We start from the raw sequence: 71,012 nt of genomic DNA on the forward strand, positions 1-71,012 counted from the left end.
GTGAAACCCTGTCTCTACCAAAAATACAAAAAATTATCCGAGGGCAGTGGTGCATGCCTGTGGTCCCAGCTACTCGGGAGGGTAAGGCTGGAGGTTGCAGTGAGCCAAGATTGTGCCACTGCCCTCCAGCCTGGGTGATAGAGCAAGACCCTGTCTCAAATATATATATATATATATATATATATATAAATAAAAATAATTTTCTGCATTTTGTATTTCCTTTTTTTTTTTTTTTTTTGAGATGGAGTCTCGCTCTTGTTGCCCAGGCTGGAGTGCAGTGGCGCGATCTTGGCTCACTACAACCTCCACCTCCCAGGTTCAAGCGATTCTCCTGACAGGCTTAATTTTTTTTTGTTTTTGTTTTTGTTTTTTTTTTGAGATGGAGTCTCCCTCTGTTGCTCAGGCTAGAGTGCAGTGGCGCAATCTTGGCTCACTGCAAGCTCCGCCTCCTGGGTTCACGCCATTCTCCTGCCTCAGCCTCCCTAGTAGCTGGGACTACAGGCGCCCGCCACCATGCCCAGCTAATTTTTTGTATTTTTAGTAGAAACGGGGTTTCACCTTGTTAGCCAGGATGGTCTTGATCTCCCGACCTCATGATCTGCCCGCCTCGGCCTCCCAAAGTGCTGGGATTACAGGCGTGAGCCACCGTGCCCTGCCAACATTTTGTTTTTTAAGGAGTCGATGTGCATAGAAAGAGGCTGGCTTTTACAGTCAGAAAGATGAGGATCCAAATCCTGATTCTACCATTGAGTATTTATACAGCCACTTTGAACCTCAGTGTCCACAAATGTAAAATGGAGATAATACCTCATAGAGATGCTATTAAGTGAAATGTACACCTGCCTGACCACAGGTGCTCAATAGATACTGGTTATTATTATTATTTTATTTTATTATTATTATTTTGAGATGGAGTTTCGCTTTTGTCTCCCAGTCTGGAGTGCAATGGTGTGATCTTGGCTCACTGCAACCTCTGCCACCCAGGTTCAAGCGATTCGCCTGCCTCAGCCTCCCAAGTAGCTGGGATTACAGGCATGGTCCACCATGCCCAGCTAATTTTTGTATTTTTAATAGAGATGGGATTTCGCCATGTTGGCCAGGCTGGTTTTGAACTCCTGACCTCGGATGATCCACCTGCCTTGGCCTCCCAAAGTGCTGGGATTACACATGTGAGCCACCGCACCCAGCCTCGTTACTGTTATTATAAGAGAAATACATCTGGTTCCATGGAAGGTCTAGGATTTCCCAAACTGGAGCTTTTGTATCCTTAAAATGAATATATATTTTGTCTTTGACTAGGCCAAGAGTGGCCACAGTTGGTAAGTTTGAGTATGTAGCTGCCATATATGAAAGGCTCTAACATAGAATGGGCTAATATTTTGGGGGAAGAGGATAGCCTGCAACTCATCTCTCATTTTCAGCCTTGTTACAGTTATTGTATACTACTTTATACTCAGTGGTAGTATACTACTATACTCAATTCTTTTCTTTTCTTTTTTTTTTTTTAAGACAGAGTCTCACTCTGTCACCAGGCTGGAGTGCAGTGGTGCGATCTTGGCTCACTGCAAGCTCCGCCTCCTGGGTTCACGCCATTCTCCTGCCTCAGCCTTCTGAGTAGCTGGGACTACAGGTGCCCGCCAGCACGCCTGGCTAATTTTTTTGTATTTTTAGTAGAGACGGGGTTTCACATGTTAGCCAGGATGGTCTCCATCTCCTGACCTCATCATCTGCCTGCCTCGGCCTCCCAAAGTGCTGGGATTACAGGCGTGATCCCCAAAGTGCTGGACTACTCCCAAAGTAGTGATTACTCCCAAAGTGCTGGACTAATTTTTGTATTTTTAGTAGAGACGGGGTTTCACCATGATGCTCAGGCTGGTCTCGAACTCCTGAGCTCAGGCAATCCGCCCGCCTCAGCCTCCCAAAGAGCAAGGATTACAGGTGTGAGCCACCATGCCCAGCCCCCACTGGGTACTTTAGAATGCTACAAAACACTAACAATGAGAATAAGAGTGGCTGGGCGCCGTGGCTCACGCCTGTAATCCCAGCACTTTGGGAGGCCCAGGCAGGCAGATCACCTGAGGTCGGAAGATCGAGACCAGCCTGACCAACATAGAGAGACCCCCATCTCTACTAAAAATACAAAATTAGCTGGGCATAGTGGCACATGGCTGTAATCCCAACTACTAGGGAGGCTGAGGCAGGAGAATTGCTTGAACCTGGGAGGAACAAGTTGCAGTGAGCCAACATCATGCCATTGCACTCCAGCCTGGGCAACAAGATTGAAACTCCATCTCAAAAAAAAAAAAAAAAGGATAAGAGTAAGAATACAGATGGGCACGGTGGCTCCTGCCTATAATCCCAGCACTTTGGGAGGCCAAGGTGGGCAGATAACCTGAGGTCAGGAGTTCAAGACCAGCCTGGGCAACATAGTGAAACACTGTCTCTACAAAAAATACAAAAATTACCCGGGCATAGTTGTGCACGCCTGTAATCCAGGCACTCCGGAGGCTGAGGCTGGAGAATTGCTTGAACCTGGGAGGCTGAGGTTGCAGTGAGCCGAGATCGTGCCACTGCACTGCAGCCTGGGTGACAGAGCAAGGCTCCATCTCAAAAAAAAAAAAAAAAGAATCCATGGCCAGGAGCAGTGGCTCACACCTGTAATCCCAAATCCTTGGGAGGCCAAGGCAGGATATAGTGACTCTGTCTCTACAAAATAAAAAACAAAAATTAGCTTGGAATGGTAACATGTACCTGTCCTCCCAACTACTTAGGAGGCTGAGGTGAGAGCGTGGCTTGAGCATGGGAGCTCAAGGCTGAGGTCAGACATGATCATGCCACTGCATTCCATCCTGGGCGACAGAGTGAGACCCTGTCTCAAAAACAAACAGGGCCAGGTGCGGTGGCTCACTCCTGTAATCCCAGCACTCTGGGAAGCTGAGGCTGGTGGATCACCTGAGGTCAGGTGTTTGAAACCAGCTTGACCAACATGGTGAAACACCATCTCTACTAAAAATGCAAAAAAATGTGCTTGGCATGGTGGTGTGTGCCTGTAGTCCCAGCTACCTGGGAGGCTGAGGTAGGAGAATCGCTTGAACCCGGGAGGTGGACGTTGCAGTGAGCTGAGATAGCGCCACTGCACTCCAGCCTGGACGACAGAGGACGGAGCGAGACCCTGTCTCAAAACAAACAACAACAACAGCAAAAACAAACAAGAAACAAGCAAACAAACAAAAAACACAACAGAATCCATGTGGTTCCATAGTTGGTTCTACAGAGTGAACTTCACCCTAATCAAATGACCACTAAAGAGTCTGCAGTGTAATGCTTCTTCAGAGTTAACCATTCCCATTCAGATGTTTACTTGGGGTTCTACAGAGTCCCTGTTGATGTCCATGGAAATCCTTGAATTCAGAAAACATTATACCTCCATTTGTTTGATCAAATTATATGTGAGTTTGCCTGTTGTGAAAAAATAAAGTTTGGGCCTGGCACGGTGCCTCATGCCTGTAATCCCAGCACTTTGGGAGGCCGAGGTGGGCAGATCACGAGGTCAGGAGTTTGAGACCAGCCTGGCCAACATAGTGAAACCCTTCTCTACTAAAAATACAAAAAGAAATTAGCCAGGCATGGTCGTGTGCACCTATAATTCCAGCTACCAGGGAGGCTGAGGCAGGAGAATCTAGTGAACCCAGGAGGCGGAGGTTGCAGTGAGCCAAGATTGCACCACTGCACTCCAGCCTGGGCAACAGGGCGAGACTCCTCAAAAATAATAATAATAGTAGTAATAATAATAATAGTAATAAAGTGTGACCTCCATCAGTAATTAGTTAAATAAAGCATGGCACATCCAAATAATGGAATAATACACAGAGGCAGAGGTTGCAGTGTGCTGAGATCACGCCACTGCACTCCAGTCTGGGCAACAGAGCAAGACTCTGTGTCAAAAAAAAAAAAAAAGGATAAATAAAATGATGAAATGTAATGAAAAGATACTTCATCCTCCTTATCATCAGTAATTCCAATGGTGGTAGTCAGACTTCATGGTGTGCTTCTAACTATACTCCACTCATTAACATTTACTCTGTACTGTTTCAAACATCTCTCCCAACTTTGGAGGCAACATTTCCTAGCTTCTTCCCAGAAAGTCTACTGATTTTCCTGGGGATTTTGTGGGTCCCAATGTCCCTACAGGATTTTCTGCTATGGCACTGTCCCTTGGGAAATCAAGTTAGGTTAATACTATTTCTTCAATTCATACTTATGGTTATTTACTTAAAATAAAAGCTTTATTGAGATACAATTCATATACCATGCAACTTGCCCATTTAAAGTATACAGTTCTGTCAGCACAGTGGCTCGTGCCTGTAATCCCAGCACTTTGGCCAAGGCAGGAGGATCACTTGAGCCCAGGAGTTTGAGACCATCCTGGCCAACATAGGGAGACCTCATCTCTATTAAAAAAAAAAAAAAATGCCGGGCTGGGTGGCTCACACATGTAATCCCAGCACTTTGGGAGGCCAAGGTGGGCGGGTCACTTGAGGACAGTGTCAGGCCTTTGAGCCCAAGTTAAGCCATCATATCCCCTGTGACCTGCACGTATACATCCATATGGCCTGAAGCAACTGAAGATCCACAAAACAAGTGAAAATAGCCAGTTCCTGCCTTAACTGATGACATTCCACCATTCCTGCCCCACCCTAACTGATCAATTGACTTTGTGACAATACAACCTCCCTGCCCCGTGATAATGTACTTGGTGATATTCCCCCACCCTTGTGAATGTACTTTGTAGATATACCCTCCCCACCCTTGAGAAGGTACTTTGTAATATTCTCCCCACCCTTGAGAATGTACTTTGTAAGATCCACCCCCGCCTGCAAAAAATTGCTCCGAACTCCACTGCCTATCCCAAACCTATAACAACTAATGATAATCCCACCACCCTTTGCTGACTCCTTTTTCCGACTCAGCCCACCTGCACCCAAGTGAAATAAACAGCCTTGTTGCTCATACAAAGCGTGTTGGTGGACTCTCTTCACATGGACGTGCGTGACATTTGGTGCTGAAACCTGGGACAGGAGGACTCCTTCAGGAGACCAGTCCCCTGTCCTGACCCTCACTCCGTGAGGAGATCCACCTATGACCTGAGGTCCTCAGACCAACTAACCCAAGGAACATCTCACCAAATTCAAATCGGGTAAGTGGTCTTTTCACTCTCTTCTCCAACCTCTCTCGCTATCCCTCCACCCTTCAATCTCTCCCTTCCTTAATTTCGGTTCCTTTCCCTTTCTGGTAGAGACAGGAGATGTGTTTTATCCATGAACTCAAAACTCCGGCGCCGGTCACGGACTCGGGAACACAGTCTTCCCTTAGTGTTTAATCACTGCGGGGATGCCTGCCTGATTATTCACCCACATTTCAGAGGTGTCTGATCACTGCGGGGATGCCTGCCTTGATCCTTCACCTTGGTGGCAAGCACCACCTCCCCTGGGTGGCAAGTACCACCCCCCCACTCCGTGTCTCTACCCTCTCTTTTCTCTGGGCTTGCTGCCTTCACTATGGGCAACCTTCCACCCTCCATTCCTCCTTCTTCTCCCTTAGCCTGTGTTCCTAAAAACTTAAAACCTCTTCAACTCACACCTGACCTAAAACCTAAACGCCTTATTTTATTCTGCAATACTGCTTGACCCCAATACAAATTCAACAACAGTTCCAAATAACCAGAAAACAGCACTTTCGATTTCTCCATCCTACAAGATGTAGATAATGCTTGTCGTAAAATGGGCAAATGGTCTGAGGTGTCTGATGTCCAGGCATTCTTTTGCACATCAGTCCCTCCCTAGTCTCTGCTCCCAATGCGACTTGTCCCAAATCTTTCTTTTTTCTCTCCTGTCTGTTCCTTCAGTCTCCACCCCAAGCTCTGAGTCCTTTGAATCCTCCTTTTCTACAAACCCGTCTGACCTCTCCCCTCCTCCCCAGGCTGCTCCTTGCCAGGCTGAGCCAGGTCCCAATTCTCCCTCAGCCTCCACTCCTCTACCCTATAATCCTTCTGTCACCTCCCCTCCTCACACCCAGTCCAGCTTACAGTTTTGTTCCACTACTAGCCCTCCCCCATCTGCCCAACAATCTCCTCTTAGAGAGGTGGCTGGAGCTGAAGGCATAGTCAAAGTTAATGCTCCTTTTTCTTTATCCGACCTCTCCCAAATCAGTTAGCGTTTAGGCTCTTTTTCATTAAATATAAAAACCCAGCCCAGTCCATGGCCCGTTTGGCAACAACCCTTAGACACTTTACCACCCTAGACCCAGAGGGGCCAGAAGGCCGTATTATTCTTGATATGCATTTTATTACCCAATCTGCTCCCAACATTAGAAAAAGCTCCAAAAATTAGATTCCGGCCCTCAAACCCCACAACAGGACTTAATTAACCTCGCCTTCAAGGTGTACAATAATAGAAAAGAGTTGCAATTACTTGCCTCCACTGTGAGAAAAACCCAAGCCACATCTCCAGCACACAAGAACTTCAAAATGCCTAAACCGCAGTGGCCAGGAGTTCCTCCAGGACTTCCTCCCCCAGGATCTTGCTTCACATGCTGAAAACCTGGCCACTGGACCAAGGAATGCCCGCAGACTGGGATTCCTCCTAAGCCATGTCCCATCTGTGCAGGACCCCACTGGAAATCGGACTGTCCAGCTTGCCTGGCAGCCACTCCTAGAATCCCTGGAACTCTGGCCCAAGGCTATCTGACTGACTCCTTTCCAGATCTTCTCGGCTCAGCGGCTGAAGACTGACGCTGTCCGATCACCTCAAAAACCTCCTGGACCATCACGGAAGGTTTGGGTAACTCTTACAGTGGAGGGTAAGTTCGTCCCCTTCTTAATCAATACAGAGGCTACCCACTCCACATTACCTTCTTTTCAAGGGCCTGTTTCCCTTGCCTCCATAACTGTTGTGGGTACTGACAGCCAGGCTTCTAAACTTCTTAAAACTCCCCAACTCTGGTGCCAACTTGGACAACATTGTTTTTTTTTGTTTGTTTGTTTGTTTTGAGATGGAGTCTTGCTCTGTTGCCCAGGCTGGAGTGCAGTGGCGTGATCTCAGCTCACTGCAAGCTCTGCCTCCCGGGTTCACACCATTCTCGTGCCTCAGCCTCCCGTGTAGCTGGGACTACAGGCATCTGCCACCACGCCTGGCTAATTTTTTATATTTTTAGTAGAGACGGGGTTTCACTGTGTTAGCCAGGATGGTCTCGATCTCCTGACCTCGTGATCCACCCGCCTTGGCCTCCCAAAGTGCTGGGATTACAGGTGTGAGCCACTGTGCCCAGCCGACAACATTCTTTTATGCACTCTTTTTAGTTATCCCCACCTGCCTAGTTCCCTTATTAGGTCGAGGCATTTTAACTAAATTACCTGCTTCCCTGACTATTCCCAGGCTACAGCCACACCTCATTGCAGCCCTTTTCCCCAGTTCAAAGCCTCCTTCACATCCTCCCCTTGTATCTCCTCACCTTAATCCACAAGTATGGAACACCTCTACTCCCTCCTTGGTGACCAATCATGCACCCCTTACCATCCCATTAAAACCTAATCACCCTTACCCCACTCAATGCCAATATCCCATCCCACGCTTTAAAAGGATTAAAGCCTGTTATCACTCGCCTGCTACAGGATGGCCTTCTAAAGCCTATAAACTCTCCTTACAATTCCCCCATTTTACCTGTCCAAAAACCAGACAAGTGTTACAGGTTAGTTCAGGATCTGCATCTTATCAACCAAATTGTCTTGCCTATCCACCCCGTGGTTCCAAACCCATATACTCTCCTATCCTCAGTACTTCCCTCCACAACCCTCCACAACCCATTATTCTGTTCTAGATCTCAAACATGCTTTATTTACTATTAATTTGCACCCTTCATCTCAGCCTCTCTTCGTTTTCACTTGGACTGACCCTGACACCCATCAGTCTCGGCAACTTACCTAGAGTGTACTGCCACAAGGCTTCACAGACAGTCCCCATTACTTCAGTCAAGCTCTTTCTCATAATTTACTTTCTTTCCATCCATCTGCTTCTCAACTTATTAAATATTTTGATGAACTTCTACTTTATAGCCCCTCCTACAAATATTCCCAACAGGACACCCTCCTGCTCCTCCAACATCTATTCTCAAAAGGACATCGCACATCCCCCTCCAAAGCTCAAATTTCTTCCCCATCTGTTACCTACCTGGACATAATTCTTCATGAAAACATGCGTGCTTTCCCTGCCAATCATGTCCGGCTGATCTCTCAAACCCCAACCCCTTCTACAAAACAACTCCTTTCCTTCCTGGGCATGGTTGGATACTTTCACCTTTGGATACCTGGTTTTGCCATCCTGACTAAACTCACAAAAGGAAACCTAGCTGACCCCATAGATGCTAAATCCTTTCCCCACTCCTCTTTCTGTTCCTTAAAAACAGCCCGAGAAGCTGCTCCCACACTAGCTCTCCCTAACTCATCCCAACCCTTTTTCATTACACACAGCCGAAGTGCAGGGCTGTGCAGTTGGAATTCTTACACAAGAGCCAGGACCACGCCCTGTAGCCTTTCTGTCCAAACAACTTGACCTTACTGTTTTAGGCTGGCCCCCACATTATTCCTGATACCACACCTGACCCCCATGACTGTATCTCTCTGATCCACCTGGCATTCACTGCATTTCCCCATATTTCCTTCTTTCCTGTTCCTCACCCTGATCACACTTGGTTTATTGATGGTAGTTCTTCCAGGCCCAATCACCAATCACCATCAAAGGCAGGCTATGCTATAGTGTCTTCAACATCTATCATTGAGACTACCGCTCTGCTCTCCTCCACTACCTCTCAGCAAGCCGAACTCATTGCCTTAACTCAGGCCCTCACTCTTGCAAAGGGACTACATGTCAATATTTATACTGTCTCTAAATATGTCTTCCATATCCTGCACTACCATGCTGTTATATGGGCTGAAAGAGGTTTCCTCGCTATGCAAGGGTCCTCCATCATTAATGCCTCTTTAATAAAAACTCTTCTCAAGGCCACTTTACTTCCAAAGGAAGCTAGAGCCATTCACTGCAAAGGCCATCAAAGGGCCTCAGACCCCATTGCTCAAGGCAACAATTATGCTGATAAGACAGCTAAAGAAGCAGCCAGTATACCTACTTCTGTCCCTCACTGCCAGGTTTTCTCCTTCTCATCAGTCACTCCTACTTACTCTCCCACTGAAGTTTCCACCTATCAATCCCTCCCCACTCAAGGCAAATGGTTCTCGGACCAAGGAAAATATCTCCTTCCAGCCTCACAGGCCCATTCTATTCTGTCGTCATTTCATAATCTCTTCCACGTAGGTTACAAGCCGCTAACCCGTCTCTTAGAACCTCTCATTTCCTTTCCATTGTGCAAATCTATTCTCAAGGAAATCACTTCTCAGTATTCCATCTGCTATTCTACTACTCCTCAGGGATGTCTCAGGCCCCCTCCCTTCCCTACACATCAAGCTCGGGGATTTGCCCCTGCCCAGGACTGGCAAATTGACTTTACTCACATGCCCTGAGTCAGGAAACGAAAATACCTCTTTGTCTGGGTAGACACTTTCACTGGATGGGTAGAGGCCTTTCCCACAGGGTCTGACAAGGCCACCACAGTCATTTCTTTCCTTCTGTCAGACATAATTCCTTGGTTTGGCCTTCACACCTCTATACAGTCCAATAATGGACCAGCCTTTTTTTTTTTTCCTCCAATTTAAAACCTTTAATTGAAAAGTAAACTTTAATATCGAAAATGCAAACTTGGGGAAGGCAGAAAGATCACATACAAGGCTGTCACTTCACACTTGGAGGGTTGCACAGTGGCCAGGCAGAGGCGCTCCTCACTTCCCGGATGGTTGGCAGCCAGGCAGAGGTGCTCCTCACTTCCCAGTCAGTTGGGCGGCTGGGCAGATGGGCTCCTAGCTTCCCAGAAGGTGGGCGGCCAGGAAGAGGTGCTCCTCTCTTCCCAGACAGGGCGGCGACCAAAGAGAGGCGCTCCTCACTTGCCAGATGGCGTGGTGGCCAGGCAGAAGCGCTCCTCACATCCCAGATGGTGGGGGTGGGGGGCCTGGGCAGAAGCGCTCCTCATTTGCTAGACAGGGCAGCAGCCAGGCAGAGGTGCTCCTCACTTTCCAGACAGGCAGCAGCTAGGCAGAGGTGCTCCTCACTTCCCAGACAGTGGGGCGACCAGGCAGAGGTGCTCCGGACTTCCCAGATGGTGGGCAGCTGGGCAGAGGCACTTCTCACATCCTAGACAGGGCGGTGGCTGGGCAGAGGCACTCCTCACTTGCCAGACGGTGGGCAGCTGGGCAGAGGCGCTTCTCATATCCCAGACGGTGGGCAGCCCGGACCGGCCTTTATTAGTCAAATCAACCAAGCAGTTTGCCAGGCTCTTGGTATTCAGTGGAACCTTCATACCGCTTACCATCCTCAATCTTCAGGAAAGGTAGAACAGACTAATGGTCTTCTAAAGACACACCTCACCAAACTCAGCCTCCAACTTAAAAAGGACTGGACAGTACCTTCACTACTTGCCCTTCTCAGAATTCGGGCCTGTCCTCGGGATGCTACAGGGTGCAGCCCATTTGAGATCCTGTATGGATGCTCCTTTTTATTAGGCCCCAGTCTCATTCCAGACACCAGCCCTCTAGTTGATTATCTTCCAGTCCTCCAGCAGACTAGACAGGAAATTCGCCAGGCTGCTAATCTTCTCTTGCCTACTCCAGATTCCCAGCCATATGAAGACACCCTAGCTGGACGATCAGTTCTTGTTAAGAATCTGACCCCTTAAACTCTACAACCTTGATGGACTGGACCCTACTTAGTCATCTATAGTACCCCAACTGCCGTCCGCCTGCAGGACCCTCCCCATTGGGTTCACTGTTCCAGAATAAAGCTGTGTCCGTTGGACAGCCAGCCTGATCTCTCGTCTTCCTCCTGGAAGTTGCAAGTACTCTCCTCTACTTCCCTTAAACTCACATTTCTGAAGAACAGTAATAACCCTGATAAACCCAATACATCCTTTCATTTTTATTAGGTCTCTTCTTCCCTACCCTACTCTTTACAATAGGGCTTTACGCAGTCACCCCCCACTAATTGGACTGCACCACAAAAACTTGTCATCCCTACTATCTTCTGTCTAGTCATACTCCTACTCACCATTCTAAACTACTCGTAAATGCCCTGCCCTTGTTTACACTACCAGTTTATACTTTTCCTCCAAACCATCGTAGCAGATATCTCCTGGTACTATCCCCAATCCTCCACTCTTGACTCCCTCTTGGAGTGGATGGATGATCTTTGCTGACAGGGCACACTCCAATACCTCCACCCTGATGAAGTCCTATTCTTTACTTTTATACTCACTCTTTTTTTTTTTTTTTTTTTTTTTTGAGACGGAGTCTCGCTCTGTTGCCCAGGCTGGAGTGCAGTGGCGCGATCTTGGCTCACTGCAAGCTCCGCCTCCCAGGTTCACGCCATTCTCCTGCCTCAGCCTCCTGAGTAGCTGGGACTACAGGCGCCTGCCACCACGCCCGGCTAATTTTTTGTATTTTTTTAGTAGAGATGGGGTTTCACCATGTTAGCCAGGATGGTCTTGATCTCCTGACCTCGTGATCCACCCGCCTCGGCCTCCCAAAGTGCTGGAATTACAGGCATGAGCCACCGCACCCTGCCTACTTTTATACTCACTTATTCTTATTCCTGTTCTTATGCCAACCTCTACTCTCCCCCAGCTATCGCCACCACACTATCAATCTCACTCACTCTCTCCTAGCCGTTTCTAATCCTTCTTTAACAAACAATTGCTGGCTTTGCCTTTCTCTTTCCTCCAAAATCACCGAGGCCTCGACTTACTCATTGCTAAAAAAAAGGGGACTGTATATTTTTAAATGAAGAGTGTTGTTTTTACCTAAATCACTCTGGCCTGGTGTATGACAACATAAAAAAACTCAAGGATAGAGCCCAAAAACTCACCAACCAAGCAAATAATTACACTGAACCCCCTTGGGCACTCTCTAATTGGATGTCCTGGGTCCTCCCAATTCTTAGTCCTTTAATACCTGTTTTTCTCCTTCTCTTATTCGGACTTTGTGTCTTCCGTTTAGTTTCTCAGTTCATACAAAACTGCATCCAGGCCATCACCAATCATTCTATATGACAAATGCTCCTTCCAACAACCCCACAATATCACCACTTACCCCAAAATCTTTATTCAGTTTAATCTCTCCCACTCTATGTTCCCATGCCGCCCCTAATCCCATTCGAAGCAGCCCTGAGAAACATTGCCCATTATCTTTCCATACCACCCCCAAAAAACGTTCACCACCCCAACACTTCACCACCATTTTGTTTTGTTTTTCATATTAATATAAGAAGACAAGAATGTCAGGCCTCTGAGCCCAAGCTAAGCCATCATATCCCCTGTGACCTGCACGTATACATCCATATGGCCTGAAGCAACTGAAGATCCACAAAACAAGTGAAAATAGCCAGTTCCTGCCTTAACTGATGACATTCCACCATTCCTGCCCCACCCTAACTGATCAATTGACTTTGTGACAATACAACCTCCCCGCCCTGTGATAATGTACTTGGTGATATTCCCCCACCCTTGTGAATGTACTTTGTAGATATACCCTCCCCACCCTTGAGAAGGTACTTTGTAATATGCTCCCCGCCCTTAAGAAGGTACTTTGTAATATTCTCCCCACCCTTTGTACTTTGTAAGATCCACCCTCTGCCTGCAAAAAATTGCTCCTAACTCCACTGCCTATCCCAAACCTATAAGAACTAATGATAATCCCACCACCCTTTGCTGACTGCTTTTTGGACTCAGCTTGCCTACACCCAGGTGAAATAAACAGCCTTGTTGCTCACACAAAGCCTGTTTGTGGACTCTCTTCACAGGGACGCATGTGACAGTCAGGAGTTCGAGACTAGCCTGGCCAACATGGTGAAACCCCCTCTCTACTAAAATACAAAAATTAGCCGGGCATAGTGGCCTGTGCCTGTAATCCCAGCTACCTGGGAGGCTGAGGCAAGAGAATCACCGGAACCTGGGAGGCAGAGGCTGCAGTGAGCCAGGATCGCGCCACTGCATTCCAGCCTCAGAGACAGAGCAAGACTCCAGCCTCAGTGACAGAGCAAGACTCCATCTCAAAAACAAAAACAAAAACAAAAACAAAAAAAACAAGAGAGAGAGAAAATATATCATTTTTCTTGGGATGACAGTAATAGTACTAACATGATCATATTAACTTTTCAGGCCAGGCGCGGTGGCTCACGCCTGTAATCCCAGCACTTTGGGAGTCCGAAGTGGGCGGATCACGAGGTCAATAGACTGAGACCATCCTGGCTGACACGGTGAAACCCCATCTCTACTAAAAATACAGGACATTAGCCGGGCGTGGTGGTAGACGCCTGTATTCCCAGCTACTCTGGAGGCTGAGGCAGGAGAATCTCTTGAACCCAGGAGGCGGAGGTTGCAGTGAGCTGAGATGACACCACTGCACTCCAGCCTGGGCAGCCTGGGTGACAGAGTGAGACTCCCTCTCAAAAAAAAAAAAAAAAAAAAAAAAAGCCGGGCACGGTGGCTCACGCCTGTAATCCCATCATTTTGGGAGGCTGAGGTGGGTGGGTGGCTTGAAACCAGGAGTTCGAAACCAGCCTGGCCAACATGTTGTAACCCTGTCTCTACAAAAAAATACAAAAATCAGCCAGGTGTGGTCATGCACGCCTGTAATCCCGGCTACTCGGGAGGCTGGGGCAGAGAATCCCTTGAACCTGGTAGGCGGAGGTTGCAGTGAGCAGTTGTGCCACTGCACTCCGGCCTGGGTGACAGAGCAAGATTCTGCCTCAAAAAAAACCGGGCTGGGCACAGTGGCTCACACCTGTAATCCCAGCACTTTGAGAGGCCGAGGCGGGCAAATCACGAGGTCAGGAGTTCAAGACCAGCCTGGCTAACATGGTGAAACCCCTGTCTACAAAAATACAAAAAAAAAAAAATTAGCTGGGCATGGTGGCTCGCGCCTGTAGTCCCAGCTTCTCGGAGGGCTGAGGTAGGAGAGTCACTTGAACCCGGGAGGCAGAGGTTGCCGTGAGCCGAGATGGCACCACTGCACTCCAGCCAGGTGACAGAGCGAGACTCCATCTCAAAAAAGAAAAAAAAATCACCTGAGAAGAGGATAATATTTATTTTAGAAAAAAGAAATAAAAAAATAGGCCGGGCGCAGTGGCTTACACCTGTAATCCCAGCACATTGGGAGGTCAAGGCAGGCGGCTCACGAGGTCAGGAGTTCGAGACCAGCCTGACCAACATCGTGAAACCCCATCTCTACTAAAAATACAAAAATTAGCCAGGCATGGTGGCCTGCGCCTGTAACCCCAGCTACTCAGGAGGCTGAGGCAGGAGAATTGCTTGAACCCGGGAGCCACAGGTTGCAGTGAGCCAAGATCGCGCCATTGCACTCCAGCCTGGGCGACAGCAAGACTCCATCTCAAAAAAAAAAGAAATTAAAAAATAATAACGTATACAATTCAGTGGATTTTAGTATATTCACAGATATGTGTATACAATTCGGTGGATTTTAGTATATTCACAGATATGTTTAACCATTACCAGTCAATGCTACATTTTCATTACCTCAGAAAGAAGCCCTGTACCCTTTAGTTATCACCCCCATTTCCCATCCTGCCAGCCTTTTTCTTTTCTTTTTTGTTTTTTGTTTGTTTGTTTGTTTGTTTTGCCAATTGGGAAGTCTTTCGAGCCAGAGTAGGCTCGGATACTTATTTTTATTTATTTTTTAAATTTCACGTATTTATTTATTTTCCTCCCAGGCTTAAACAACCACCATGCTACTTTCTATCTCCATAGATTTGCTTATTTGGGACATTTCATATAAATAGAATCATATAATATGTGGTCTTTTGTGGTTGCCTTTGTTCACTTAGCATATTTTCAAGGTTCATCCACATTGTAGAATGTACCATTAGTTCATTCTTTTTGTGGCTGAATTATAGTCCATTGTATGGATAGACCATATTTTATTTATGCATTTATCAGTTGTACATCTGGGTTGTTTCCACCTTTTGGCTATTATTAATAATGCTGCTATAAACATTTGTGTACAAGTTTTTGTGCGAACATATATTTTCAGTTTTCTTGGGTAGATAACTGAGAGTGGAAACGCTGGGTCACATGCTATATTCAATTGTTTGAGGAACTGCCAGACTGTCTTCCAAAATAGCTGTACCATTTTACATTCCCACTAGGAAGGTTTCAATTTCTTCACATCCTCGTCCACACTTGCTACTATGTGACTTTGATTCTAGCCATCCTAGTGGTTGTGAAGTAGTATCTCATTGTAGGTTTGATTTGCATTTCTCTGATGACTAATAATGTTGAGCATCTTTTCATGTACCTTGAACCTTTTGTATATCTTCCTTGGAGAAATGTATATTTAAAATTTTGTCCATTTTTGAATTGGGCTAGTGGTCTTTTTTTTTTTTTTTTTTGAGACGGAGTTTCACTCTTGTCACCCAGGCTGGAGTGCAATGGCGCAATCTTGGCTCACTGCAACCTCCACCTCCCAGGTTTGAGTGATTCTCCTGCCTCAGCCTCCCAAGTAGCTGGGACTACAGGTGCACGCCACCATGCCCGGCTAATTTTTGTGTTTTTAGTAGAGACGGGGTTTCACCATGTTGGCCAGGCTAGTCTCGAACTCCTGACCTCAGGTGATCTGCCCGCCTCGGCCTCCCAAAGTGCTAGGATTACAGGCATAAGCCACCAGGCCCAGCTTATTTGTCTTTTTATTATTGAGTTGTAAGAGTCCTTTGTATATCCTGGATACAAGCCCCTTATCAGATGTATGATTTACAAATATTTTTTCCCATTCGGTGTTGAAATTTTCATTTTCTTAATAATGTAATTTGAAGCATAAAAGTTTTAATTTTTTTAGGACACCCCCCCAAAAAAGTTTTCATTTTGATGTGGTCCAAGTTATCTATTTTTTCTTTTGATGTCTTTGCTTTGGGTGTTATATTTAAGAATTCATTGCCAAATTCAAGGTCATGAAGATTTATCTCTCTGTTTTCTTCTAATAGTTTTATAGTCCAGGCGCGGTGGCTCACACCTGTAATCCCAGCACTTTGGGAGGCAGAGGTGGGTGGATCACTTGAGGTCAAGAGTTCGAGACCAGTCTGGCCAACATGGTGAAACCCCATCTCTACTAAAAATACAAAAATTAGCCGAGAGTTGTGGTGCATGCCTGTAATCCCAGCTACTCAGGACTCCATCTCAAAAAAAAAAAAAAAAAATAGAAAATGTGAGTCCTTGGCCTGACAAGAGCTTGTTAAAAAAAAAAGAGAGAGAGAGAGAAAGAGAAAAAAAAAGAAAGTGTGAGTCCTCCAATTTTGCTCTTCTTTTATCAAAGTTGTTTTGGCTAATCTGGGTCCCTGGGAATTCCATATGAATTTTAGAATCAGCTTGTCAAATTCTACAAATAACTTAGGATTCTGATTGGGATTGCATTGAATTTGTTGGTTAACTTGGGGAATATTGTCATTTTAACAACATTAGGCCTTCTGATCCACAATCATCAGGTGTTCTCCCATTTACTTAGATCCTTTCCTTTACCCCTAAAAAAAAAAAAGACCGGGCGCGGTGGCTCACGCCTGTAATCCCAGCACTTTGGGAGGCCAAGGGGGCAGATCACAAGGTCAGGAGTTTGAGACCAGCCTGGCCAACATCGTGAAACCTTGTCTCTACTAAAGATACAAAAATTAGCTGGGCGTGGTGGTGCATGCCTGTAATCCTAGCTACTTGGGAGGCTGAGGCAGGAGAATTGCTTGAACCCAGGAGGTGGAGGTTGCAGGGAGGTGGAGGTTGCAGTGAGCCGAGATTACACCACTGCTCTCCAGCCTGGGCAACACAGCAAGACTCTGACTCTGGCGGAAAATTAAAGAAAAGAAAAAAATGGCCTCTCAAAGCCTTGCTTGGACCTTCTTTCTCTGTTGCTTTGGCTGGCTCCTCTCCATCACCTGCCTCTTAACTGTAGATGTTTTGCAGGCTTCTGTCCTAGGTTTTTTGTTTTTTTTTTTGAGATGGAGTCTCGCTCTCGCCCAGGCTGGAGTGCAGTGACGCTATCTTGGCTCACTGCAAGCTCCACCTCCCAGGTTCACGCCATTCTCCTGCCTCAGCCTCCCGAGTAGCTGGGACTACAGGCACCCGCTACCATGCCCGGCTAATTTTTTTGTATTTTTAGTAGAGACGGGGTTTCACCATGTTAGCCAGGATGGTCTCGATCTCCTGACCTCGTGATCCGCCCACCTCAGCCTCCCAAAGTGCTGGGATTACAGGCGTGAGCCACGGTACCTGGCGGTCTTTTTTTTTTTTTAACTTTAGTTTTCTCATTCCCTTATGCCCTCAGCTTCCACTACCAACATTAGGTTGACAACTCACACATTGTCTATGTCGATAATCCAGACCTCTATTTTGACATTTAGACCTACATTTCAATTGGCTTATAGCCAATTACATGTTATCTCCACCTGGACATTCTGCATACACTTAAACTCAACATGACCAAAACTGCACTGATTGACTTTCACCAAATCTTGCTCTTCTGCCTCTATTTACTATCCTGGTTAGTGGCACAACCAGACTTCCAGGCACCCAAATCAGAAACCTGGGAATCATTCTAGTCTTCTTCCATTCCTTACCCCCTACATTTAACTGGTTATTAAGTTCCCTTGATCCTACCTTCTAAATATCTGAATCTGGTTTCCTTTTCTTTACCCCTACAACCACTGCCGTAGTTCAGTACTTCCTGGTCTCTTACCTGAATTATCATCATTGTATCCTAATTGGTGTCCCTATCTCCTAGCATATCTCCTCCAATCTATTCTACACTCTGTTCCCAGGGTTATATCCATGTCCTCTTCCCTGGAACCTATCAGTGTTAATTTATATGGCAGAAAAGAAAGACTTTGCAGATATGATTAAGTTAAGGATCTTGAGATAGAGAGATTATCCAAGTGGGCCCTAAATGCAATGACAAACGTCCTGATAAGAGAGAGAGAAATTTGACACACAGAGACGAGGAGAGGGCCATGTGATGATGGAGGCAGAGACTGGAGTGAAAGGGCCACAAGCCAAGGAATGCCAGCAGCCACCAGAAGCTGGAAGAGACAAGAAACAGATTCTGCCCTAGAGCCTCTAGAAGGAGTATACCCCTACCAACACCTTGATTTCATCTCAGTGATAATGATTTCAGACTTCTGTCCTCCAGAACTGTGAGAAAATACATTTATCTTGTTTTAAGCCACCAAATTTGTGGTAATTTGTTACAACAGCCTCAGGAAACTAACACAGTGATTTTCTAAAATTCAATCCTATCACAGATGGAAAAAAATGACTTTCTCTGTCTCTATGTCTCTGTCTCTATATATCTATCATTCTATCTATGTATTTATGTATCTATATATGTATGTATGTATGTATCTATCTATCTATCTATGTGTGTGTATACCTGGAAGAAAAAATACCAAAATGTTAAAAATTATTTCTGGACAGTGGGATTATGATGATTTTTATTCTTCTGTGCATTTTCCAATTTTTCCCTCAAAAAGCATATATTACTTTTATAATCCAGAAAAAGCAATATAAATTATTTTTTAAAACCCTTCCATGGCTCCCCATCACTTACAGATTAAAGTACAAACTTCTAAGCATAGCACAGGGCCTTAATTTTTTGGTCTTTGCCTATTTCTCTAGCCTAATTTCCTATCACTCAGCCTCCCCACTTCTCTTCAGCCATGAAAAACTACCCAAAACATATATCATTCTGCCTCTGACACTTTGCACATTGACCTTTTTGACTTCATCCTCTTGGTCAAGAACCAATTCATATCAGGCAAGGTGGCTCATGCCTGTAATCCCAGCACTTTAGGAGGCTGAGGCAGGAGGATGGCTTGAGCTCAGGAGTTTAAGACCAGCCTGGGCAACATGGCAAAAGCAAGTTTCTACAAACAAACAAACAAATTAGCCGAGTGTGGTCGTGAGTGTCTGTAGTCCCAGCCACTTGGAGGCTGAGGTAGGAGGATTGCTTGAGCCCAGGAGGTCAAGGCTGCAGTGAATCGTGTTCATGCCACTGCTCTCCAGCCTGGGTGACAGCCAGATCTTGTGTCAAAATAAATAAATAAATAAATAAATAAATAAACCAATTCAAGGGTGTTCTTTCCTGCGAAGCCATTCCTGATCTACTCAAGCAGATCCATGTTACCCTTTACTGCTACTGTACCTCCAATATGCTACTATTATTTTATTTGTGTAAGGTATTGCAATTATTGGTTTACATGAACATCTTTACACTTATTTTATTAACAATGCATAAATTCATTAAAATTTTATTGAATCCATAGTGCTTTTTTGTAATTATGTATTTTCTCACTCAGCAGATACTAAAAACTATCATGTGGCAATCTGTAAAATGTTTGATATTAAAAAGTAGTCCTGGCGAGGCACAGTGGCTCACGCTTGTAATCCTAGCACTTTAGGAGGCCGAGGTGGGCGGATCACTTGAGGTAGGAGCTTGAGACCAGCCTGGCCAACATGGGGAAACCCTGTCTCTACTAAAAATACAAAAGTTAGCCGGGCGTGCTGGCAGGTGCCTGTAGTCCCAGCTACTCGGGAGGCTGAGGCAGGAGAATGGCGTGAACCCGGGAGGCGGAGCTTGCAGTGAGCTGAGATCGCGCCACTGCCCTCCAACCCGGGCAACAGAGCAAGAATCTGTCTCAAAAAAAAAAAAAAAAAAAATTGGCTGGGCATAGGCACGGTGGCAGGCACCTGTAATCCCAGCTAGTCAGGAGGCTGAGGCAGGAGAATCGCTTGAACCTAGGAGGCAGAGGCTGCAGTGAGCCGAGATCACACCATTGCACTCCAGTCTGGGCGACAGAGCGAGACTCCGTCCCCCCGCCAAAAAAAAAAAGTGGTCCTCCACTGGGTGCCCTGGCTCATGCCTGTAATCCCGGCACTTTGCCAAGCGGAGGCGGGATTCCTTACACCCAGGAGTTTAAGACCAGTCTGGGCAATATGGTGAAACCCTGTCTCTACAAAACATACAAACCCCCCAGGGCGTAGTTGTGCAGTCCTGTAGTCCCAGCTACTGAGGAAGCTGAGGTGGGAGAATCGCTAGAACCTGAAAGGCAGAGGTTGCAGTGAGCTGTGTTTGTGCCACTGCACTCCAGCCTGGGTGACAGAGTAAGACTGTCTCTAAGTAAATAAATATAAACAGTACATACATAGAAAATAGAAACGCAAGAAAGTGGTCATAATTGCTATCTCTAGAGAATGAATAGAGCGGGAGACTTTTCTTTTTTTTTGAGACAGAGTCTCACTCATCGCCCAGGCTGGAGTGCAGTGGTGCAATCTCGGCTCACTGCAAGCTCCACCTCCTGGGTTCACGCTGTTCTCCTGCCTCAGCCTCCCAAGTAGCTGGGACTACAGGCGCTCGCCACCACGCCGGCTAATTTTTTTTTGTATTTTTAGTAAAGACGGGGTTTCACCGTGTTAGCCAGGATGGTCTTGATCTCCTAACCTGGTGATCCTCCCGCCTCAGCCTCCCAAAGTGCTGGGATTACAGGCGTGAGCCACCGCACCCGGCCAAGACTTTTTATACTGTTGGGTATTGTTTGATTTTTCTTTTCTTTTCCATGAGTATTAGTTTTCTTCTTCTTTTTAATTGAGACGGGGTCTCACTCTGTCACGCAGGCTGGAGTGCAGTGGCACGATCTCCACTCATTGCAGCCTCTGCTTCCCGAGCTCAAGCTATCCTCCCACCTTAACCTTGACCTCCTGAGTAGGTGGGACTACAGGGACACTCCACCACGACCGGCTAATTTTTGCTTTTTTTTGGAGATGGAGTTTCGCCATGTTACCCAGGCTGGTCTCGAACTCCTGGGCTTAAGCGATCCTCCCGTCTCGGCCTCTCAAAGTACTGGGATTATAAGCATGAGCACTGCACCTAGCCAGAATTAAAAATTCAGGTTCTCAGTTGCATTAGTCATATTTCAATGGCCACTTATAGTTAGTAGCTGCCATATTGAACACAGCAGACATAGGACCTTTCCATCATTGCACACAGTTCTATTGAACAGCCCAAGTCTAGATCATTGTGTCCCCACATAAGGTGGTGCCCATTGGGATACCCTGCAACCCTGAGTGTGAATTAATTATTGGGAATTAACAACACATACTTATCAATTGATCCTTGGTTCACCACGGGGGCGGGGCGAGTTAGGCATTACTGAAACAATGAAGGTTAGTTACTGATAGGCCTCCTATGGACTATACAGTCTGATCTAGAGGCCTACAATATATCCATGGCAATGATGACACCTGTTGAATCTCTCAGTAAATCATAGGAACAATAGTGATGTTTGGACTGCTAGGTTTTCTGGTTACCATGGAAATGAGGGTGCTGGTTACAATTCTGTGTAATCACGCAGAGACTAAGGTATGATGCACCCCCTCCTCCCCCACCCCGTCTGTAACCATGACCAAAGAGTTGACTATTTCAGTTGCGTTTCCCGAGTAGCCCCAGCAACAGGAGAAGCATCTAGAAATATGATTAAGTATGGGGTGTCAGGATGCAAGCCCTAACAAGGAAGTGTGAAAAAAGAAACATGGCGGGGCATTTTTTTCAGTAGGAAAAGGCCAAATCTATTACATTGAATACAATGACATTGTTACTCTTGCTTCTTGCACAGGCGCAGTGCAGGACTGCTCCGAGCACGCCTACGCGCGCATTTTCTCCCCTTCCTCTCCCTCTTTCCACTTTTCTCTCCCTTTTTCTCCTCTCCTTTCCCCCTCCCACCACTTGGTCTTTCAGTTAGTTCTTTTAGGTCTCTCCTTCCGACCCCCACCCCCAGCTCCTCTCCCTTTCCTTTTCCCCCTCCCCCTTTCCTTTCCCGTCTCACGCGCCAGGCCGCTTGCACATGCGCATTAGGTGCAAAGCCTCGCTCTTTGTCCCCATCTGTCGTTCACACGAACTCAAGCCTTTGGCATTCGGCAGCCAATAGAATCTAAGAAATGGCGGAAAAATGATTCCGCCTCGGGAGCTAAACCTTGATTGGCAGTTCAGCTAACCAATCGAGAACGCCATTTTGTACCCCTTGGGAGGCACCGAGCTCCGTCGTCTCGTTTCCGGCGGTCGCGCGCTCTTTTCTCGGGACGGGAGAGGCCGTGTAGCGTCGCCGTTACTGCGAGGAGAGACCAGTCGGTAGAGGGTGAGTTTTGGGACGGCTTGGTTCTTGTTTGGGAGGATAGTGGGATTTCTTGGAACAATCAGCGAAGGAAGAGGCTAGGGCGAAACTAGGTTTTGAAGGTGGATGGCGCTTCCGAGGCCCCTTGAGGCCTTGTCTCTGCCGCCACACTGTCTTCTCAGCCCACCCGCGGGGGCCCACCTCTCTCAACTCGCTTCGCTTCGGGCTTTCCCCGTTTTCGTTCCCGCCCTGTTTCTTTGTGCAACTCATCTCCGAATCTTACCCGCGTCAGTAAGTTGCCGGCCTCTGAGCCGCCCTGGGCCCGAGGGTGTGGGGTCTATTATGAGAGATCGCTGAAGTCGTGGTTGGTTGGAGGAGGAGGCGCTTTGTCGGGCGCTCCTCCTCTCGGCCCCGCGAGGCCATTAATTCAGAATGGGCAAGTGGGGCCCCTCAAGCGATATTTCTTTGTCAAAACTCTTAGCTGGAAAGTTCCTCTGCATATCCAGAGCGCACCGCTTTCGTAGTCAGATTTCTGTATGCCCTTTTCCTAAGTCTTAGCCGCCTAGCTCCTTGACGCATTTATATAGCCTCACTTTTTAAAATGAAACAAATTTATGGATTTCGCATCGAGTATTTTATTTTCCAGTTTGAGAAACTCTTACCATAACCTGACACGTTTCTTTGTGTTTTTAACAGAGAAGTCGAGGTTAGAGGGAACTGGGAGGCACTTTGCTGTCTTCAATCGAAGTTGAGGTAGGTGTAAGGGGATAGGGTTGCCAGACAAAACACGGGGCACCCAGTTGAATTAGAATTTCACCTACACAACCAATTATTTTTAAGTATATGTTGCGTAGTTTCAATTAAATTTCAAATTTAATTGTGGGTTGTGTATTTTATTTGCTAAATCTGGCAACTGTAGTGGGGGGGGCCCTGGCTATATTTATACTGTGTCTTTGTCCACCTTCCTTGTTATTAAATGAAAAGCCCTAAGAAACTCTTAGAGAAGGACCTTAGTTCATTTTACAGCTTTCAGGCTGGCCATCCAGGCGGCCATCTCAGTCTTGTAAATTTATATCAGATTTAGATTTCAGATATGTGTGATGTAGTGTTTGGTCCTCTACCTAAACATTTGTTTAACTGTAGCATGCCCAGTGGTTAGAGTCTTTCTCAACCAGCAATAAGTATTTTCTCTCAAAATTCTTCATCAGGATTATTAGTCTCAGGGACACAAGTAGACAGTAATCTTTGCTGCCGATCTTCGCGCTGTGTTCTCTTTTCAGAGGCCCAGTATTTAGGCGACAGTGAATTTATTACTCTGAAGAGGGTTCTGCACATATTTCCAAATTATATTGGTGGTCATCAAAAGTAGGTGATAGGAAGAAATACTTCTCAAGGTACTTGCTACTTGGTGGGCACTGTTATAGGTGCTTTATTATGACAGTCTTCACTAGTGCATTCCATCCTGGGCCTCTCCGGGGCCAGGGGAAGAGAGATGTTTAATACCTGGAACCCAAATAGGAAAAGATTTGATTCTGATGCCCACCTTGCCCCATCCCCAACTATTTCCAGGGTGAACTTTAGATTTTGTATGTTTTAACTTCCTGCTTTTATATCTTATTTTTTAAAACACTATTTCCTTTTTTTGTTTTGTTTTGTTTTTAAGGTATCTCATTTGCCTTGAAACTGCTACACCTGTTCATGGCATTTAAAATCCTTACAACTTTCTGAGAAAACGATGTTGCACTATGTGGCAAGAGTCACAGGATAAATTCTATTTTTAAGAATTTATCCTATGGAAATAATTAAATGGAAATAAAGCTGAAAGCCAGAAGACATTTACTGCAGCGTTATAATAGGAAAAGCCAAAAACAACCACCTAAATGTCTTATAGTAGGGAGTAGTTTAGTAAAGTAGTACATCCTGGTGAACTTTATATAGTCATTAAAAATTACAATTATGTTGACATTAGCAGAAATGAGGAAACTCTGAATATACAAGGGTGCATTATCAGTTACTGAAATGATAATGTATGTCTAAATAAGCAAGAATGGAAAATTGTGGGAGGAATATTTAATCATAGATGTGTCCAAAGATTTAGCTATGAGCATTGATTATAATGGTGAAGAATTAGAAACAACCCAGGTGTCCAACACAATAGGGACTTGGTTGATAACTGAATGCTGTGTCCATTAACGTAAAAGATTTAATGACATGAAAGCTGTTTATGATACATCATAAAGTGGAAGAAACAGGTTACAAAATAGTTTTTATCATATCTCATTTCAAATACATAAATTAATGACTAAAAGGATATACCAACATGTTAACAGTGACTATATTTAGTGGCAGGTCTATGGATTTTTGTATTTGTATTTTTATTTATTTTGGTTCTTCTAAATTTTCTATATTACATTTTGTAATAAGTATCTGATTGTAATTTCTGTTTAAAAATTTTTAAATAAAATTTTAAGTTGTAATTTCTGATACCTTATAACATTAATGATAAACAAAATTGATTAAATGATATAAATGTGAAAATTTAAATCTTGGCTGAAATGTCAAATGTGAGGTTTACCATCTGCCTCCTTCTACTCCCTATCCACTTTACCTTCCTCCCCCATTTTTATTTATTTTTCCATAGCACTTACCTCTTAAGTACTATATAATTTACTTATATATATAGTCTCTCACTAGAAGCAAGTTCTGTAGGCAAGAATCTGCTTTGTTCACTAATCCACTCTAACCATCTAGAATAGTGCCTAGCAAATGGTAGGCATTCACTGAATATTTTTTGAATGAAATCATGAATTGAAAAATTATCAGTAACCTAAAAGCAATGCAGTTGTTTTCGTTTTTGCCTACCTTCTGTTCCTTGTCTATATTCACATCTTTACAATTTGAAAAAACCCTTTCCCCGTTAGAATATCAGACATCCTCGTGTTTATGTGGTCTTCATAATTTTTAATGCTGCGAACATTCTGTTGTATAGATGTACCATACTTTCATGAAAACCATTCCCCTAATTTTAGAAATTTAAGTCATTTTTATTGTTTTCTTACCATAAAGGCCATTACAATGAACATTTTCACGGGTGTAGTTTTTAATTTTAAAATTATTAGGATACATTTCCAGGAGTAGAATTTCCAAATTAAAGACTATGAATTAACATCTTGATAGCTCTTGTTACCTGTTTTCTTACTAAACTTTTGGATACAGAATTTGGTAATTGCATTGATGTTTTCAGTTTTGGTGGGATGTGACATAAAACGGATTAGGAATGTTTTTATACACATGAAAGTATTCCCATATACTCATCATCAAAATCAATAGTTACCAAGCCTTTGTCGCATTTCTTTCATCTGAGAAATATAATTTTCTGTGTTTATAATTATTTTTTGAGACAGACTCTCACTTTGTTGCCCAGGCTGGAGTGCAGTGGCACTGTCTTGGCCTACTGCAACCTCCGCCTCTCAGGTTCAAGTGATGCTCCTGCCTCAGCCTCCTGAGTAACTGGGATTACAGATGCCCACCACCATGCCCAGCTAATTTTTGTGTTTTCGTTAGTGACGGGGTTTCACCATGTTGGTCAGGCTGGTCTTGAACTCCTGACCTCAAGCAATCCACCCTCCTTGGCCTCCCAAAGTGCTGGGATTACCAGTGTGAGCCACCATGCCCGGCCAATTTTATTTTTTGTTTTTTTGTTTTTTTGTTTTGTTTTGTTTTGTTTTTGTTTTTGAGACAGTCTCAATCTGTCGCCCAGGCTGGAGTGCAGTGGTGTGATCTCAGCTCACTGCAACCTCTGTCTCCCAGGTTCAAGTGATCCTCCCACTTCAGCCTCCCAAGTAGCTGGGATTACAGGTGCACACCACCACACCTGGCTAATTGTTGTTGTTTGTTTGTTTGTTTGTTTTGAGACGGAGTCTAGGTCTGTCGCCCAGGCTGGAGTGCAGTGGCACAATCTCGGCTCACTGCAACCTCCACCTCCCAGGTTCAAGTGATTCTCCTGCCTCAGCCTCACGAGTAGTTGGGATTACAGGCGCCCACAACCACGCCCAGCTAATTTTTGTATTTTTAGTAGAGACGGGGTTTCACTGTGTTGGCCAGGCCGGTCTCGAACTCCTGACCTCATGATCCGCTCACCTCGGCCTCCCAAAGTGCTGGGATTACAAGCGTGAGCCACTGTGCCCAGCCTAATTTTTGTATTTTTAGTAGAAATGGGGTTTCACTATGTTGGCAAGGCTGGTCTTGAACTCCTGACCTCAAAATGATCCACTCACTTCTGCCTCCCAAAGTGCTGAGATTACAGGCGTGAGCCACTGTGTCCTACCTAATTTTTTTTTTTTTTTTTTTTTTTTTTTTTTTGAGATGGAGTCTCGCTCTGTTGCCCAGGCTGGAGTGCAGTGGTGCGATCTCAGCTCACTGCAGCCTCCACCTCCCGGGTTCAAGTGATTCTCCTGCCTCGGCCTCCTGAGTAGCTGGGACTACAGGCGCCCACCACCACGCCCGGCTAATTTTTGTATTTTTAGTATAGACGAGGTTTCACCATGTTGGCCAGGCTGGTCTTGAGCTCTTGATCTTTGTGATCCGCCTGCCTCAGCCTCCCAAAGTGCTGGGATTACAGGTGTGAGCCACCGCACCCAGCCAATTTTCTCTATTTCGAAGGAAGCATATAGTATTAATAATACGATGCTCATAAAAAGGTCCTTTTCTGCCTCTTTCCTTCAGCTAAATTATTACTACAGGGTCTTGTGTTTGAGGGAATGGATTTAGGTTTGATGTCCTTTTAATTTCTGGAGAACTGTCCTTGAACAAGGAAGACTGTCCTCAGTTTGTTAACCTGATCAATTTGAAAAATTTTCATTTTAAAACTCACCTTTTGAATTCAGTCTGGATTATACCAATAATCTTGTTTTTATTTATTTATTTTTATTTATTTATTTTGAGATGGAGTTTCGCTCCTGTTGCCCAGGCTAGAGTGCAATGGCCACGATCTCGGCCCACCGCAACCTCCGCCTCCCGGGTTCAAGCGATTCTCCTGCCTCAGCCTCCCAAGTAGCTGGGACTATAGGTGCATGCTACCACACCCGGCTAATTTTTTGTATTTTTAGTAGAGACAGGGTTTTACCATGTTGGCCAGGCTGGTCTCGAACTTCTGACCTCAGGTGATCTGGCCTGCCTTAGTCCCCCAAAGTGCTGGGATTACAGGCATGAACCACTGCACCCAGCCTATTTTTTTTCTCTATTTTTTTTGAGACAGGGTCTCATTCTGTCGCCTAGGCTGGAGTGCAGTGTTATGATTTGCCTCACAGCAACCTCCTCTTCCTGGGCTCAAGTGATTCTCTAGCCTCAGCCTCCCGAGTAGCTGGGACTACAGGCATGAGCCACTGCACCTGGCCTCCCCTCCCCCCTACTTTTTTTTTTTTTTTTCTTTAATAAAGACTGAGTCTTGCTATGTTGCCCAGGCTGGTCTCAAACTCCTGGGTTCAAGCCATCTTCCCGCCTCAGCCTCCCAAAGTGCTGGGATTACAGGCCTGAGCCACCATGCTGGCTTCATTTGGTTTTTTTTTTTTTATTTCAACGTTTGGGAGCACAGAGCACTTGTTTTCTTTTTAATCTTATGTTGATTTTTAAATGATAGAATTTAACATTTTATTATTTTTATCTTTTTTTTTTTTTTTTTTTTTTTCCTCTTGAGACAGGATCTCATTCTCCCTGCCCAGGCTGGAATACAATGGTGTGATCACAGTTCACTGCAGCCTCAGCCTCTCAAGTAGCTGGGACTACATGAGTGTGCTATCATGCCTGGCTAATTTTTTTTATACATATTTTTTGTAGAGGTGGGGCTCACTATGTTGCCCAGGCTGGTCTCTAACTACTGGGCCCAAGCAGTCCTCCTGCCTAGATCTCCCAAATTGCTGGGATTACAGATGTGAGCCACTGTGCCCAGCCTATTTATCTTTTCTTTTCTTTTTTTTTTTTGAGACAGAGTTTCGCTCTTGTGCAATGGCGCAATCTCGGCTCACGGCAACCTCCGCCTCCCAGGTTCAAGTGATTCTCCTGGCTCAGCCTCCTGAGTAACTGGGATTATAGGCATGTGCCACCACACCCCACTAATTTTTGTATTTTTAGTAGAGATGGAGTTTCACCATGTTGGTCAGGCTGTTCTTGCACTCTTGACCTCAGCTAATCCACTGGCCTCAGCCTCCCAAAGTGCTGGGATTACAGGCGTGAGCTGTCTCGCCTGGCCTATCTTTTTATGTTTGCTTTTATTGCTTTAGTAGTCATTTGTCTTTCCACTGTAATTAATAAATATTTAGAGTGTATACTGTATGCCGGTAGTGAGCCAGCATTTTCACGTGTTTATTCTCATAGCCACTTTAAGAGACAGGTATTTTTATCATCCCCCTTAGAACAGCTGAAGAAACAGGTACAGAATAATTTACTAGTAAGTAGTACACAATTGAGGAACACAATTCAAACCTAAGGATGCCTAACCTCACAGCCCATACTAGTACCACTGTTATTTCTACAGTGTGTACTGTGGGCTAGGATTGGTAGGTACCAGAGAAGATAAGACTTTACTAGTCTTTGTCCTTGTGATAACCAGAATCTATTTCAATCATTTTGTTTTTAAAATGTGCTTAAATGTGTGATGGGGCGAGTTTTTAAGAGTAGATTCTTTTGGAAAAGTAATTTTCTATTAATGTGTAGTATCGAACTGGGAAGTTCCTCAAGTGATTCTAGTGCAAACAGTTCTCATCCAGTACTCATTTAGTTTTTAGGTGCAGTATAACTGCTGATGCCTCGTTGTTTTTAGATTTTTATTTTATTTTTAATTTTTTTGATTTTTTTAATTTTTAATTTAATTTTATTTTTGAGACAGAGTATAGCTGTGTTGCCCAGGCTAGAGTGCAGTGGTGCAGTCTCGGCTCACTGCCAGCTCCGCCTCCCGAGTTCACGCCATTCTCTTGCCTCAGCCCCCCGAGTAGCCAGGACTATAGGTGCCGGCCACCACGCCCGGCTAATTTTTTGTATTTTTAGTAGAGACGGGGTTTCACCGTGTTAGCCAGGATGGTCTTGATCTCCTGACCTCGTGATCTGCCCACCTCGGCCTCCCAAAGTGCTGGGATTACAGGCGTGAGCCACTGTGCCTGGCCAGATTTTTATTTTTATTTATTTATTTATTTATTTTTTTGAGATAGGGTCTTTCTTGGTTGCCGAGGCTGGAGTGCAGTGGCACAGTCATGGCTTACTACAGCCTCTAACTCATGGGCTCAAGTGAACCTCCAGCCCCAGCCTCCTGAGTAGCTGGGACTACGGCGTCACTATGCCTGGGTAGTGTTTTTTTGTTTTGTTTTGTTTTTTGGAGACGGAGTCTCACTCCGTCACCAGGCTGGAGTACAGTGGCACGATCTCGGCTCACTGCAGCCTCCACCTCCCAGGTTCAAGTGATTCTCCTGTCTCAGCCTCCCACGTAACTGAGATTACAGGCACCTGCTACCATTCCTGGCTAGTTGTTGTATTTTTAGTATAGATGTGGTTTCACCATGTTGGCCAGGCTTGTCTCGAACCCCTGACCTGGTGATCAACCCACCTCGGCCTCCCAAAGTGCTAGGATTACAGGCTTGAGCCGCATGCCCAACCTGCCTGGGTCATTTTTAAATGTTTTTGTAGAGATGGGGTCTCATGGTGTTGTCTAGGCTGGTCTTGAACTCCTGGGCTCAAGTGATCCTCCCATCTCAGCCTCCCAAGTACCTGGAACCACAGGCGTGTGCCACCACACCCAGCCAATTTTTGTATTTTTTTTGGTAGAGGTGAGGTTTCGCCATGTTGCCCAGGCTGGTCTCAAGCTCCTGGACTCAAGCAGTCCTCCCACCTCTGCCTCCCAAAGTGTTGGGATTACAGGTGTGAGCCACTGCACCCAGCCTTTTTATTTATTTTTTATTTTTTTCGTTTTTTGATTTTTACTATATTTTGTAACCTCCAGAACGCAAGATTTTTTTTTTTTTAACATAGTTTCCATATACAACACTGATAGATTTTCAAATTGTTCTTTGTCGTGGTTGTTCATAGTAACCAATTGTTTGCCTCTGGCAAAAGCCAGAGCACCAAAGGTGACGAATTACATGTAAGTCATCAGGAAGGTGGCTGATTGTGTTATTAGTACTGAATTTATTTATTAGTCTACTTTTTCTTCGTAGGGTGCAAAAATGCAGAGTAATAAAACTTTTAACTTGGAGAAGCAAAACCATACTCCAAGAAAGCATCATCAACATCACCACCAGCAGCAGCACCACCAGCAGCAACAGCAGCAGCCGCCACCACCGCCAATACCTGCAAATGGGCAACAGGCCAGCAGCCAAAGTGTGTATATATACTAGGTGATGGAGTAGAAATGGATTCCCTCTGGGAATGGTTTCTTGGTTTTTAGATTAGTTTCTCGGGCTTATAAGGGAATAGGCCTTTATGGCACACCTTTGTTCTTTTTTCTCTTTACCTCTTAACACTTATGACGGAAAAGGCTGATTCTCCGAAACCAAGGAGCAAACATGTATGACAGCAGTTGAATACAGGTTGCTCTGCTGTGTTGGCACATTCTACTGCTAAACAGATGTCTGCATGTTTTACCTCAGCTTGGTTCTTAGAGGTAGTCATCAGATGACTGGTAGTTAAAAAGAATATAGAAGAGTCTTTAAGGCTTAAATGGAGAAGTCTGGTACTGAATACTGTACTTTTAGTCTTGAGCCTGTACCAGCTCATTGTAAAAAGTCTTTAAGTGTATGTTCTTGTTTGAGTACCAATTGTGTGCCTCTAAGACTAGAACCAATCCCAACTTTCTTTATTTCCAGAGATTACTATAAAGAATTGCTCTTTCCTAACTCATTTCATTTTGTTGCCCCCAGCCTGAAAGAATGGGAACTGTTAAGGTTATGAAAATTGGTGAGAGATTAGGAAAATGGAACAGTTACTTTGTTGTTTTTATTTTATTTTATTTTATTTTTTGGTTTATTCTCATCTGAAGGTACGTTTTGAATGGTAAAATCTGATGCCTTGTAACATAGGGCTCCTTCCTTGAACTGCTTAATTTTTCTCTTTGGCCGGTAGCGCCTATATTTTTGTCTCTCTTGCTTAGTCCAACTTGGCTTCTGGCCCGTCGTAGAGCTGTTCAGATGTCCTCTGCATACTGCTTTCACATTCTAAGGTGCAATTTACTCATAAGTGGTTAGGTTGCCTTGGGAAATGGTGTTTGCATTCTCTACAACGATTAATGTTTCCTCATCTATCAGTGGTTATAGGTCTTTGAGGATACGACTGTAATTCTGTTTCCCCAGTCTTTTAAGTGACTGTGTGTCTTCTTTCAGATGAAGGCTTGACTATTGACCTGAAGAATTTTAGAAAACCAGGAGAGAAGACCTTCACCCAACGAAGCCGTCTTTTTGTGGGAAATCTTCCTCCCGACATCACTGAGGAAGAAATGAGGAAACTATTTGAGAAATATGGAAAGGCAGGCGAAGTCTTCATTCATAAGGATAAAGGATTTGGCTTTATCCGCTTGGTGAGCAACTGTTGGCTTTTGAGGCATGTGCTCTAAAGGTGGGGAAGCTGGAGAATAATAGATGTGCAAAAATAGGCAGTGGAAATAATTCTCAGATGATTTGTTCATTGAAAGCTTGATGAAACAGAACCACAAAAATGGCACATTTTAATTTTTCCTCGTAAGTTTTGTTTCAAGGATAACAAGATTTTTTGCCTAGGATACTGGAGCTGAAGTATGCCCTTTGGAACTTTTTTTTTTTTTTTTTTTGAGACGGAGTGTCACTCTTGTGGCCCAGGCTGGCGTGCAGTGGCGTGGTCTCGGCTCACTGCAACCTCCACCTCCCGGGTTCAAGTGATTCTCCTGCCTCAGCCTCCTGAGTAGCTGGGATTACAGGCTGTCACCACACCCGGCTAATTTTTGTGTTTTTGGTAGAGACGGGGTTTCACTGTTTTGGCCAGGCTGGTCTCGAGCTCCTGACCTCAGGTGATTCACCCACCTTGGCCTCCCAAAGTACTGGGATTACAGACGTGAGCCACTGCACCTGGCTGGAACTTTTTTGTTTTAATTAGGAAATTTCAAACATATAGAAGTAGACAGAATAATAATGAACCTGCACATATGCATTGCATAGCTTCAGTAATAATCAAGTTGTGGTTAATTTTGTTTTATCTGTACCCTTCCCCTATTTGGTCCCCCCATGATCAAGAGATGGGTATCTCACCATGTTGCCTTGGCTAGACTTGAATTCCTGAGCTTAAGCAATTCTCTGTCCTCAGCCTCCTGAGTAGCTGGGACAATAGACAACGCACCACGGTGCCTGGTTTATTTGTATCTTTAAAAAATTATTTTAAATTGAATTAGCCAGGCATGGTGTACGTCTGTAGTCCTAACTACTCAACTAGGCTAAGATGATAGGGTTGATTGAGCCTAGGAGTTTGAGGTTACAGTGAGCTATGCTCATAGCACTGCACTTCAGCCTGGGTGATAGAGTGAGACCCAGTCTCTTAAAAAAAAAAACTAATGATGGTAAAACATACATAACATAAAATTTACTCTCTTAACCGTTTGTAAGTGTAGACATTATTTTAAAATCTGGTTCGATTTAGGGAAAGTTTATGAGAGGAAAACATTTCTATACATTATCTACCTCCATAAATGGAAGAGAATAATGTGACAGCAGGATCACTGGATGGGGTGGTCAGAAGTGATTTTCATTCCAATCTGCCAAGTCATTTTCTCTGGGTATCAGGTTTCTCTTTACTAATATGAAAGGGATCCCGTCAAGGTTCCTGGTTCCAAAGAGGCTTCTTGGAGGATATTCGTGATTCTGGTACATACCTAGCAAAAATTAGACTGAGCATGGTGGCTCATGCCTATAATCCCAGCACTTTGGGAGGCCAAGGTGGGCGGATCACTTGAGGTCAGGAGTTTGAGACCAGCCTGGCCAACATGGTTAAACCCTGTCTCTATTAAAACTACAAAAATTAGCTGGACATGGTGGTAAGGGCCTGTAATCCCACCTGCTCAGGAGGCTGAGGCAGGAGAATCACCTGAACCTGGGAAGCGGAGGTTGCAGTGAGCTCAGATTGCTCCACTGCACTCCAGTCTGGGTGACACAGCAAGACTCCGTCTCGAAAAAAAAAAAAACTAAAATATTCTAGGTGGTTTTAGGGTGGTCTTTTGTGTTTTTGTTTTTTTGAGACGGAGTTTTGCTCTGTTGCCCGTGCTGGAGTGCAGTGGCATGGTCTTGGCTCACTGCAACCTCCGCCTCCCAGGTTCAGGCAATTCTTCTGCCTCAGCCTCTGGAGTAGCTGGAACTACTGGTGCGTGCCACTGCGCCTGGCTAATTTTTTGTATTTTAGTAGAGACTGGGTTTCACCCTGTTGGCCAGGATGGTCTCGATCTCCTGACCTCGTTATCCACCCGCCTCGGCCTCCCAAAATTCTGGGATTACAGTTGTGAGCCACCATACCCGGCCAATGGTCTTTGTTTTCTAGATGATCTGTTGTCAATTGGGAGAATAATACCTATGAAATTGATGACCACCTAAGTGTTATTGACTTCTAGAACTACATGTGATTTATTGCAAGGTCATCAGAAGCAAACTAGGGTGGCCAAAGAGCACACAGTTAAGTTCTTTCACTTCTGTTTCTTTGTATGGTTTAGTTTTTCCAGGGAGATATTTTGTTATTGAACTATACGGCTTTAGACTGTTGATGGCTGCTAAGGTGTTCTTTGTCAAACTGAGTTATTCTAATTTTCCTCTGCTTCCTAGGAAACACGAACCTTAGCGGAGATTGCCAAAGTGGAGCTGGACAATATGCCACTCCGTGGAAAGCAGCTGCGTGTGCGCTTTGCCTGCCATAGTGCATCCCTTACAGTTCGAAACCTTCCTCAGTATGTGTCCAACGAACTGCTGGAAGAAGCCTTTTCTGTGTTTGGCCAGGTAGAGAGGGCTGTAGTCATTGTGGATGATCGAGGAAGGCCCTCAGGAAAAGGCATTGTTGAGTTCTCAGGGAAGCCAGCTGCTCGGAAAGCTCTGGACAGATGCAGTGAAGGCTCCTTCCTGCTAACCACGTAAGTGAGGGTCATTTTCAGACATAGACCTTAGATTGCTAATTCCTTCCATGGTCTGGAGAGTTAGCCTCTAGTAACCACTTTTCTATGTTTAAAGACTTTTGGTCAGCCTGGCATGGTGGCTGACTCCTGTAATCCCAGCACTTTGGGAGGCCGAGGCAGGCGGATCACCCAAGGTCAGGAGTTCGAGACCAGCCTGAACAACATGGTGAAACCCCATCTCTACTAAAAATACGAAAAATTAGCCGGGCATGGTGGCATGTGCCTGTAGTCCCAGCTACTTGGGAGGCTGAGGCAGGAGAATTGCTTGAACCCAGGAGGCAGAGGTTGCAGCGAGCTGAGATCACGCCACTGCACTCCAGCCTGGGCAACAGAGTGAAACTGCCTCAAAAAAATAAATAAAAGGCTGGATGCAGCGGCTCACACCTGTAATCCCAGCAATTTGGGAGGCCGAGGCGGGTGGATCATGAGGTGAGGAGATCAAGACCATCCTGGCCAACATGGTGAAAGCCCGTCTCTACTAAAATTACAAATAAATAAAATAAAAATACAAAAATTAGCGCACCTATAGTCCCAGCAACTTGGGAGGCTGAGGCAAGAGAATCACTTGAACCTGGAAGGTGGAGGTTGCAGTGAGCCGAGATTGCGCCATTGCACTCCAGCCTGGTGATAGAGCAAGACTCTGTCTCAAAAAAAAAAAAAGAAAAAGACTTCTGGTTCAGGTGGGACGGATCACGAGGTCAGGAGATCGAGACCATCCTGGCTAACACGGTGAAACCCCGTCTCTACTAAAAAATACAACAAATTAGCCGGGTGTGGTGGTGGGCGCCTGTAGTCCCAGCTACTCCGCAGGCTGAGGCAGGAGAATGGCGTGAACCTGGGAGGTGGAGCTTGCAGTGAGCCGAGATTGCGCCACTGCACTCCAGCCTGGGTGACAGAACAAGACTCCGTCTCCAAAAAAAGAAAGAAAAAAAAAAGACTTTTGGTATTAGAGTGGGCGTGGTGGCTCACGCCTGTAATCCCAACACTTAGGAGGCTGAGGCGGGTGGTGAATCACGAGGTCCTGAGTTTGAGACCAGCCTGGCCAATGTGGTGAAACCCCGTCTCTACTAAAAATACAAAAATTAGCTGGACACGGTGGTGGGTGCCTGTGATCCCAGCTACTCGGGAGGCTGAGGCAGGAGAATCACTTGAACCCCGGAGGCAGAGGTTGCAGTGAGCCGAGATTGCACCACTACACTCTAGCCTGGGCGACAGAGGAAGACTCCGTTTCCAAAAAAAAAGACTTGGTACTAAGTAAGCTTTCTCATATGATTTTTGCTATAATCTTACATTAATAGAAGTGGGATGACGATTATGAAAAATAACTTTTTAGTCATTCGGTAGGTTGTCATTTAATCAGTGTTAAGTCTCTGAAGTTTTAGAGCTCTGAAAAGTTGATTTGTGCATGCAGTATCTCTGTTTATCACAAGTCATTTCTCAGTGTCTGTAGATGTTTAGGCTGTACTTAAGTAGTGCACCTACCTACTTGGAATATCTTTTTGAGACTGTATTCAGAGATCTAAGTCCTCATTTCGTCCAGTCAACCCCAGATTTTCTTTTTTCTTTTTCTTTTCTTTTTTTTTTTTTTTTTTTAAAGACAGAGTCTCACTCTGTAGCCCGGGCTGGAGTGGTGCAGTGGCGCAATCTCGGCTCCTTTCAACCTCTGTCTCCCGGGTCCAAGCGATTCTCCTGCCTCAGCCTCCCAAGTAGCTCGGATTACAGACGTCTGTAGAGTCAGGGTTTCACCATGTTGGCCATGCTTGTCTTGAACTCCTGACCTCGTGATTCACCCGCCTCGTCCTCCCAAAGTGCTGGGATTACAGGCGTGAGCCACCACCCCCGGCCTGACCGCAAATTTTTTATAATGTCATTAGGTATAAAAACTCCTTCAGAGGTGTTTGTCCAATCCTGAGCCCTAGCTAATTCATTGTGCCAGTGACGTGTAGAGAAGAAGCCTGGTGGGGAATGATTTGATTAACACTGAACTTTGTTCTTTCTTCCAGATTTCCTCGTCCTGTGACTGTGGAGCCCATGGACCAGTTAGATGATGAAGAGGGACTTCCAGAGAAGCTGGTTATAAAAAACCAGCAATTTCACAAGTATGCAGTCTTGATAGATTTCCCTATTAGGTGTTTCCTTCTTAAGGAAGCTTATAAAGGGATATGTAAAAGAGGCAGGTCTTTGCTGCACATGTTCACTGGCAGCCATTATCTTGGTCCTCACAAAGAATGCAATTCTTAGCTGGGGTAATTCTGGACAAAGTTAGTAACCTAGGAACCTTGCCTATAGGGAACGAGAGCAGCCACCCAGATTTGCACAGCCTGGCTCCTTTGAGTATGAATATGCCATGCGCTGGAAGGCGCTCATTGAGATGGAGAAGCAGCAGCAGGACCAAGTGGACCGCAACATCAAGGAGGCTCGTGAGAAGCTGGAGATGGAGATGGAGGCTGCACGCCATGAGCACCAGGTCATGCTAATGAGACAGGGTGAGTCTAGGCCTGTAAGTCTTAAAGCTGAAAGGACAAAATGACATTTTTAAATGGGTTTCTTTGTATCAATTAGCAGAAAGGCCTAAATCTCTGCTTTTATACTTAGAAATATTTTGCGTTGATTTTGGTAGATAAATAGGCTTGGAGATGTGGCAGAGATACTGGATTCTGTGGAGAAGGAAATGATAGGTTTAACTTCATTTTGGAATCTGGACACCACAGGTGGTTCCAAAGGAATTAGATCCTCTTTGCTTTCTGGATCTTTATTTGAAGAAAGTCATTAGATCTATATGAACACAATGAGGAATATTCTTAGTCTGTTGTTTTTTTAGATTTGATGAGGCGCCAAGAAGAACTTCGGAGGATGGAAGAGCTGCACAACCAAGAGGTGCAAAAACGAAAGCAACTGGAGCTCAGGTAACTTTTCTCGAACACGTTTTCCCTGACAACTCTAAAAGATAATGTCTCACTCCTCTTTCCTACTGCCATGCTACCTCATGTATTTATAAATGTGTTGGCAAATATTTCCTGGCTGCTTCTCAGGTTCTTTCTTTGGATTGGAGATGTTTTAGCTGCCCATGGTCCTAGAAGTTACCTGCTAAAAAGAAAGCAGCTGAATGCTGGTCTCATGAGGTTTCTTTGGGGGTTGCCTCAGGGCTGGGCACACTTAACAGTGAGTTTCCTGGTGAACTGATAGTTTTCAGTAGGCCAGTCTCCTTGGTTGAGTCCCCTGTTAACCTGCTCAAGTTCTGAAATGCCTCTGTCTTAAATACATTGGTGACTCTCTGTAGGCAGGAGGAAGAGCGCAGGCGCCGTGAAGAAGAGATGCGGCGGCAGCAAGAAGAAATGATGCGGCGACAGCAGGAAGGATTCAAGGGAACCTTCCCTGATGCGGTATATCTCCCATGTGCCCATGATGTACCAGACCAGTTGTGATAAGACAAACTCACCATGAATTGTCTGCTAGGTTACCGGTTATGACCAATTTTCCCGTGTTGTGAAATAACCCTTTAGAAAAAGGAATTCATAAGAAGGAGAGGTAAGGTTTGAAGAGGAGTTCTTGCCTCACAAGCAATATAGGATGAAAAACTGGGTCTGCTGTATTCTGTTTAGACTCAGTGACTATAGGAAGAGATATGCAACCTTGGCTAGTCCTCTGCTGTCCTTGCAGTTGTACAGGTTGGAGCTTCAGAAGCAATCTCTTCCCCCTTTCACCTCTCTGTTGCTAATAGGAGGCTCTGGCTTATGTCCTAGTAGCTCTGTGACCTTGAATTTGTTGCACAACTAGCAAGGGTTGTGCTCCTCAGCTTTCTCAGTGCTGTTTGGACGTGTTATCACTCTATCTACTTCCCTTAGTGTGTGGTCCTTGATGGATTGTGGTAGAATGCACTGCTGTCTTGGACTGTCTTGAGTATTTTTTGTTTTTCAGAGAGAGCAGGAGATTCGGATGGGTCAGATGGCTATGGGAGGTAAGGACTTAGGAAGTTAATGGCTCTGATTTCCTTTTTTGTTTGGTCTTTGGTGAACTATGTAGCTTCTGCTACCTACTTTAAGGGGATGACATGCATGTCTTTCTTAGCCCAGAGGTCTTGTTGAGTTGTTTCCTTTGGCATAGAAAGAGACTAACAATCTTTATCCCTTGTACTGATCACACTACTCTGCCTTAGGTGCTATGGGCATAAACAACAGAGGTGCCATGCCCCCTGCTCCTGTGCCAGCTGGTACCCCAGCTCCTCCAGGACCTGCCACTATGATGCCAGATGGAACTTTGGGATTGGTAATAAAACTGCAGGGCCTTAACAGTAATTCTGAATGGTGGTAGGAGGAGAACAGGCATTGCTTTCACAGCCCCTGGGGGCCTACCTCAATTTGCTATAGATAGCAGTCTTTTTTTTTTTTTTTTTTTTTTTTTGGAGACAGTTTCCCTCTTGTTGCCCAGGCTAGAGTGCAATGGCATGGTCTTGGCTCACTGCAACCTCCACCTCCTGGGTTCAATCGATTCACCTGCCTCGGCCTCCCAAGTAGCTGGGACTACAGGTGCTTGCCACCACGCCCGGCTAATTTTTGTATTTTTAGTAGAGACAGGGTTACACCATGTTGGCCAGGCTGGTCTCGAACTCCTCACCTCAGGTGATCCGCCAGCCTCGGCCTCCCAATTTTGTATTTTTATTAGAGACTGAGTTTGACCACGTTGGTCAGGCTGTTCTTGAACTCCTGACCTCAGATAATCTGCCCGTCTCGATCTCCCAAAGTGCTGGGATTACTGGCGTGAGCCACCAAGCCCGGCCCAGATAGCAGTCTTTAGAACTGCTGGTATCCATTAAATGTAACCTCAAGGTCTTTATTTTTGAATCTTGAGCAAACTCAGTCTCTATACTTAATCTAGGAGTTAAGTAAATGCCACCATCTGAGTGGCCAGTCTGATTGACTATGTTTGTTGGAGGGAAGTCAATGAAGGCTAAGCATTATCACATAAAATAGTTGTGAATCCAAATAACTTCATGGCTCATGCAATCCTGGGGTTGTTTTGGTTATGGTGTTAAAATGCCAAAACTGGATAGTTTGGTTGTTTTTGTTTTTGTTTTTGTTTTTTCTTTTTCTTTTTGAGACAGAGTTTTGCTCTTGTCGCCCAGGCTGGAGTGCAGTGGTGCAATCTTGGCTCACGGCAACCTCCGCCTCCCAGGTTCAAGCGATTCTCCTGCCTCAGCCTCCTGAGTAGCTGGGATTACAGGCATGCGCCACCACTTCTGGGGTTATCCGCTAGAGTTCTAAACAGACTTAATCACCCACTCCTACCTACCATCAGGAGCCTTGAATAGTTGAATGGAAATAGCCTCCAGTGGAGGGACTGCAGATGGGTGGGAAGCTTCCAACAATGGTTCTGTTACAATGTTGCTCTCTTTTTCTCTTTAAGACCCCACCAACAACTGAACGCTTTGGTCAGGCTGCTACAATGGAAGGAATTGGGGCAATTGGTGGAACTCCTCCTGCATTCAACCGTGCAGCTCCTGGAGCTGAATTTGCCCCAAACAAACGTCGCCGATACTAATAAGTTGCAGTGTCTAGTTTCTCAAAACCCTTAAAAGAAGGACCCTTTTTGGACTAGCCAGAATTCTACCCTGGAAAAATGTTAGGGATTCCTTCCAATAGTTAGATCTACCCTGCCTGTACTACTCTAGGGAGTATGCTGGAGGCAGAGAGGGCAAGGGAGGGGTGGTATTAAACAAGTCAATTCTGTGTGGTATATTGTTTAATCAGTTCTGTGTGGTGCATTCCTGAAGTCTCTAATGTGATTGTTGAGAGCCTGGGGAAACCATGGCAAAGTGGATCCAGTTAGAGCCCATTAATCTTGATCATTCCGTTTTTTTTTTGTTTGTTTTTTTTTTTTTTTTGTCCATCTTGTTTCATTTGCTTGCTCCGCGCCCGAGACGGAGTCTTACTCTGTCGCCCAGGCTGGAGTGTAGTGGCACGATCTCGGCTCACTGCAATCTCTGCCTCCCGGGTTCAAGCTTGTCCAGGCTGATCTTGAACTCCTGACCTCGTGATCCACCCTCCTCAGCCTCCCAAAATGCTGGGATTACAGGGGTGAGCCACTGTGCCCAACCTCACTTGCTTTCTTATCCTTACACTCCCCCAGTCCCAGAGAAACTGCCACATACACCACAAAAACCAAACATCCCCCAATGACCTTAGCCCCATTGCTCCATTAACTCCCAGGTGAGAATTCAGGCAAACGTCCACAAAGGTCACAGGCAGCGTACATACGGTTCTGTTATACCCCATATATTACCCCTTCATGTCCTAAAGAAGACATTTTCTCTTAGAGATTTTCATTTTAGTATATCTTTAAAAAAAAAATCTTGTGTTAACTTGCCTCCATCTTTTTCTTGGGTGAGGACACCCAGGAATGACCCTTTTGTGTCTATGATGTTGCTGTTCACAGCTTTTCTTGATAGGCCTAGTACAATCTTGGGAACAGGGTTACTGTATATTGAAGGTCTGACGGTAGCTCTTAGACTCGCCTATCTTAGATAGTCATGCTGTGCATTTTTTTTTCATTGGTGTACTGTGTTTGATTTGTCTCATATTTGGAGTTTTTCTGAGAAATGGAGCAGTAATGCAGCATCAACCTATTAAAATACATTTTAAGCCTTTTAATTTTCTGTGGTGTTTTTGAAGGGGAAAGGAGGGAGGGGAGTTATCTTAGGAGATGAGCAGTAGGCTCTATAAAGGTAATCCTTTATGACCTTTTGATTACAGTATTGATCTAGACAAACGTGGGGAGGAGGTGGGGATGAGATGCATCAAATGGCTGAAGGGGTTGGCAAGGATTAGCGCTATTGACACTACATGGAAATGATGGAGGAAAGCTGCCCCTCTGAAAGAGAAAGAAAATGGGCTTAATCCTTATCGAGCTGGGGGCGGGGGAGGTCTCAAAATTGGTATTTGTTTCTTAGCAGCTGCTGCTATGTCCAAGGCTTGGAATTGCCGTGGTGAATCTAAAACTGTCTCAATAGTGATGAGCTGACCTCACCCAAGTTCCAAGCCTTACTCTGCCTGATCCTTTTTTCCTGAGCCTCAGAGCTAAAATGCCCCTGAGCTCTTTCCTATTGGCTGGAAAGACCAACTGAAGTTCCCTTGCCCATGTTAGGAGGTGTACGCCTCCTGAACTAAAGATAGAAACAGCTGGCCCTTCCAGGCAGCTAAAAGCTTCCAGACTAAGAGGTGTTCCCCATTCGGCAGCCAGACTCCTTGAAATACCCTTTCAGTAATCATTCAACCAACGCTTCCATGTCTCTACTCTGTCGTAACAAAGGCTGTGGGCAGCACTTTGACCCTAATACCAACCTTCCTGGTGAGTAAATCCTGACCTGCCCAGGGGCTCTGTGTGGGTGCTGGGGACTGGTCAGCTGGGGGGCTGTGTGTTTGAGGAGTGGGGAAAGAAACTACCTGCCCTAGTTTAATTGGTCTGAGTGATCTTAACAGCCTTTGCTGGCTTTTTTTTTTTTTATTTTCTTCACATTATATGGGAAGAAACCATAAATACAAACCCGGGGAAGAGGTGAAAAATGATACTTGGTATAGTTATCTTCCCTTCCTTGATAACTTGTACTGATGTCCACAGATTCCTGTTGCCATCACCCTGGGGTCCCAATCTTCCATGATGCACTTAAGGTGAGGAGTAGGTGAGGGGGGTTAGCAAGAGCATTTCCTAGAAGAGATAATACCCAGGAAGCTAAGCTGATCTGGGTCTCTTGTTATCAGGGTTGGTCCTGCTGCCGAAAGCGAACTGTAGATTTCTCTGAGTTTTTAAACATCAAGGTAAATTATTTATGTACTTGGATTCTGCCCCCAATAGAAGGATTCTATCCCTAATCCTTATCTCCTTATCTATACTAGGGCTGTACTATGGGACCACACTGTGCTGAGAAGCTTCCTGAGGCCCCTCAACCTGAAGGCCCTGCTACAAGCAGTTCACTTCAGGAGCAAAAACCTCTGAATGTGATTCCAAAGTCAGCAGAGACCTTGCGCCGGGAGAGGCCCAAGTAAAGAGGAGGAGGCCCCTGGACTTTTCTTATTTTCATGTAGCTTCCTAGGAGTGATTAATGGGTCATTGAGGACTGGGAACTAGGGACCAGGGATGCGAGGAGGGCCAGATGTCAGGGTTTGAATGGTGTATATCCTGTGCCTTAGGGGAAATTTGTGTCTGGAAATAACACCCTTTTCTCTAAGGTGGTATGGGATGATGGGATAGATACCTGAATCAACAGAGTAGATAGCCCCTCACAAGTAACACAAAAGGGATTGTTGAGAATGACTTCTCTTTCTAGAAAAGAACTTTAAGATAAATCTCATATCAATGTATTGTATTATTGGCAGCCAGGAGACTTCCCAAATTTTGTGGGAATAATAAGAGCAACAGAAGGAAGTCATATTAGGTCCACGATTAGATAAAGAGGAAGAGGATATGACTCAGTTCTGCAGAGAAAAGTGGTTAGGTTTAGAGCAACTGAGTAGATGGGTAAGAGAAGTGCTGGGGATTTCTCTAGGGTTCAGGTATTTGGGATGTCCACAGAGATGAAAACTGGCAATGGAGTTGCTACCCAACCTCTCCAACTCTGCCTCACTTTCACCAGGCTTCTTTAATTCCATTACCATCGGTGGGAGTGTTGGAGCTAGCAATCATAGCTAATGGGTCAGAACTAAATCACCACCCATAACCCCTAGGTCAGAGTTGCCTCTGAAGCTGCTGCCGCTAAATATATCCCAAGCCCTGGAAATGGCATTGGAACAGAAGGAATTAGACCAGGAACCTGGGGCAGGTAGGTGGGTCTTTAGTAGGATCAACTTCATAGACTGGAATTTAGTGGAAGTGGCAATTGAGTGAGGGTATGGATAAGTTCCTGACTCTGTTTCCCTTGCCCAGGACTTGACAGTAGTCTGATCCGGACTGGTTCCAGCTGCCAGAACCCAGGATGTGATGCTGTGAGTGAGAGTTTTGAGGGGCTCAAGCATATGGCTGAGGGATGACTGGGTATAGATAGGCTGAGTAGGATATACCTTAGAATGACCTGGTTCTACTTTATCCTTCTTAGGTTTACCAAGGCCCTGAGAGTGATGCTACTCCATGTACCTACCACCCAGGAGCACCCCGATTCCATGAGGGGTGAGGGAGGGGAGTGGGTGGGCTATGAGACAGGTTTCTCCTAATATTTGGTCATAAGATAATACTGGGGGTGAGAGAATTCAGTTGAATTATCTTCCTACTTCAGGATGAAGTCTTGGAGCTGTTGTGGCATCCAGACCCTGGATTTTGGGGCATTCTTGGCACAGCCAGGGTGCAGAGTTGGTAGACATGACTGGGGGAAGCAGGTAAGCCCCAGCTTTCCTGAACTCTTGATTAGAACCCAATCTCAGAGGTAAATTCTCCTCCCTCTCTGTACCACATAGCCAAGCTCCCTGTCTTCTCCCTTTAGTACAGACCAAATAAGATTCTGCTCCTTATCCCTCAACAGCCCAGAGGCTTTGCAATATAAGGTTGTGTTAATCTTTTTGAGACTCTCTGTCTCTTCTCCACATGCATCATGAGAACTCCCCTTTGGTTAAGAATTTATTCTTACCACCTGCATTTCACATCTTCTCTTTAGCTCCCAGCATCTTGCCGCCATGATTGGCACCAGACAGATTCCTTAGTAGTGGTGACTGTATATGGCCAGATTCCACTTCCTGCGTTTAACTGGGTGAAGGCCAGTCAAACTGAGGTGAGCAATGATCTGATGTTGGATGGGAGGATAGTGAATTGGGTGATACTACAATCTCACAGGCAGAGTTGCCATTTGCTGTTAACCTGTAGGCTCCATAGTACCCTCAGAGGAAAGGAGAGTTATTAGGTCAGGGCTGTCTGGCCAACCTGTGGATCACACCTCTGACCTGGTTATCTGTCGTAATGACCTATTCTAACCTTCTGGGTTTGTTACTACCCCTGTAATTCTTTTCTCTCAGCTTCATGTCCACATTGTCTTTGATGGTAACCGTGTGTTCCAAGCACAGATGAAGCTCTGGGGGGTAAGTGAAGACCAGGGGACGCAAAAGCGGGAGGCAGATGGGTGAAAGAGTGGCTAGACTGGAATAGAGGGTGTCTTGAGGGAAGGAGTTGTACCAGGAAAATGGAGGTTTTCTCTTCATTTGCTTTCATTTTCTCTCTCTCTCCTGCTCTTCCTGTTTCCCTCTTTCCCTCCCCTCTTCCTTCTCCCTTTTCATCTCTCATTTCTTTCCTCTCTCTCCCTTATTGTCTTATTCCTCTCTTACCTTTTTTCTCACCTTATTTATTAAAATTTTCTCTCTCTCATTTGTCACCACTCCACCCTGACCCCAATGCCTTTGATTTCCTCATTCTCTCTTTCTTCTGTTTTCCTTTGCTCCTCCTCAGGTCATAAACGTGGAGCAGAGCTCTGTCTCCTTGATGCCATCTCGGGTTGAAATCTCCCTGGTCAAGGCTGACCCAGGATCCTGGGCCCAGCTGGAGCACCCTGATGCACTAGCTAAGAAGGCTAGGGCAGGGGTTGTGTTAGAGATGGATGAGGAAGAATCTGACGATTCAGATGATGATCTGAGCTGGACAGAGGAGGAGGAAGAGGAGGAAGCAATGGGGGAATAGTGACACCAGACAGTTGATGTCTAGATAGGACCTCAATGATTCCCTTAGAATCTTAGAGACCAGGATATTGTTGGCCATGTGGTGTCATTGAGCAGCAGGAGGCTGAAGGAGGGGAGAACAAAATTGTCCAAACCATGCTGTTTTTTCCCTTAAATAAATCTTGTATTCTTCAGTTTCACATAGTGTCATTCTCTCACCTCACTATCTAAGATTGTATTTATTACCCCCAACTGTGTGTTCAACACACGTTGTAAAAACAAGCACATGCACATTCAATCTATTTCTCACAACCACCAGGTATTTACTGAGTACTCCCTATGTGCCCAGTTATGTGCCCAGTTATGGTTTAGAAATACCTGAGAAACAGAAGACTTACTCATTTCTCTCAACAAAGTAACAACCTGGCTAACAAGACCAATCTACATGAAATAATAATAAACATTATCAGGTAGTTTAACTGAGTGCTAAATTGTGCAGTACAGTTTTTAAGAGCTATAGTTGAAAGAATGGAAAAGTTAATGTGGACAGTAGTAAAAAGGGAAGACTCCGTGGTGGAAGAAGTCCTTTTTTTTTTTTTTTTTTTTTTTTTTTTTTTTTTTTTGAGACGGAGTCTTGCTTTGTCACCCAGGCTGGAGTGCAGTGGTGTAATCTCAGCTCACTGCAACCTCCGCCTCCTGGGTTCAAGCGATTCTCCTGCCGAGTAGCTAAAACTACAGGCGCTTGCCACCATGCCCAGCTAATTTGAAATACAGTTTATTTTTTTCTTTGGTTGCTTATGCTTTTGATGTCATATCTAAGAAACCATTACCTAATCCAAGGTCATGAACATTTGTCCCTACGTTTTTTTCTTTTTTTTTTTCTTTTTTTTTTTGAGACGGAGTCTCGCTCTGTCACGCAGGCTGGAGTGCAGTGGCGCAATCTCGGCTCACTGCAAGCTCCACCTCCCAGGTTCACGCCATTCTCCTGCCTCAGCCTCTTGAGTAGCTGGGACTACAGGCGCCTGCCACCTCGCCTGGCTAATTTTTTGTATTTTTAGTAGAGACGGGGTTTCACCATGTTAGCCAGGATGGTCTCGATCTCCTGACCTCGTGATCTGCCCGTCTTGGCCTCCCAAAGTGTTGGGATTACAGGCGTGAGCCACCGTGCCTGGCCCCTATGTTTTTTTCTAAGAGTTATACAGGGCTGGGCGCGGTGGCTCACACCTGTAATCCCTGCACTTTGGGAGGCTGAGGCAGGTGGATCACCTGAGGTAGGGAGTTCGAGACCAGCCTGGCCAACATGATGAAACCTCGTCTCTACTAAAAATACAAAAAATTAGTTGAGTGTTGTGGCACATGCCTGTAATCCCAGCTACTCAGGAGGCTGAGGCAGGAGAATCACTTGAACCTGGGAGGCGGAGATTGCAGTGAGCTGAGATCGCAGCTGGGCAACAAGAGCAAAAACTCCATCTCCAAAAAAAAAAGAGTGATATAGTTTTTTAGCTCTTACATTTAGGTCATTGATTCATTTTCAATTAATTTTTGTATGTGATGTGAAGTAGGGGTCCAACTTTATGCTTTTGCATGTGGATGTCCAGTTGTCTCAGTACCATTTGTTGAAAAGACTATTCTTTTTCCCATTGAATTGTCTTGGTTCCCTAGTTGAAAATTAACTAACCATAAATGTGAAGGTTAAGAAGTCCAGTTGACCCTTGAACAATACAAGGTTGGGGAACTGACTCCCCACACATTTGACTTCTTTTTTAAAATTTTTATTAATTTATTTATTTATTGAGACAGAGTCTCACTCTGTTGCCTAGGCTGGAATGCAGTGGCATGATCTTCGCTCACTCAAACCTCCGCCTCCTAAGTTCCAGCGATTCTCATGCTTCAGCCTCCTAAGTAGCTGGGATTACAGGCATGCGCCACCACACCTGGCTAATTTTTTTTATTTTTAGTAGAGATGGGATTCCACTATGTTTCCCAGGCTGGTCTCAAACTCCTGACCTCAAGTGATCCTCCCACTTCTGCCTACCAAAGTGCTGGGATTACAGGTGTGAGCTACCACACCCAGCCACCACATAGTGGACTTTTTTTTTTTTTTTGAGACAGAGTCTAGCTCTGTAGCTCAGGCTGGAGTGCAGTGGGGCGATCTCGGCCCACTGCAACCTCCGCCTCCTGGTTTCAAGCAATTCTCCTGCCTCAGTCTTCTGAGTAGCTGGGATTACAGGCGCCCGCCATCACGACCAGCTAATTTTTGTAGTTTTAGTATATACGGGGTTTCACTGTGTTGGCCAGGTTGGTCTTGAACTCCTGACCTCGTGATCCGCCCGCCTTGGTCTCCCAAAGTGTTGGGATTACAGGCATGAGCCACTGCCCCCAACCCATAGTCGACTTTTGACTTCCCAAAAACTTAACTACTAATAGCCTACTGTTGACCAGAAGCCTTACTGATAACATATAGAGTCAATTAACACATATGTTGAATGTTATACGTATTATATACTACATTCTTACAATAAAGTGGGCTAGAGAAAAGAAAATGTTATTAAGAAAATCTGCCGGGCGCGGTGGCTCACGCCTGTAATCCCAGCACTTTGGGAGGCCGAGACGGGTGGATCATGAGGTCAGGAGATCGAGACCATCCTGGCTAACACGGTGAAACCCCGTCTCTACTAAAATACAAAAAAAAAAAAAAAAAAAACAAATTAGCTGGGCGTAGTGGCGGGCGCCTGTAGTCCCAGCTACTCAGCAGGCTGAGGCAGGAGAATGGCGTGAACCCGGGAGGCGGAGCTTGCAGTGAGCCGAGATTGCGCCACTGCACTCCAGCCTGGGTGACAGAACAAGACTGCGTCTCAAAAAAAAAAAAAGGAAAATCATAAGGGGCTGGGCGAGGTGGCTCATGCCTGTAATCCTAGCACTTTGGGTGGCCGAAGTGGGCAGATTACTTGTGCCCAGTTCAAGACCAGCCTGTACAACATGACAAAACCCCCTCTCTAAACATACAAAAAAATTATCCAGTCATGGTGGCGCACACCTGTAGTCCCAGCTACTTGGGAAGGTAAGGTGGGAGGATCACCTGAGCCCAGGAGATCGAAGCTGCAGTAAGCCATGATTGTCGCAATGCACTCCAGCCTGGGCAACAGAGTGAGGCCTTGTCTAAAAAAAATAAAAATAAAAAAATAAGGAAGGGAAAATACATTTATTATTCATTAAGTGGAAGTGGGTTATCATAAAGTTCTTCATCATTGTCTTCATATTGAGTAGGCTGTGGAGGAGGAGGAGGAGGAAGATGAGGGGTTGGTCTTGCTATCTCAGGGGTAGCAGAGGCAGAAGAAAATCAATATATAAGTGGACCCATGCAGTTAAAACCCTTGTTCAAGTGTCACCTGTATATTTGAATGGAAATCTGAATAATGAGAAATTAATTTTGATGGGTATGAAAGATTAGGGAGAGTGATACTAGGGCAAAAGTTGTTTTAATTTTTTTTATTGTGTTTCATTTTAAATTCCAAAAGTAGTACATTATCACTGTAAAAAAATTAAATGCAGAAGTATGTAGAGTAAAAGGTAAATGCTTCTCTTCAGAGTCTCTCCAAGCTTAGTCCTCTTGCTATTTGTAAGCACTGGTAACATATCAGAGGTTATGTTGAAGAAAGAAGATGAAAAAGTTAAATGGAGTGTGGCTAGATTAACAGGAGCCTAAATTTCTAGGTCAAGGATTTTGAAAATGATTTAAAAAGAGAGTTAAAAGGGCATTATAGGCATTTAAAAAAAAAAAAAGAATGTTGATTCTCTCTTTTTTTTTTAAAGACAGGGTCTCGCTCTGTCTACCAGGCACACAGTGGCTGCAGTCTTGGGTCACTGCAACCTCTGCCTCCCAGGTTCAAGCGATTCTCTGCCTCACCCTCACGATTAGCTGGGACTACAGGCATGCACCACCACGCCTGGCTAATTTTTATATTTTTAGTAGAGACGGGGTTTTGCCATGTTGGTCAGGCTAGTCTCAAACTCCTAGCCTCAAGTGATCTGCCCACCTCAGTCTCCCAAAGTGTTGGGATTATAGGTGTGAGCCACCATGCCCAGCCAATTCTTTTCTTTTTTTTTTTTTTGAAGCAGAGTTTTACTCTGTCACCCAGGCTGGAGTGCAGTAGCGTGATCATGGCTCACTGCAGCTGCGACCTCCCAGGCTCAAGCAATCCTCCCACCTCAGCCTCCTGAGAAGCTGGGACTACAGGCATGCGCCACCATGCCCAGCTAATTTTTTGTATTTTTAGTAGAGGCCAGATTTTGCTGTTTCCCAGGCTGGTCTCAAACTTCTGGCCTCAAGCAATCCTCCCCAGCTCAGCCTCCCAAAGTACTGGGATTACAGGTGTGAGCCATTGCACCCGGCCAAATGTAGATTCTATCTATCTATCTATCTATCTATCTAGCTAGCTAGCTAGCTAGCTAGCTATCTATCTATGAGACGGAGTTTCACTCTTGTTGCCCAGGCTGGAGTGCAATGGTGCAATCTCAGCTCACCGCAACCTCTACCTCCCGGGTTCAGTGATTCTCATACCTCAGTCTCCCGAGTAGCTGGGATTACAGGCACCCACCACCAAACCCGAGTAATTTTTTGTATTTTTAGTAGAGACGGGGTTTCACCAGCTTGGCCGGGCTGCTCTTGAACTCCTGATCTTGTGATCCACCCACCTTGGCCTCCTAAAGTGCTGGGATTACAAGTGTGAGCCACAGCACCCTGCCTCAAATGTACATTCTTAATCAGAGGAGGAGGGAGGAGTGAGGAGTGATCTCTCTTTCTTTTTTTTTTTTTTGTTGTTGTTGAAGTGGTATCTTGCTCTATCATCCAGTCTGGAGTGCAGTGGTGCCATCTTGGTTCACTGCAACATTCATCTCCCAGACTCAAGTGATCCTCCCACCTCAGCCTCCCAAGTAGCTGGGACCACAGGCACACGCCACCACAACTGCCTAACTTTTGTATTTTTTGTAGAGACGGGGTTTTGCCATGTTGGCCAGACTGGTCTTGAACTCCTGGACTCAAGCGATCTGCCCGCCTCAGCATCCCAAAGTGCTGGGTTTACAGGCACATGCAACAACGACCAGCTAATTTTTGTATTTTTAGTAGAGATGAGGTTTCACCATGTTGGCCAGACTGGTCTTGAACTCCTGACCTCAAGTAATTCGCCTGCCTTGGCCTCCCAAAGTGCTGGGGTTACAGGTGTGACTCACTGCACCCGGCCCATTAATCTTAAATGTACAACTTTTTTCTATCTTCTTATCAAAATCAGGGAACCAGCAAATATCCAGAAGTTCTGAAGAGAACAGAGGTGAGGAATCAAAAGTTCAAGTAACCCTTGGCCAGGCATGGTGACTCACGCCTATAATCCCAGCACTTTGGGAGGCTGAGGCAGGTGGATCACGAGGTCAGGAAATCGTGACCATCCTGGCTAACACGGTGAAACCCCATCTCTACTGAAAATACAAAAACAAAAATTAGTTGGGCGTGGTGGCGGGTACCTGTAGTCCCAGCTACTCGGGAGGCTGAGGCAGGAGAATGGCGTGAACCTGGGAGGCGGAGCTTGCAGCGAGCCAAGATCATGCCACTGCACTGCAGCCTGGGCAACAGAGCGAGACTCCGTCTCCAAAAAAATAAATAAATAAATAAATAAATAAATAAAAATTAAAAACAAAAAAGTTCAAGTAACCCTCGTTGTATATAAATTCAATATATAAAATTTGAAAGCAAGTGCAGTGGCTCTCACTTGTAATCCCAGCACTTTGGGAGGCCAAGGTGGGCAGATCACTTGAGGCCAGGAGTTCGAGACCAGCCTGGCCAACATGGTGAAACCTCTCCTCTAGTAAAAATACAAAATTTAGCCAGGCGAAATTGTGGGCACCTGTAATCCCAGCTACTCAGGAGGCTGAGGCAGGAGAATCACCTGAAACCAGGAAGTGGAGGTTGCAGTGAGCCAAGATCATGCCACTGCACTCCAGCCTGGGCGACAGAGCTAGACTCTGTCTCAAAAAAATAAAAATTGAAATTTATAGCATTAATAAAGTAGGGTACTAGCTCATTTCACATGGACAAAGCCTAAAAGGTGAGAAATTTTCAAGCAGGTGTATGACATGAAAAACAACAACAATAGCCATAGTTACCATTTCTGATACAAACTAACTGTGCCAGGCATTATGCTAAGTGCTTTGCATGCATTATCTCATTTAACCCCCCCATTTCCCACCATCAAATCTACATATTTGCTCACATTAGAACAAATCCTCTCCCTACCTCCTTTTATACTTCTCATTTCTTCCTACTGTGTGCTATCCCCTCACACCTTCCCAGAAACCTTCCACTATTAATTATCCCTTCTCTCTCCTGTTTATTCAACATTTCCCTCTCATTGAGATTTTTTTTTTTTTTTTTTTTTTTTGAGATGGAGTTTTTCTCTTGTTGCCCAGGCTGGAGTGCAATGGCAGGATCTCGGCTCACTGCAACCTCCACCTCCTGGGTTCAAGCGATTCTCCTGCCTCAGCCTCCCGAGTAGCTGGGATTACAGGTGCCCACCACCATACCCAGCTAATTTTTGTATTTTTAGTAGAGACGAAGTTTCACCACGTTGGCCAGGCTGTTCTTGAACTCCTGACCTCAAGTGATCCACCCGCTCAAAGTGCTGGGATTACAGGTGTGAGCCACTGCATCTGGCCTCATTGACATATTTTTATTGACATTTAAATATGCTCTAGTCTCTCCAGTCTTAGAAAAATAATTTTCCTTGAGTTCACATCCCTCTCTAGCTACCACCTAACACCCTTCTATCTGTTATAGCCAAACTTCTTGACATAACTATTCTTTTTCCATTTCCTTCTTCTTACTCCCTTATTAATATAACACACTCTAATCTGACTTCCTCAGTTTGTGGTGTAAGGTCACCAATGACTATCAAATCACTAAATCCAGTGGATAATTTTAGTCCTCATCTCACTTGACCTGTCAAGCAAAATATGACAAGAAATACTCCTTGAAATACTTTGATACATTGGCTTCTGTGACCCATCATGCCTCTTCTTTGTCCTACTTCTCTGGCCATTCCTTTCAATCTCATTTTTATTTTTATTTATTTATTTATTTTTTCAAATAAATATTTTTAATACATTTTTTTTCTTGGGATGACAGCAATAGTATTACTATGATAGTATTAACTTTTCTTATTTTTATTGCTTTTACTAGTTAAAAGGTAATAAATGGGTGTTCTTTCAAAGTTAATATAGAAATATACAAAGTAGAAAATTAAAGACTCTTGGCCAGGCGCGGTGGCTCATGCCTGTAATCCCAGCACTTTGGGAGGCGGAGGCAGGCGGATCACGAGGTCAGGAGATCGAGACCATCCTGGCTAACACGGTGAAACCCCGTCTCTACTAAAAATACAACAAATTAGCCGGGTGTGGTGGCGGGTGCCTGTAGTCCCAGCTATTCGGGAGCCTGAGGCATGAGAATGGCGGGAGCCTGGGAGGCAGAGCTTGCAGTGAGCTGAGATTGCGCCACTGCACTCCAGCCTGGGCAACAGAGCGAGACTCCTCAAAAAAAGAAAAACAAAGAAAGTTAAAGACTCTCTAATCCCATTCCCATATAACTACCTGCAACAGAATGGGAAGATTTAGTCATAAATACAAAGAAGATACATAGAAAAAAATAGACAATTATTAACTCTAGAAAAAATATAATCATAGCATACTCCTCAGCTCAGAAGTGAAAAGTATTTACATGGTCATTAAGAAAAATACATATGCATTTTCCCCCAATTTTTTATTTATTTATTTATTTTTATTTTTTTGAGAAGGAGTCTCGCTCTGTCCCCCAGGCTGGATTGAAGTGGCATGATCTTGGCTCACTGCAAGCTCCACCTTCCGGGTTCAGGCCATTCTCCCACCTCAGCCTCCCGAGTAGCTGGGACTACAGGCGCCCACCACCACACCTGGCTAATTTTGTTTTTGTGTTTTTAGTAGAGACGGGGTTTCACCGTGTTAGCCAGGATGGTCTCGATCTCCTGACCTCGTGATCCGCCCACCTCGGCCTCCCAAAGTGCTGGAATTACAGGTGTGAGCCACCATGCGCGGCCTCCATAATGAACTTTTCAAATAATTTTTCTTTTTTTTTTTTTTAATGGAGTCTCTGTCTGTTGCCCAGGCTGGAGTGCAGTCATGTGATCTCGGCTCACTGCAATCTCTGCCTCCCGGGTTCAAGTGATTCTGCTGCCTCAGCCTCCTGAGTAGCTGGAATTACAGCTGGGATTACAGGTGCCCGCCACCGTGCCCATGCCCAGCCAATTTTTTTTTTTTTTTTGAGACAGAGTCTTGCTCTGTCGCCCAGGCTGGAGTGCGGTGGCGCGATCTCAGCTCACTGCAAGCTCACCTCCCGGGTTCACGCCATTCTCCTGCCTCAGCCTCCCGAGTAGCTGGGACTATAGGCGTCTGCCACCATGCCCGGCTAATTTTTTTCTATTTTTAGTAGAAACATGGTTTCACCGTGTTGGCCAGGATGGTCTCGATCTCCTGACCTCGTGATCCGCCCGCCTTGGCCTCCCAAAGTGCTGGGATTAAAGGTGTGAGCCACCGCTCCCAGCCAATTTTTTGTATTTTTAGTAGAGACGGTGTTTCACTATGTTGGCCAGGCTGGTCTCGAACTTCTGACCTCGTGATCTGCCCACCTCGGCCTTCCAAAGTGCTGGGATTACGGGCGTGAGCCACTGCGCCCGGCCTCAAATAAATTTTTAAAATATCTTTTTTCAGCCAGGCGTGATGGCTCACGCCTGTAATCCTAGCACTTTGGGAGGCTGAGGCAGGCAGATCACCTGAAGTCAGGAGTTCCAAGACCAGCCTGGTCAACATGGTGAAAGCCTGTCTCTACTAAAAATACAAAAATTTGCCAGGTGTAGTGGCGTGTGCCTGTAGTCCCAGCTACCTGGGAGGCTGAGGCAGGAGAATCGCTGGAACCTGGGAGGAGGCAGAGGCTGCAGTGAGCTGGGGTCACACCACTGCACTCCAGCCTGGGGGACAGAGTGAGACTCCATCTTAAAAAAAAAAAAGAGAAAATATATCATTTTTCTTGGGATGACAGTAATAGTAATAACATGATAGTATTAACTTCTTATTTTTATTAAAATTAGATCGTCAAGATTGTTACTAACAAATCTTGATTTTTATTACTGTGCTAGGGCAAGATTTTAATCACTAAGTTCTTCTCATCACGGAAATATGTGCTTTTCTTCATCCTTGGGCGTCTTGAATCATCTGATGTTGAGGGGCCTCCTGAACTGGGTTTCCATTTTTTTTGTTCTTCAATTTTGGCTTGCTAGAATGCTATGGCCTGACTGAGGCTGTCAAGAGCAGGATTCTCCCCTTCATCTTCACTTTCTGCTTCCTCAATTTCTTCTGGTTCAGGAGCTTTCTTTTTTTTCTTTTTTCTTTCTTCTTTGGAGGCTCACATTCTCCAAGCATATTTTTCGGACAGGCATAACTTAAGTGTCCATTTTCCCCACATTCATAACACTTGGATTTGCCAAAGTAGTTTCGCCTTCAGATGAACACAGCTGCTCCTCCATTGTCAATAGCAATGCTTCCTCTTTTTTTGGGTTTTTTTTTTTTTTTGAGACGGAGTCTTGCTCTGTCGCCTAGGCTGGAGTGCAGTGGCATGATCTCCACTCACTGCAACTTCTGCCTTCCAGGTTCAAGTGATTCTCCTGTCTCACCTCCCTAGTAGCTGGGATTACAGGCGTGCCACCACACCCAACTAGTTTTTATATTTTTAGTAGAGATGGAGTCTCACCATGTTGGCCAGGCTGGTCTTGAACTCCTGGGCTCAAGTGATCTACCCACCTCGGCCTCCCAAAGTGCCGGGATTACAGGCCTGAGCCACCGCACCCAGCCAATGCTTGCTTTTATCACTCTACCAAATAACTGTTTGTTGTTTATTGCCCTGGTACAGTTTTGTGCAGTCTTTATCCAAAACTACAATAAATGCAACCCCTTTACTCTTCCTGATATCTTTATCTTTCATTATGGTAACCTTTACAACTTTGCCATAGTTGGAAAATATTCGGTACAAGTCATTGTCAGGGAAAAGGGCAAGCTGGATACATACACTGTGCTCTTACTTGGAGCCAATCCACCACTCATTTCTTCAGGTGGGGCGGTCCTGGGAGACCAGAAGAGTGCGAGCCCTCAGCTCAGCTGGGGCTCAACTGAGCCGATTCTTCATAGCCGCTCGCAGCGGCCTTGGCATCACGAGTCCTGGGACTCATTTTTGCACTCCTCCTTTTCTTCCTGGCCATTCAGTGATTCAGTTCCTTAGGACTCAGTCCTAGGATTGCTCTCTTCTCATATAACTCTTCCAGACACCCTCAGTTATGTACGTGACTTCAAATATCACCCCCATGCAGATGACTCACATTTTAATCTCTAGGCCATATCATTCCACTGAGGCTCAAATCCAGTAAGCATGTGTTTGCTATTATTATTACTGCTGCTACTATTCTTTTTCTTCACTGAAAGTTTTTTTACCTCGGCATGTTAGGAAAGTTAGATGATTTTTTTATGGAAGGGGTGCGGACACATCTCCAATATCCAATTGTATAATGTTTCATTAAGAAAATAGGATTTTCTTGACAGGTTTTACTCCTCTATAAAGTGATAGCATATTTACCACACAATTGCATCAGCTTCAGGATTAAGGGAGACTGTATTCACCTGATGAGGGAGTACAGTATTTTGTATAGAATGCCACTGTGCTAGGCACATCTACCCACATTATTTTATTTAATCCTCACACTTGCTCTGTGAGGTAGGTATTATTATCACAACTTCTTATAGATGAGGAAACTAGGGAACAAAATAGAAAATAGCTTGCCTGGGGTCATACAGCTACTGATTAAAACCTCAGGCATTGCAAAGAGCTGTCCTAGAGTCATTTGAAAACATCTAAAACCTAAAAACCTAAAAGGGATCTTGGAAGAGGATCTTGATATGACACCCCTCTAGCCTAGCAGAGTCCCTTTGACAAGACTAACTGGGGAACAGGGAGGCTCTTGGTTGATCAGTGATATCTTACATTGATGTAAGGCTTTTCCAAATAACTTCTACATCTCTGATCACCTGCTCTCTAACCTCACTGAGATGCCTAGGTAATCCACCTCTCAATTCATCCAGATGAAGTAATTATCTCCCAGTTATAGTAGTTTTCTCTCCCACACTCCATGAACTGCCACTCCAATGTTACTGTCTCTGAGACCCCTGCCTCCATTATCCTCTTTTTTCCTTTCTGCTCCCAAAGTCCCAGAAACTGCTAGAGGGAGAACCAAGTAGACAAATATAAATTCATGCTGTCCAATTTCAACTTGGCCCTTGCAGCTGCTCAGCAACCCTTTTATTTGTCTCATACATTCCCTGGCACTCTCCCACAGAGGCTGTTCCAGACCTTCCTCTTAAATTCCAGCTCCTCCTGTTCCACTCCTTCAGACTAATCTGTGCACTTTCATCAGATGCTTGAGAATTCAATAACATTGTTTTAAGATTTTTTAATAAAGAATTTATAACATGTATAAAAGTAGACAGACTAGTATAATAAAAGTATTTCAGTATATATCTCTAAAAAGTAAGAATTATTTTTTAAAAAATCATATTAGCACACATAAACAATAATTCCTTCATATCAGATACCAAGAAGATACCTTCATATCATCAAATACAAAGTATTTATATATATATATATATATATATATGTTTTTTTTTTTTTTTTTTGAGACGGAGTCCCGCTCTATCACCCAGGCTAGAGCTCACTGCAACCTCCATCTCCCGGGTTCAAGCCATTCTCTGCCTCAGCCTCCCAAGTAGCTGGGATTACAGGTGCCCACCACCACACCCAGCTACTTTTTGTATTTTTAGTAGAGACGGGGTTTCACCACGTTGGCTAGGCTGGTCTCGAACTCCTGACCTCAGGTGATCCACCCGCCTCGGCCTCTTAAAGTGCTGGGATTACAGGCATGAGGCACCACGCCCGTTCTCTCTCTCTCTCTCTATGTATATATATGTGTATGTATATATATATATGTGTGTGTAGTATATATGTGTGTGTGTGTATGTGTATATATATGTGTATATATATGTGTGTATATATGTGTGTGTATATACGTGTGTATATATACGTGTATATATGTGTGTATATATATACGTGTATATATGTGTGTGTATATATATACGTGTATATATATGTGTGTGTATATATACGTGTATATATATGTGTGTATATATATACGTGTATATATATGTGTGTATATACGTGTATATATATGTGTGTATATATATATACGTGTATATATGTGTGTGTATATATATGTGTGTGTGTATATATACGTGTATATATGTGTGTGTATATATACGTGTATATATGTGTGTGTATATATATACGTGTATATATATGTGTGTGTATATATATACGTGTATATATATGTGTGTGTATATATACGTGTATATATATATGTGTGTGTATATATATACGTGTATATATATATATATTTAGACAGAGTTTCGCTCTTGTCTCCTAGACGGGAGTGCAGTGGTGCAATCTCAGCTCACTGCAACTGCCGCCTCCCAGGGTCAAGCGATTCTCCTGCCTCAGCCTCCCAAGTAGCTGGGATTACAGGCACCTGTCAGCATGCCCAGCTAACTTTTATATTTTTAGTAGAGACGAGGTTTCATCGTGTTGGCCAGGCTGGTCTCAAACTCATGACCTCAGGTGAGCCACCACACCCAGCATTTTTTTTTTTTTTTTTTTTATACAGAGCCTCACTGTGTCGCCTAGGCTGGAGTGCACTGGCATGGTCTCTGCTTACTGCAACCTCCACCTCCCACGTTCAAGTGATTCTCATGCCTCAGCCTCCCAAGTAGCTGGGACTACAGGTGCACACCACCACATCCAGCTAATTTTTTTTTTTTTTTTTTGACTCTGAGTATCGCTCTGTTGCCCAGTCTGGAGTACAGTGGCAGAATCTCATCTCACTGCAACCTTCGCCTCCCGGGTGCAAGCAATTCTCCTGCCTCAGCCTCCTGAGTAGCTGGGATTACAGACATGTGCCACCACGCCCAGCTAATTTTTGTATTTTTAGAAAGACAGGGTTTCATCATGTTGGCCAGGCTGGTCTCAAACTCCTGACCTCAAATGATCTGCCCGCCTCGGCCTCCCAAAGTGCTGGGATTACTGGCATGAGCCAGCATGCCCAGACAATTTTTGTATTTTTGGTAGAGACGGGGATTCACCATATTAGTCAGGCTGGTCTCAAACTCCTGACCTCAAGTGATCCACCCACCTTGGCCTCCCAAAGTGCTGGGATTACAGGTGTGAGCCACCATGCCCAGCACAGGAACCCTTAATTTAAAAGTGACATATACTGGGGCTGGACGCAGTGGCTCAGGTCTGTAATCCCAGCACTTTGAGAGGCCCAGGCGGGCAGATCACTTGAGGTCAGGAGTTCGAGACCAGCCCAACCAATATGGTGAAACCCTGTCTCCACTAAAATCACAAAAATTAGCTGGGTGTGGTGGTGGGCGCCTGTAGTTCCAGCTACTTGGGAGCCTGAGGCAGGAGAATCACTTCAACCCGGGGTGGGGGGGGCTTGGGGGGAGGTTGCAGTGAGCCGATATCATACCACTGCACTCCAGCCTGGGTGACAGAGTGAGATCTCCCTCTGAAAAAAAATAAAAATTAAAAATTAAAGGTTATCTTTATCTCATTTTTTCCTTGCAATTTTTTCACTGAAGGAATTGGATTATTTTTTAGTAGAGTTTCACACAGTCTGGGTTTTGCTGATTGCAATTTTGTCGCATAATTTCATGTTTCCTTGACCTGTATGTTGTATATATTGATATAAAATCAATAACATCTTGGCTGGACCCAGTGGCTCACACCTGTAATCCCAGCACTTTGGGAGGCTGAGGCGGGCGGATCACAACATCAGGAGTTCCATACCAGCCTGGCCAATATGGTGAAACCCCATCTCTACAAAAAATACAAAAATTAGCCGGACGTGGTGGTGGGCACCTATAGTCCCAGCTACTTGGGAGGCTGAGGCAGGAGAATCACTTGAACCCGGAAGGTAGTGGTTGCAGTGAGCAGAGACCGTGCTGCTGCACTCCAGCCTGGGCCATAGAGTAAGACTCCCTCTCAAAAAAAAAATCAATAACATCTTTTTTTTTTTTTTTTTTTTTTGAGACAGAGCCTTGCTCTGTGGCCCAGGCTGGAGTGCAGTGGCACGATCTCGGCTAACTGCAACCTCCGCCTCCCAGGTTCAAGTGATTCTCCTGCCTCAGCCTCCCGAGTAGCTGGGACTACAGGTGCCCGCCACCACACCCGGCTAATTTTTGTATTTTTAGTAGAGACGGGGTTTCACCATGTTGGCCAGGCTTGTCTCAAACTCCTGACCTCAAGTGATCCGCCCGCCTCGACCTCCCAAAGTGTTGGGATTATTGGCGTAAGCCACCATGCCTGGCCTACATTGCATCTTTTATATTAATTGTCCCAGGTTTTTTTTTTTTTTTTTTTTGAGTTGGAGTTTCGCTCTTGTTGCCCAGGCTGGAGTGTGGTGGAACAATCTCAGCTCACTACAACCTCCACCTTCCGTTTTCAAATGATTCTGCCTCAGCCTCCCGAGTAGCTGGGATTACAGGTGCCCACTACCATGCCTGGCTAATTTTTGTATTTTTAGTAGATACTGAGTTTCACCATGTTGGCCAGGCTGGTCTCAAACTCCTGACCTTGTGATCCGCCCACCTCAAGCCCTCAAAGTGATGGAATTACAGATGTGAGCTACTGCGCCCGGCCTCATTGTCCTGTTTTTAATGGTGACCAAGGAAATGGAAGATGTCTGGCTAGGAAAGTGACTTAGGAAGGAGCTGGGACCTCTTTAACAAGACTGAAACACATGGTTGGCATGAAAGCTTAATAAATAGTAACGAAGGTCCAGGCAAGATAGGACGGGTGAGGGGCCATGTAGTGTCATATTTCTACTCAGCTGGTATGTAGAACATGTCAGGCAGGGAAGCAATTGGGCTGAAGACAGAACTGGAAAAGGAGAAGTAGCAATTGAGGAAGCAGCTGGGATTATTTCTCAGGGGATTACTCTACACTATACCCTGTTTTCTAAATATATCTTATTAATTCCCACCTCTGTGCCTTTGCCCAGGATGTTTGTCCTGGTTGGAATATTATCTCCTTTCTCTTCACCTATCCAAATCCTAATTACCTTTTTTTTTTTTTTTTTTGGAGACAGAGTCTAGCTCTGTTGCCCAGGCTGGAGTACAGTGGTGCAATCTCAGCTCACTGCAACCTCCACCTCCTGGGTTCAAGTGATTCTCTGTCTCAGCCTCCCGAGTAACTGAGATTTCAGGTGTGTGCCACCACGCCCGGCTAATTTTTTGTCTTTTTAGTAGAGATGGGGTTTCACCATGTTGGCCAGGCTGGTCTCGAACTCCTGACCTCAAGTGATCCACCCACCTCGGCCTCCCAAAGTGTTGGGATTACAGGCATGAGCCACCACGCCCGGCTTTTTTTTTTTTGAGACAGAGAGTCTGCTCTGTCATCCAGGCTGGAGTGCAGTGGTGTGACCATGGCTCACCACAGCCTCAACCTCCTGGGCTCAAGTGATCCTCCCATCTCAGCCTCTTGGGTACCTGGTACTACAGGCATGCACCACCATGCCCAACTAATTTTTAAATTTTTTGTAGAGACAAGGTCTTACTATGTTGTCCACGCTGGTCTCAAACTCCTAGACTCAAGTGATTCTAGCGAGTCTGTCGCCCAGGCTGGAGTGCAGTGGCACGATCTCAGCTCACTGGAAGCTCTGCCTCCCGGGTTCAAGCAATTCTCCTGCCTCAGCCTCCCAAGTAGCTGGCACTACAGGCGCCCGCCACCACGCCCGACTAATTTTTTTGTATTTTTAGTAGAGACAGGGTTTCACCGTGTTAGCCAGGATGTCTCAATCTCCTGAGCTTGAGTCTAGGAGTTTGAGGCTAAGTCCAGCACTTAGCCTCCCAAAGTGCTGGAATTACAGGCTAGAGCCACTCCACTCGGCCTCCAAATCCTACTTATCTGTTTTAAAATTTATTTTTGGGCCGGGCATGGTGGCTCACGCCTGTAAACCCAGCACTTTGGGAGGCCGAGGCGGGTGGATCACGAGGTCAGGAGATTGAGACCAGCCTGGCCAACACGGTGAAACCCCGTCTCTACTAAAAATACAAAAAAATTAGTCGGGTATGGTGGCAGGCGCCTGTAGTCCCAGCTACTTGGGAGGCTGAGGCAGAAGAATGGTGTGAACCCGGGAGGTGGAGCTTGCAGTGAGTTGAGATCATGCCACTGCACTCCAGTGACAGAGCGAGACTCCGTCTCAAGAAAAAAATTTATTTTTGTAATTATTTTTTTGAGATTGGATCTTCCTCTGTTGCCCAAGCTGGAGGGTAATGGTAGGATCATGGCTCACTGCAACCTCGACCTCCTGGACTCAAGTGATCCTCTCAACTCAGCCTCCCAGTAGCTGGGACCACAGGCATGTGCCACCAGGCCTGGCTAATTTTTAATGTTTTTTTTTTTTTTTTTTGAGACGGAATCTTGCTCTGTCGCCCACGCTGGAGTGCAGTGGCACGATCTCAGCTCACTGGAAGCTGTGCCTCCCGGGTTCAAGCAATTCTCCTGCCTCAGCCTCCCGAGTAGCTGGCACTACAGGCGCCCGCCACCACGCGCAACTAATTTTTTTGTATTTTTAGTAGAGACAGGGTTTCACCGTGTTAGCCAGGATGTCTCAATCTCCTGACCTCGCAATCTGCCCGCTTGGGCCTCCAAAAGTGCTGGGATTACAGACGTGAGCCACCACGCCCAGCCTAATTTTTAATTTTTATAGAGACGTGGTCTCGCCATGTTGTCCAGGCTTATCTCGAACTCCTGAGCTCAACTGATCCTCCCACCTCGGCTTCCCAAAGTGCTGGAATTACAGGTGTGAGCCACCGCACCCGCCCAATCCTACTTATCTTTAAAAGGCAGTGCAAATTCCTTCTTTTCCACATTTTTGCTTATAGAGTCATAAAATATCTCTGGAAAGATAAATAAGAGATAAATAACATTTATTGCTTTCCCAGGAATGGAACTGGATGTCTAGAGGATTGAGCTGGGAGGGAGAAAGATACTGATTTGTTGCAGGAGGGATAGTTAATGTAATGAAACTGTCTAATATGAAGTTTTTGGGAGTAGAAGGAGGGAGACTGGAATTTGTAGTTTGAAGAGAAAGAGGAAGGTCTGGAACAGCCTCTGTGGGAGAGTGCCAGGGAATGTATGAGACAAATAAAAGGGTTGCTGAGCAGCTGCAAGGGCCAAATTGAAATTGGACAGCATGAATTTATATTTGTCTACTTGGTTCTGCCTCTAGCAGTTTCTGGGACTTTGGGAGCAGAAGGGAAAAAAGAGGATAATGGAGGCAGGGGTCTCAGAGACAGTAACATTGGAGTGGCGGTTCATGGAGTGTGGGAGAGAAAACTACTATAACTGGGAGATAATTACTTCATCTGGATGAATTGAGAGGTGGATTACCTAGGCATCTCAGTGAGGTTAGAGAGCAGGTGATCAGAGATGCAAAAGTTATTTGGGGCCCAGTGCGGTGGTTCACACCTATAATCCCAGCACTTTGGGAGGCTGAAGCAGGCAGATCACCTGAGGTCAGGAGTTCAAAAACAGCCTGGCCAACGTGACAAAACCTCGTCTCTACTAAAAATACAAAAATTAGCCAGACGTGGTGGCATGCACCTGTGGTTCCAGCTACTCGGGAGGCTGAGGCAGGAGAATCACTTGAACCCAGGATGTGGAGGTTGTGTTGGCCAGGCTGGTCTTGAACTCCTGACCTCAGGTGATCCACCCACCTCAGTCTCCCAAAGTGCTGGGATTACAAGCATGAGCCACCGCGCCTGGCCTATTACTATTTTTTTTAATAGATGAGGAAACAATCCCTGGGATGTTATATTATTTTCCTTAGGTCACACAGCTGGCAAGTGTCAGAGCAGGGACTTAAATCCAGGTCTGACTACAAAACCCATATTCTTTTTTTTTTTTTTTTTACTTCATGTCATTAAATTCAAAGCCTATATTCTTTGATGTCCAGCAATACTTTTTCAGCAAACACTCCCCTCTATTAAATGAATCTTATTTTGCCAGTGACATCTGTTGTAAAATTATAAATGCATTCTCACCAAAGAAACTATACAGAGTTAAAAGCTTTCGGTGACAAAGGGGTTAACTGGGTAGGGTGGGAGAGAAGCTTGGAGGCACTGAAATGAGTTGAAGGTAATTGCAGTGGTCCAAGGGAGAAAGATGAGACTCCAGATTAACAGTATGGTAGGAAAAATGGAAAAGGGGGGTAATGGATTTAAGAGATAGTTCCAAAGGTAGGAGAGAAAGTAATGTGGCCATGCTGGTCTTCTGTATTCCCTGAACATATACAGCTCACTCCTTCCTCAGTTCGTCTGTACTATCTGATACTCCTGCCTGGAATTCTCTCTCTCTCTCTCTCTCTGTTTTTTTGACAGGTTCGCGCTCTGTTACCGTGGCTGGAGTGCAGTGGTGATCTCAGCTCACTGTAGCCTCCACCTCCCGGACACAGGCGATCCTCCCACCTCAGCCTCCCAAGTAGCTGAGACCACAGATGCACGCCACCATGCCCAGCTAATTTTTTGTAGAGACATGGTTTTGCCATGTTGGCCAAGCTGGTCTTGGAACTCCTGGGCTCAAGCAATTTGCCTACCTCAGCCTCTCAGTGTTGGGATTACAGGCGTGAGCCACTGTGCCCAGCTGGAATTCTCTATTTTTTTTTTTTTTGAGACGGAGTTTTGTTCTTGTTGCCCAGGCTAGAGTGCAATGGTGCGATCTCGGCTCACTGCAACCTCCACCTCCTGGGTTCAAGCTACTCTCGTGCCTCAGCCTCCTGAGTAGCTGGGATTACAGGCAAGTGCCACCATGCCCGACTAATTTTGTATTTTTAGTAGAAACGGGGTTTCTCCATGTTGGTCAGGCTGGTCTCGAAATCTTGATCTTAGGTGATCTGCCCGCCTCGACCTCCCAAAGTGCTGGGATTATAGGCATGAGCCACCATGCCCGGACTTCCAGCTGGAATTCTGTTACTCCAGATCTTTTTTTTTTGAGAAGGAGTTTTGCTCTGTCCCCCAGGCTGGAGTGCAGTGGCACAATCCCAGCTCACTGCAACCTCCACCTCCCTGGTTCAAGTGATTCTCCTGCCTCATCCTCCCAAGTAGCTGGGATTACAGGTGCCTGCCACCACGCCCAGCTAATTTCTGTATTTTTTGTAGAGACAGAGTTTCGCCACATTGCCCAGGCTGGTCTCAAACTCCTGAGCTCAAGCAATCTGCCCACCTCGGCCTCCCAAAGTGCTAGGATTACAGGCACGAGCCACCACCCCTGGCCTCTTCCTCCAGATATTTGAATAGCTGGCTCCTCATTCAGGTCTTAGCTCAAACATCATCTCTCATGATGGGAACTGATTAATTATCTTGAAAACTGGTCAATGAAGGGGAAAAAAATCAAGCATGTATCCTGCCTTTCCTAGGTAAACTGGGTAACAAAGTAGTAGATGAGAGGACATGTCGTTACACAACTATTCCAATGAATAAAAAGAAAAATAATAGAATATAACAAATTTTAATTCTCAATAAATAGATATAGGTAGTGAGCATTAACAACTTTTTTTTTGTTTTTGTTTTTTGGTTTTTTTTTGAGATGGATTCTCACTCTGTCGCCCAGGCTGGAGTTCAGTGGTGCGATCTCAGCTCACTGCAACCTCCGCCTCCCGGGTTCAAGCAATTCTGCCTCAGCCTCCTGAGTACCTGGGACTACAGGCGTGTGCCACCATGCCTAGCTAATTTTTGTATTTTTAGTAGAGATGGGGTTTCACCATGTTGGCCAGGCTGGTCTTGAACTCCTGACCTCAAGTGATCTGCCTGCCTCGACCTCCCAAAGTGCTGGGATTACACGCATGAGCCACCATGCCCAGCCTAAAATGATTTTTTTTTTTTTTAAGACGGAGTTTCGCTCTTGTTGTCCAGGCTGGAGTGCAGTGGCCTGATCTTGTCTCACTGCAACCTCTGCCTCCTGGGTTCAAGTGATTCTCCTGCCTCAGCCTCCTGAGTAGCTGGGATTACAGGCACCCGCCACCATGCCCAGCTAATTTTTTGTATTTTTAGTAGAGATGGGGTTTCACCATGTTGGCCAGGCTGGTCTTGAACTCTTGACTTCAGGTGATCCACCTACCTCGGCCTCCCAAAGTGCTGGGATTACAGATGTGAGCCACCGCCTCTGGCCATTATTTTTTAAAATTAAAAAAAAAAAAAAAGGCCAGGTGTGGTGGCACACACCTGTAATTTCAACACTTTGTGAGGCTGAGGCAGGAGGATCCCTTGAGTCCAGGAGTTTGAGACCAGCCTGAGGAACATGGCAAAAACCTGTCTCTACAAAAAAATACAAAAATCAGCCAGGTATGATAGTGTGCACCTGTAGTCCCAGCTACTCAGGGGGCTGAGGCAGGAGGATCACTTGAGCCCGGGGCATGGAAGCTATAGGGAGCCAAGATGGCGCCACTGCACTACAGTCTGGGCAACAGAGTGAGAACCTGTCTGTAAGTAAATAAATAGGGCTGGGCGTGATGGCTCATGCCTGTAATCCCAGCACTTTGGGAGGCCAAGGCAGGCAGATCACCTGAGGTTGGAAGTTCGAGACCAGCCTGACCAACGTGGAGAAATCCCATCTCTACTAAAAATACAAAATGAGCCAGGCATGGTGGTGCATGCCTGTAATCCCAGGTACTCGGGAGGCTGAGGCAGGAGAATCTCTTGAACCAGGGAGGTAGAGGTTGCAGTGAACCGAGACTGTGTCATTGCACTCCAGCCTGGGCAACAAGAGCGAAACTCCGTCTCAAAAAAATATGTAATAATAATAAATAAAATCTCTCAGAAATGCCTTTTTTGACCATCTTCTTGTTATAAGTAAAATGTTTATTCAGAAACAGAATGCTTGTTCCTCGGTACAGCAAGGAAAAATTAGCATTCAGACAAAAAGTTTTCTCAGCAAGGCAATTTTACTTTCTGCAGAAAGTAAAATTTCTGCATTGTTCCATCTGTGAGGAGCAACCCTTTCTGCAGAAAGTAAAATTGCCTTGTCTGCGAAAACTTTTTGTCTAAATGCTGATTTTTCCTTGCAGTACTGAGGAATAAGCATTCTGTTTCTGAATAAACATTTTACTTATAAGATTCTCTAAATTAGCACCTATTGTCTCAGTGACTATCACATTACCCTGTTTGATTTTTTCCATAGCCCTTACTGACTGAAGTTTCCTTACATGAGAAGCAATAGAACATGATTGTTGAAAGGGCAAACTGTAGCATCAGGATGCCTGGATTTAAATTTTGTCTCTCTACTTACTAGCTATATGATCTTCAACTACTTAAGAGCTATATGCTTCAGTTTCCCCAATTGTAAAATGGGGATGATAACAGTGCTTATATCGTGGAGTCATTAGGAGTATTAAATGAGTTAACACATCCAAAGCCCTTAGCCCAATGCCTGGTACAGGGTAAACATATGTTAGCAATTGTATTGCATAATTACTTGTTTACGTGTACATTGTTTCTCTTTCACTAGAATATAAGTCTATCTTAGTGCACTCTTCCCAGCAACTAAAATTGCCTAGTATGTGTGATTAATAAATATTTGTTGAATGCAGGACCTAAATTGGAATGGCAAAGAACAGATAGGAGAGAGGCTGGGTGCAGTGGCTCACACCTGTAATCTCAGCACTTTGGGAGGCCGAGTCTGGTGGATTGCCTGAGCTCAGGAGTTTGCGACCAGCCTGGCCAACATGGGGAATCCCCATCTCTACTAAAAATACAAAAAATTAGCTGGACGTGGTGGCAAGTGCCTGTAGTTTCAGCTACTCGGGAGGCTGAGGCAAGAGAATCACTTGAACCCGGCAGGTGGAGGTTGCAGTGAGCCGAGATCGTGCCACTGTACTCCAGCTTGGGTGACAGAGCAAGACTTTGTCTGAAAAAAAAACAAAAAACAAACAAACAAAAAATAGGAGAGAGACATGTAAAATATTATTAAAAAGAAGAAGAAAACCCTGAACTTAATTTTTTTTTTTTTTCTGATGAGGAGGGAAGGGTATAAGATGACTCCAAGGCTTCAAGCTTAAATAACAACTGGAAAGCTAGTGCTTTTAACAAAAATAGGAAAACCATGAACTGGAACTAATTATTTGAATATTATTTTGATAATGAATTTTATTTTAGGTATGAGTTTGAAGTAATGGCAAAACATGCCAGTGGACGTGCTAGCAGGCAGTTAATTGTAAATGCAGAATAGGAGTTGATGAGAAAAGTCTGCACTGAAGATAGGTTTGAATATCACCTGTGTCATTGTGACACTTAAATATTCAACATTCTGATATGAGCTTCCTTCATCTCTAAAAATCAACAAACTTGCAGAAGTGAATACAATGGAAAATAAAAGACTTGAACCCTCCAATTTATTCTTCAGAGAAAGTCACTATTAGCAATAGTGAGCCGAGATCACACCACTGCACTCTAGCCTCGGCGACAGAGCGAGACTCCGTCTCAAAAAAAAAAAAAAATTAGCCAGGTATGGTGGCACATGCCTGTAGTCATGGCTTCCCTGGAGACTGAGGCAGAAAGATTGCTTGAGCTCAGGAGTTCAAGGATATGGTGAGCTATGATGGTGCCACTGCACTCCAGCCTGGGTGATAGCGAGACCCTGTCTCAAAAAAATAATAAGGCCAGGTGCGGTGGCTCACGCCTGTAATCTCAGCACTTTGGGAGGCCAAGGCGGGTGGATCACCTGAGGTCAGGAGTTTGAGACCAGCCTGACCAAAATGGTGAAACCCTGGCTCTACTAAAAATGCAAAAAATTAGCCGGGCATGGTGGCAGGCGCCTGTAATCCCAGCTACTCGGGAGGCTGAGGCAGGAGAATCCCTTGAACCCTGGAGGAGGATGTTGCAGTGAGCTGAGGTCGCGCCATTGCACTCCAGCCTGGGCAACAAGAGCAAAACTCCGTGTCAAAAAAAAAAAAAAGTCTTCATACTTATAGCCTTCAGTAAAATTTTGTCGTTTTACTCATATAAATGTTTTGTATATCTCATGTTAGGTTTATTCCCCTACCATTTTTCTTCATCACTGGAATGGCATATGGGATTTTTTTTTTTTTGAGACAGAGTCTCACTCTGTAGCCCAGGCTGGAGTGCAGTGGCGCAATCTTGGCTCACTGCAAGCTCCGCCTCCCGGGTTCACGCCATTCTCTTGCCTCAGCCTCCCGAGTAGCTGGGACCACAGGCGCCCACCACCATGCCTGGCTAATTTTTTTTGTATTTTTAGTAGAGACGGGGTTTCACCGTGTTAGCCAGGATGATCTAGATCTCCTGACCTCGTGATCTGCCCGCCCCGGCCTCCCAAAGTGCTGGGATTACAGGCATGAGCCACCGCGCCGTGCCTTTTTTTTTTTTTTTTTTTTTTTTTTAGAGATGAGATCTCACTATTTTGACCAGGCTGGTCTTGAACTCCTGGTCTCTAATGAGCCTTCTACCTCAGCCTCTCAAATTGTTGGCATTAAAATGTAAGCCACCACGCCTGGCCTCTCATATTTTCTAACTGAATGTTGTTTTTAAATAGGGGAAGTTATTCCTGTAATGTGGGAGCAGGTAAAAAATTTTAAAAGGATAAAAAGAGAAAAGAAATAAATAGGGAAGTTATTGATTTAAAACTTATCAAACTTTTTTCTAATTCTAATAGGATCTCTTGATTCTCTTAGAGTGTTTATGTATCATATATAAACAGGGACATATAACTCTCTTTACAATATTTCTTTTTTTTTTTTTTTTTGAGATGGAGTCTTGCTCTGTCGCCCAGGATGGAGTGCAGTGGCGCAATCTCGGCTCACTGCAAGCTCCGCCTCCTGGGTTCACGCCATTCTCCTGCCTCAGCCTCCCGAGTAGCTGGGACCACAGGCGCCCACCACCACGCCCGCTAATTTTTTGTATTCTTTTAGTAGACACGGGGTTTCACCGTGTTAGCCAGGATGGTCTCCATCTCCTGACCTCGTGATCCGCCCGCTTCGGCCTCCCAAAGTGCTGGGATTACAGGCAAGAGCCACCGCGCCCAGCCTTTCTTTACAATATTTCTAATGTTTATCTTCTTTTTTTTATTTTTATTTTTTTTTAAGAAATGGGGTTTTGCCATGTTGCCCAGGCTGGTCTCGAAATCCTGAGCTCAAGTGATCCACCCACCGCACCCTCCTAAAGTGCTGGGATTACAAGCGTGAGCCACTGTGCCCAGCTATAAATTTTATCTTCTTTTGTCTTAATGTTTTCACTAGAATCTGCAGAGCAATACTTACTAATATTTGTAAGAGGTGAATATTCTTGTCTTGTTCTGACTTTGAACAGATGACACTAGTATTTCACTATTTTTGTTTGTTTGTTTGTTTTGAGATGGAGTCTCGCTCAGTTGCCCAGGCTGGAGTGCAGTGGCGCAATCTTGGCTCACTGCAAGCTCTGCCTCCTGGGTTTACGCCATTCTCCTGCCTCAGCCTCCGGAGTAGCTGGGACCACAGGCACCCGCCACCATGCCCGGCTAATTTTTTTTGTATTTTTAGTAGAGATGGGATTTCACCGTGTTAGCCAGGATGGTCTCAATCTCCTGACCTCGTGATCTGCCCACCTCGGCCTCCCAAAGTGCTGGGATTACAGGCATGAGCAACCACGCCCGGCCATATTTTACTATTGAGTATGATGATTGCAATTGTTTTCTCATAGATAACTCTTTATCAAATTGTGAATTTCCACAGTTTCTAGCCTATTGAGAATTTGTTTGTTTGTTTGTTTGTTTGTTTTTTGAAACAGGGTCTTGCTCTGTCATCCAGTGCAGCGGGGCAATCATGGCTCACTGCAGCTTTGACCTCCTGGACTCAAGTGATCCTCTCACCTCAGCCTCCCAAGTAGATGGGACTACAAGCAGACACCACCACACTCAACTAATTTAGTTTTATTGTTTGTAGAGATGGAGTCTCCCTATGTTGCCTAGGCTGGTCTCGAACTCCTAGGCTCAAGCAGTAGTACTGCCTTGGCCTCCCAAAGTGGTGGGATTACAGGCATGAGCCATGGTTCCTGGCTGAGAACATATTTTTAAGATACTATAAGAACAAAGTAAATAATTCAAATAGTAGAAAAAGATATGTGAAGAGTTGCCCATCTCTGTTCCCCTGTTTCCAAATTTCCTTGCTGACAGGCAATTCCTGTTCATTTTTATATCTCCTACCAGAGATCAGTTGATCCAAATATAAGCACATATATGAATGCTATTTTGTACACAAATAATAGAATAATACATACACTGTTCTAAGCCTTGATTTTTTTTTTTTTTTTTTTTTTTTTTTTTTTTTTTTTTTTTTTTGAGACGGAGCCTCTCTCTGTCTCCCAGGCTGGAGTGCAGTGGCGTGATCTCGGCTCACTGCAACCTCCACCTCCTGGGTTCAAGCAGTTCTCTGCCACAACCTCCTGAGTAGCTGACATTACAGGCACCCGCCACCATGTCCAGCTAATTTTTTGTATTTTTAGTAGAGATGAGGTTTCACCATCTTGGCCAGGCTAGTCTTGAACTCCTGACCTTGTGATCCACCCACCTCAGACTCCCAAACTGCTGAGATTACAGGCGTGAGCCACCACACCCAGCCTAAGCCCTGATTTTTTAAGTCGAGCTGTGAGTAATTTCTTCTTTTCTTTTCTTTCTTTCTTTCTTTCTTTCTTTCTTTCTTTTTTTTT

The 71,012-nt window shown here is 45.1% G+C and overlaps 2 protein-coding genes and 1 pseudogene across 5 annotated transcripts; 2 read left to right on the forward strand and 1 right to left on the reverse strand.

Moving 5' to 3' along the window:
* Nucleotides 1–21,822: 21,822 nt before the first annotated feature.
* Nucleotides 21,823–41,111, forward strand: NONO (non-POU domain containing octamer binding). Of its 4 annotated transcripts, none has more exons than XM_063720957.1 (12): nt 22,179–22,331; nt 23,004–23,060; nt 30,509–30,671; nt 31,670–31,863; nt 34,121–34,422; nt 36,468–36,563; nt 36,754–36,950; nt 37,286–37,370; nt 37,745–37,847; nt 38,383–38,422; nt 38,621–38,730; nt 39,587–41,111. In XM_063720957.1, the coding sequence occupies exons 3-12, from the start codon at nt 30,518–30,520 to the stop codon at nt 39,770–39,772; spliced, it is 1,467 nt and encodes a 488-aa protein (XP_063577027.1). In that variant the 5' UTR covers nt 22,179–22,331; nt 23,004–23,060; nt 30,509–30,517; the 3' UTR covers nt 39,773–41,111.
* A 127-nt stretch (nt 41,112–41,238) lies between these two features.
* On the forward strand, nt 41,239–45,687 carry ITGB1BP2 (integrin subunit beta 1 binding protein 2). The gene is made up of 10 exons (XM_054544703.2): nt 41,239–42,128; nt 42,219–42,275; nt 42,354–42,499; nt 43,182–43,276; nt 43,381–43,439; nt 43,550–43,620; nt 43,727–43,826; nt 44,102–44,215; nt 44,457–44,519; nt 44,884–45,687. Exons 1-10 carry the CDS (start codon nt 42,069–42,071, stop codon nt 45,109–45,111), a joined length of 993 nt encoding a protein of 330 aa, XP_054400678.1. The 5' UTR covers nt 41,239–42,068; the 3' UTR covers nt 45,112–45,687.
* Nucleotides 45,688–54,449: 8,762 nt separating this feature from the next.
* On the reverse strand, nt 54,450–55,325 carry LOC100456355 (zinc finger CCHC-type and RNA-binding motif-containing protein 1-like; annotated as a pseudogene).
* Nucleotides 55,326–71,012: the final 15,687 nt, after the last annotated feature.

The sequence above is a fragment of the Pongo abelii genome, chromosome X, assembly GCF_028885655.2.
Source record: "Pongo abelii isolate AG06213 chromosome X, NHGRI_mPonAbe1-v2.0_pri, whole genome shotgun sequence".
Lineage (NCBI taxonomy): Eukaryota > Metazoa > Chordata > Mammalia > Primates > Hominidae > Pongo > Pongo abelii.

What these genes read in the sequence shown, in the direction of transcription:
- NONO (XM_063720957.1), top strand. Translation starts at nt 30,518, where the DNA reads ATGCAGAGTAATAAAACTTTTAACTTGGAGAAGCAAAACCATACTCCA. An exon ending in GATTTGGCTTTATCCGCTTG is followed by an intron (nt 31,864 to 34,120) that starts GTGAGCAACTGT and finishes TCTGCTTCCTAG; the next exon opens with GAAACACGAACCTTAGCGGA. An exon ending in CGAAAGCAACTGGAGCTCAG is followed by an intron (nt 37,371 to 37,744) that starts GTAACTTTTCTC and finishes GACTCTCTGTAG; the next exon opens with GCAGGAGGAAGAGCGCAGGC.
- ITGB1BP2 (XM_054544703.2), top strand. Translation starts at nt 42,069, where the DNA reads ATGTCCACAGATTCCTGTTGCCATCACCCTGGGGTCCCAATCTTCCAT. An exon ending in TCTTCCATGATGCACTTAAG is followed by an intron (nt 42,129 to 42,218) that starts GTGAGGAGTAGG and finishes TCTTGTTATCAG; the next exon opens with GGTTGGTCCTGCTGCCGAAA. An exon ending in AGAACCCAGGATGTGATGCT is followed by an intron (nt 43,440 to 43,549) that starts GTGAGTGAGAGT and finishes TATCCTTCTTAG; the next exon opens with GTTTACCAAGGCCCTGAGAG.